Source organism: Pelodiscus sinensis, chromosome 3 (assembly GCF_052426305.1).
Source record: "Pelodiscus sinensis isolate ZL-2025 chromosome 3, ASM5242630v1, whole genome shotgun sequence".
NCBI classification, from domain to species: Eukaryota; Metazoa; Chordata; order Testudines; family Trionychidae; genus Pelodiscus; species Pelodiscus sinensis.
In genome coordinates, this window is record NC_143054.1 from 60,772,522 (window position 1) to 60,844,610 (window position 72,089).

General features: G+C 41.5%; 1 long non-coding RNA gene across 1 annotated transcript; it reads right to left on the reverse strand.

Moving 5' to 3' along the window:
- Positions 1-26,116: 26,116 nt before the first annotated feature.
- On the reverse strand, positions 26,117-38,559 carry LOC102449658 (uncharacterized). Its single transcript, XR_331537.5, has 3 exons — positions 37,981-38,559; positions 35,288-35,406; positions 26,117-28,396 (listed from the first exon to the last, which is right to left on the reverse strand). It is a non-coding gene; the product is annotated as an uncharacterized LOC102449658 (long non-coding RNA).
- Between the last annotated feature and the right edge of the window lie 33,530 nt (positions 38,560-72,089).

The window sequence follows — 72,089 nt, forward strand, 5'->3', positions numbered from 1 at the left end:
AAATGTTTCCAGTTTTTGCTCTCTTCTAAGGAGACTTCAGGTTTTCACTCACTGCCAAGAGTGGGGCAGGATCAGGGATTAAGTTGTGTGAGGTCTTCCACAATGAAATGTTTATAACTCCAGAAAGATATTTAAACATGAATAGAACTGAGAATTTGCCTGTGGTCAGTGCATCTAAAAATTGTGTTCACTAACTAGGTTATCAGCCATTCAGTAGATACTAACTGTGTATGTCTAATGATGCTGGTAATGAGCCATATTCTGCCCATTATACACATGTGGCCATCACTAAGTTTAATGGGAGGAATGGATGTATGTAACAGCAAAGTTTAGTTCATCATTATTTGGAGGAATCATTATCTGAGGTCTGGTGGTCTATCTGCTACTTTTCAAATCATGAGTCATGTGAATATAGGGGCACCCTGGAAAGTTAAGATGTATCAGCAGGAGTTGTTAGGAGCAGACAAGATGTCATTCTTCTGATCTACTCCATATTTATTAGGGATCAACTGATGTACTGTGTCCAATTCTGGGCATCACATTTCAGGAAAAATGACAAATTGGAAAAAATCTAGTAAAGAACAACAAAAATGATAAAAGTCTAGAAAACGTGTCATATGAAGGAAGATTGAACAAACAGGGTTTGTTTAATCTGGAAAAGAGAAAGCTGAGAGAGGAGATGCTAACAGCTTTGCAATACTTAAAAGGTTGTTACAAAGAGGTGGGAGACAAGTTATTCTCCATAATTCCTGATGATGGGACAAGAAGCAATGGGCTTACCTTTCAGCAAGGGAGGTTTCGGATGGACATAAGGAAAAACTTCATAACTGCCAGGGTGGTTAAGCACTGGAAGGTTGTGGAATCTCCATCATTAGTGATTCTTAAGAACAGGTAGGACGAACACTCATCAGGGATGGTCTAGATGGTGTTTGGTCCTGCCATGACTGCAGGGGACTGGACTTGATGACCTCTAGAGGTCACGTGGGGATTTCAATATTTTTACATTCCATCAAGGGGATTTTGTTCCCCACTGGTTTTAATAAAATATTATTTTTTATCTCTCTCTTTATGCATACTTCCCTGGGACCTTTTGCAAAAGCTGTATGACTGCCACATCATGTGTCAACAATTATGTGAAACCAAGATAGAATTTAAATGATTGTTCTGTTAGCTGAAGGTCTTGAGATAGCAAACAGAAATAATTGTTTTCATCCACTGGCAAAAAATAGATTAAAGCTCCGAGTTTATGGGAATGGAAAGCTTACATATCACACCAAACAAGGAAGAAGAGTTTTACACATTACTTGCATTTATAGCAGCATTAATTTGACAAAAACACATTTTAACAAACAGAATCCTGGAACACATCTAGACTTTCTCCGTATGAAAAAACCCCAATAAATCAGTAGCTTTTAATGACATTTTAAACCATATAAAAACTATCTACCTGGCTGTATGCCCTAATTGATTGCACTTACATATATTGGCAAAAACACAGGACATACCGGTTTAACATATTTTCAAAGATTTGTTCCGACATAAAATAGGCTTGATTACTAGATGCACCTCATGCTTCCTAACCTTGGCAGCTAGCATGTAAAGTAGGGCCTAGATTCTGATCTTATTTGCATTATTGTAAATGTGATCAGGATCTGCCCAAGACTGCTGGGTGAGGCATTTAATAGGACTTCACAATATAGTATAATTTGATGTTTAAAAAGAACAATAAGCAAGTCTACATAAAAGAAGGTCCTGGATTTCTCTCTTCCAATGTAAGGGTGTTGGGCTGCACGTAGAAAGAGATGTAGAAATTATGCCTCTTATATGTATAAGCAAAATTTGATTCCTCAATGATATTCTCTTTGAGTGTGTCATAATTTTCTTCCTATTACACCCATTGTATGTTGGTTACATTTCACCATGCCTAAGGTAAATTTCCCTTGTCTATTCTTCACAGAAATCAGTGACTGCTCACTGGAACTTTCCAAGAAGAAGAATCGCACTTCAAGATCTTGCATGACCCTTCTCATAAACCAATTAGGGAAATACAATATAGATGGAGCTATAATAGGGTGGGTGCATAACTCATTGGAAAATGGTTCCCAGAGAATAGTTAGCAATGGTTCACAGTCATGATGCAAGGACATAAGAGTGGGGTCCTGCATGAATCATTTCTGGTTCCAACTCTGTTCAATATCTTCATTGATGATTTAGATCAGGGATGAGGAAACTTTTATTAGTCAGGAGCTGATGACCCACAGAATAATCATAGAGAATACACTTATAAAGTTTGAAGATGATACCAAGCTCAGAGAGTTTGCAAGTGCTTTGGAGGGTAGAAGTATCTTTCAAATGATCTGGACAAACTGGGGAAGTGGTCTGAGGTAAATAGGATGAAATTCAATAAGGACAAATGCAAAGTACTTCACTTAGGATGGAACAATGAGTTGCATACGTACAAAATGGGAAAGACTGCTGAGGAAGGAGTGCTGGGATGTACTGGAAGGAACTCTGGGATGTTTTAAAGGGTCCAGGTCAGCAGAAGGCCATTCTGACTCTCTAGAGTGCCCTGCTCCTCAAGAGGGAAATTGCAGTGCTGCAGTTGCCAGAAAGTTTGCTTGGCATATCTCAGCCTCATTGTAGCCTGAGCAACAGTGTATAAGGCCCAGTCTAGGGTGCAGCCTATACTAACAGTTTATAAGGCCCAGACCTGGGTCAGGGCGGGACGGACAGACAAATGTTTAAATCAAGCAGTTCAATAGTTTACAGCTCTTTCCTGGTCCCAGCTGGGCAGGGGTCAGGTCTCCTCGCTGGCGGTGAACCGACAAGTGCAGGGGTTTTGTCCCCACAGGTGGAACCTGCCACCCAGAGGGAACGGGTGGCAGGGGGGACACAGGCCCACCCGCTCCACTGCATCCCTGCACAGGGCCCTGACAGTGGTGGCATAGCAGCCACTGGGTCGGCAGGGATCCGGGCTGCAACATGCTGACCAGGTCTGTGGGTCAGCGTGGATCCAAGCTGCAACATGCTGCCCACCTGGTCTCCATCTCCTCAGCCACCCCAGAGTCAGCTGTCCCTGGGCCGCTTCCCAGTTCCCCCCGGAAGCTTACCTGGCTCAGGTGCTGTTCCTCGAGGTCACCAGGGGATGGAGGTGCTGGCAGGGTGTCCATGGGTTCTAGCTCAGGCAGGGGCCCAGGTGAAACACTGCATTCATTGGGGCCTAGTGACGGTCCCAGAGGTCTTGGCATGTCTTCAGGCCCTGGCAGTAGTCTCAGCAGTCTGGGCCAGTCATTGGGGGCAGCGTGGCTGAACCCTTTGCTATGGGAGCTGGGGCCAAGCATCTGGCCTGTTCAGCTGCCGGGCTCTGATTGAGCTCCCAGCTCTTATACTCCTAGTCCTGCCTTCCTGCTTTCTGTGGGAGGGGCTAGGTGAGGCTGGAACAACCCACCAAGGGGTCTTAGAGGGCCCTTCCTCTTCCAGGTCAGAGGGAGACCATGTTGCTGTCCCAGACTCATTATAGATGAGCCACAAAAAGTAATTCTTCTGCTCCACTCTGTGCTGATTAGGCCTCAGCTGGGGTATCATGTCCAATTCTGGGTGCCACCTTTCAGGAAAGATGTGGCAAATTGGAAAAAAAAATCCAGAAAAGAGCAACACAAAGTATTAAAGGTTGAGAAAACATGGCTTATGAAGGTAGATTGAAAAAAAATCCCTGGGTTTGTTTACTCTGGAGAAGAGAAGACTGAGAGGGGACACGATAGCTGTTTCCAAGTAAATAAAATGTAGTTACAATGAGAAGCGAGAAAAAAATGCTCTTAGCCTCTGAGGATAGGATAAGAAGCAATGGACTTAAATTGCAGCAAGGGAGGTTTAGGTTGGACATTAGAAAAAATGATGGAGGTTGTGGAATCTCCATCATTGAGAAATTTTAAGAGCGGGTTAGACAATCATTTGTCACAGATGGTCTAGATAGTACTTAGTTCTGACATGAGTGCAAAGGACTGGACTAGATGTTCCTTCTAGTCCTACGATTCTATGATATATGACCTTTGGGGTTTTTTTGGCTTGATGTGGCAGGACAAGCTGAAAACTCTTCCACTTCACTTCTTTAATAATTTGCCATTGAGTCAAACTATGGAGCCACATTTCACTTGTAAGTTTCTCCCCTTTCCTTTGGAAATGGAATGCATCATTCTAATAACTTACCCACTAACCATGTTTTAGATCTTTGGTTATGAATGAGGTTCAGTGGTGTTAACCCATGACTTTAAACATGTAAATGCCCAAAGTACAATACATGCTACCATTTAAAAGAAATTACCGACAGACTTCAGAAAACTCTTGTGATAATAATAAAATTAGAATCTGTGTGTATTTAAAATAGTCACTGCTGGTAAGTTGCCCATTATGAAGGTTGACCTACATGTCTCATTATGGGTATGTCTACACTGCCACCCTAGTTTGAACTAGGGTGGCTAATGTAGGCATTCGAAGTTGCAAATGAAGCCCAGGATTTAAATATCCCGGGCTTCATTTGCATCTTGCCGGGTGCCACCATTTTTAAATCCCTGTTAGTGTGGACTCTGTGCCCGCGGCTACACGTGGCATGGAGTAGGTAGTTCGAATTAGGGTCTCTAATTCAAACTACTGTTACTCCTCGTGGAATGAGGTGTACTGGTAGCTCAAATTAGAGAGCCTCATTCAAACTACCTACGCCGTGCCGCGTGTAGCCATGGGCACAGAGTCCGCACTAACAGGGATTTAAAAATGGCGGCGCCCAGCAAGATGCAAATGAAGCCCGGGATATTTAAATCCCGGGCTTCATTTGCAACTTTGAATGCCTATGTTAGCCACCCTAGTTCAAACTAGGGTGGCAATGTAGACATACCCTATAAGAGTATGGATTCAGTTATTTTTAATTTAGGCAAAATGTATCCTTTCGTGTTAAAATATTCTATTCAGGATGAATGCATCAGGCTGAATTTGTTGAGTTACATGTGTTTTGAAATGTTTCAGTCAAAGAGTTAATGTATTGCATAAAATGAGATTAGGTAAAAAAAAAACCAACAACCCAGTGTTTTGTCCATATTAAAAATTCTGGGGACTTAAAAAAACCCATCTCCCACCACCCAGTTACCGATGAGAGACATTACATTTGGCAGAGGAATGGGAGTGGCCCCTGGGATATGGGATAGACCCAATATGCGAGTCTTTTATAATTTGTCCTATTAAAGTGATTTTTTTTAAACATATGGACATGGAAGCACAGACTTGCGCTTGGATCCTCTGTGTTCTAGGGGAGTATCTCAACTGCCAGTGTAAAGTGTCATTCTTACTTTTTTTTCTTGGCCCATAATTATTTAATGTGTTTCTGAATTTCTATGAATTGCCACTATGAATGACAAACATCTGTTTGTCTATCTGCTAGAAACTGGAGGATTCCATATGCTGAGCCATTTTGTCCTGATATCTAGACTCCCGGTCTTGAAAGATATGCACTTTATTATATTTTCCAAGATGGTGAGCCAAAATTGAGAGAAATTATGTCTGAACCATAATATAGCTATTGAAGCACATTTATTTCAGTTTGGGATTTTTCATGGGTGCTATTCAGAGTTAAAAAAATCCACAGAGAGTAAAAAATGCAACACCCTAGAATATATTTGTTTCACAACTCCAGCATCTACCTGGTTTTGTCATGAGTCGCAATATTACAAATGCTGTGATTGTGGACAGCTCTCAGGAGAACATGAAGGCTGCTCAGGCATTTCCCCATAACTGCCGATGGTTTCTATTGTTGACTGACAAAGGCAACTGCATCACTTGTGTTGCAGGAAGCTGTAGCAGCAAGTTGTGGAGCTTCACTATGCTCTACGAGTAGGACAGAAGGTCGAAGGGCAGAGTAGAGTCTCCTGCTCCTTGAGCATGCAGCAGCAGGCTCATCTATCCACCCAAAAGGGAGACAAGCAAGAGGGACACCAAAAAGTTGCCTGGAGACATCACTGTTGTCCATCTATTTTGCATGGCAGCAAAATATTATACGGTGTGAGTAGCAGAACGAAATGTTCAGATTCAACAATCTCTGTTCAGGTTCTTTGTAGTCTAATGATGCCTTTGTGCTAAAAGTATCCTCATTATGCAGTCTAGACTGAGAAAACAATGCTACATAGCCACAAAACTCTGAAAGATTTATTGTTAAAGGCGAATAGTTCAAGAAATATCCCTCACCGATAGCTGGAATAATCTCTACTGTTGTCGTTTTACTGCTCCAGCATCAAGCTAGAATATTAAGGCTTGCTGGAGAGTCTTTTGCTGAGCACATGGTCACTAGATGTAAGGCTTCTGAACATGAATATTTATTGGTGCAGCATCTGCACTGCTTTAGCAAACTTTTCAGAAATGCTCATCTTACCTTTTCATTGCCTAGAGCCAAAAAGGATGCTGCCGGCATGCATCCTCTGATGAGCATCTGTTTGCCATCTGTGTTCAAAGGGCTTGATAACATGTTATAAAACTCCCAGAGACTGAGTAGCAGCTGGTTCTGATCAATTTCATACATCTGGGCTGGGGAGGAGAGGAGTTCATATTAAGAGGAACAAGCAATATCCAGTTATCCAGCCCAATAATAAACATGATATTTTTAAAAAGTGAGGGTCATTTTTGGACTCCCTAAAATGTTATTTTTAAGCCTTTATTAATTTTTGCAAAGAGCAAAACAAAAGGAAGTTTTCATTAAGCACAGTGGGAGAGAAATTTAGGTCTAAAGCCATTATAATGGGGCAGATTGCACTATTCTTGGTTATCCTCACCATGCTGACCTGAATATTTTAAATTCTGTTTCATAAATTTTAATATGTGAAATATGACATTCTAGACAAACAAGAATGCAAACGTATCCTCTGCCTATCATTGTCATTCTAAACAGTTCCATCCCTGCTCTTCGGAAAGGAAGATAAGGAACGTTTCTGAAAGAGGATGATTACAGTAGAACTTAGGTATTATTATATTATCTTTGCTCCAAAGTTCCCCTACGCTTTTCATCAGTAGCTTTCAGGGCTCTTTGCCAAGGGTGTCTGTATCATTATTCCCATTTTCCAGAAGGGAAGCAGAGGCACAAAAACTTCCTCAGGCCCCTGACAGAGTTGGAAAGAGAGCTCCAGTCTCATGATACTCACTGCTATGCTGTAGTCACTGGAGCACACTGCTCTAGGGAATGTTGCATTAGGATGTTCTAATAGATGAAAACGAGTAATCCTGTGACACACTAGAGACTAAAAAATATATGAGCCAGAAAGCTGAAGAAATGTGTGTGTGTGTGTGTGTGTGTGTGTGTGTGTGTGTGTGTGTGTATGGTTAGTCTCTAAGGTGCCACAGGACTATTGTTTTTAAAGTTACAGACTAACACAGCTATCCCTATGAGTCTTATAGATAAAAGTTGTTTGAACACAATTGTAACCGAAGGCTATGTCTACATTGGCATGAATTTCCGAAAATGCTTTTAACGGAAAAGTTTTCCGTTAAAAGCATTTTCGGAAAAGCACGTCTAGATTGGCAGGATGCTTTTCCGCAAAAGCACTTTTTGTGGAAAAGTGTCCGGGGCCAATCTAGACACTGTTTTCCGCAAAAAAGCCCCGATCGCCTTTTTCACGATTGGGGCTTTTTTGCGGAAAACAGTTCTATGCTGTCTACACTGGCCCTTTTGCACAAAAGTCTTTCAGAAAAAGACTTTTGCCCGAACGGGAGCAGCATAGTTTTTCTGGGAAAGCACTGATGATTTTACATGAGATAGTCAGTGCTTTTCCGGAAATTCAAGCGGCCAGTGTAGACAGCTGGCAAGTTTTTCCGCAAAAGCAGATGATTTTGCAGAAAAACTTGCCAGTCTAGACACAGCCTAAGATTAAGCATCATTTGCTAGAGAAACAAGGCAGGTTAGGTAACTTCTTCAAGTCTGAAATTTTTTAAAAAAAGAATCAGAGCTGGGTGTAAGCTTCAAAACTTGTCTCTCATACCCACATTTTCTACGTAATATCCTGGGAAGAACCTGGTTATGAAACACAGCTAACCACCCTTACTCACTTTTGTTATGTTCACAGCATACACACAGAGAAATTAGATGAATACAGTCTCTTGCTGGGAGGTTGCAATGAAACACCATTTCATTTCTCAGAATTCAGAATAAAACACAAGAACCCCAAAACAGAGAGAAACAAAGCCAGATGCTCTCTAAGACTTATGTCTAGACTGCAGGCTTCTTTCGAAAGAGGCTCTTTCGAAAGATGCTTTCGAAAGAGCCTCTTTCGAAAGAGCGCGTCTAGACTGCAATGCGCGGATCAAAAAATCGATCCGCTTTTTCGAAAAAGAGCGTCCAGACTGCTGGACGCTCTTTCGAAATTGAAAGCCACCCGGAACTGCTTCTGCCAGGGCATGGGGGCAGCATTTCCTTCAGGGTGCTGCCTGCCTGCCCTTTGCAGAGACGCGTGGTGAGAGGGACACTCCTGAACACCCGTTGCTTTGCTCCTGCAGCTGCCTTTGCTGTCCCTTGAGGAAGTAAGCAAGGCATTGCAGTGCTGGTTTGGAGTGCTCAGCTTCCTGGGACACCCCAGCAGCTTTTTTCTTTTGAGGTTTTTCGCTTTGAGACCCTTTTTTTTGGCATGGAGCCAGAGCTGCCCCTGGACAGGCGATGGCCCCACACCACCATACTGCAGCTGTTGCTGCATCTGCATGACACTGTCATGAGGCTACTTCCCGAGCTGGACCCAGACCAGAGGTACGAGGGGCTCCTCCGTCAAGCAGCCGCACTGCCCTTGCCTCCAAACTTTTTTGTGGACAGGCGTGTTTGGAGGTTTGACACCAGCTCTGACTGGTGGGACCGGCTCGTGATGGAGATCTGGGATGACCAAGACTGGCTACGCAACTTCAGGATGAGAAAGACCACTTTCCAGGAGCTGTGTACCTGGCTCGTCCCTGCTCTGCAACGGCAAGACACCCACCTGCGGCCCGCCATCCCCCTAGAAAAGAGGATCGCCATTGCCCTCTGGAAGCTGGCAACCCCCGACAGCTACCGCTCCGTGGGACACCAATTTGGCATGGGCAGATCTACCGTAGGATCCATGCCGGCTTGTTCGGACCCCGTACTGCTCAGCTACACGCCGCATGGACTAGCTAGTTCGGATTAGGCTTCTAGATCGGATTAGGCACGGGGTCCAAACTAGCCGGCATTTAAAAATGGCGCCGGCCGGCTTCATGCAAATGAAGCCAGGGAAATTCAAATCCCGGGCTTCATTTGCAACTGCGGATGACTACATTACCCCCGCTAGTTCGAACTAGCGGGGTAGTGTAGACATACCCTTCCTCATTGTCTGCACTTGGGCCCCTGGGATTTTTCTCTTCTGCACCCCTGTCCCTTGGTGCCTTCCCCTTTCATCTTCTTCTTCTCCTGACCTTCTCCCCTACCCTACCCTCAGCACAAGCCCCTTCCCCATATTTTCCCCCTCCCCTCTCCTCTCCTCTCCCCAGCCCAGCCCAGCTCAGCCCCTTCCCCTCCCCCAGGGCCAGCTCTAGGTTTTTTGCTGCCCCCAAGCAAAACATTTTTTGGCTGCCCCCCCTTTTTTTGTTGTCTTTTACACGTTTGCATTTTTCAATGTTTTTTTTTGTTTTTAGCCCTATAAATAGCAAATAGAATTTTCATTAGTTTTTTTCCGTAAAGGCAAAGACGCTTCAAGTGAACTCCCCCTTTCACTGCTGCTGGGTCACAGCAGCCTTTTCCCTGCCCTGTCCAGCCCCTCCCTATGGACAAGCACCCCTCACTCCACTCCCACACGGGGAGCAGGGTGCAGGGACAGCATAGAGCCAGAGGGGAGCAGGGAACAGTGGGGGTGTACAGGGGTGGTGCGGGGAATGGGAGGCACAGAGGGATGCAGAGATTGGGGGGAGCAAGGTGCGGGGTGCAGTGGAGGCACAAGGAATGGGATGAGGGGAATGGGAGGGGCAGAGGGATCGGGGTCTAGGGGCAGTGCAAGGAACGGGCAGCACAGAGCTGGGAGGGAAGGGATCAGGGGGAGCAGGGTGTGGGGTGCAAGGGCGGTGCAGAGCCAGAGAGTCGCAGGGAAGAGGGAGAGCAGGGTGTCCGGGGTGCAGGGGCAGCGTGGGGAACGGGTGGCGCAGAGACAAAGGAGCACGGAGAAGGTGCAGCGAGCCTGGCAGTCGACAGGGAGCGGTCTCTTGCTGGCAAGGGGGCTGTGGCCATGGCAGGACTGGAGCTGGCAGGGCGGGGCGGGGCAGGGCCTGGCTACGCCTCATGCCACAGCCAGCTGCCAGGGACACACAGCCAGAGCCGAGCTGCCACGGCCCTTTAAAATCGGCGGGGCCACGTCCTGCCGGTGTCCTGCCCTCTGGTTTGTGCCCTGCCTCCTCACGCCAGAGCTAATACAGGCACCCCAGTGGCAAGAATCTCCGCACTTCTCCCTCCCTGGCGGCGTTCTGCTACTCCGCCGGCCAACAGATCAGATGGGGCCACGCCACCCGTAGTACGGGCTTCAGCAAGCCCATCCCAATGGCCCACTGGGCCAATCCACCCCTGCACTCGCCAGCTGGCAAAATCTACTCACCACGGGCGAGTGTATTTGTAAAGCCATGATAATGAGATAGGAGTATTAGAGATATCATAGATGATAACGAGCTTAAGGTCTAAACTAAGGCTACATTGTGATAAAACTTGGGTTATATACTTTCACAATGTGCTTCTAAACTTCTTGAGCCTCCTTTTAAAAGTAGGGATAAAAGTCACTACTGCTCCATAAATCTGAGACATTGTGGTTTGCTTGCTATTACTTGAAGTGGAGCCACCATATTTTGTCTCTGACAGGAAAATCAAACAAACCAACCAAAACTAAACATTCTAGAATATACTAGAACCCACGTTGAGCAATTAAGATCTAAATCAAGCAGCTAATACATTCTCAGAGAAGAGCAGACCTGTGATTCCCCAGATAAAGTAATCAGCAGCAGCGTCATACTGGGAAATGATTTTGGAGCTCAGTTGCAGCCGGTAGCAAAGCGTAGATTTTTGAACTAATTTGGTAGAGTAAAATTCAGTTAATCCTTTAGATAAAAAAGATGAGTAACACTGATGTAATTGTCAGAAACTTGACTGCTCTCGTGTGCTTAGCTGAGTAGCTAAAAATGAAAGCTATGTCTTAGATAGGGATATGTGGGCGTCAGGGAATTGTTAATGAGGATTTCACTGTGGTATAGTACTCTTTGCTTGATAGTGACAAAAATTGTAAGTTATAATTTGTAATTAAATATGCCCCTTACCTGTGAGCAATGATGAGACAACAATTCTGAATCTCTAGGATCATTCTTCAGAAGTTACTGCATGAAAGAACTCATCAATGTATCGGGGACAGCAGGCACGTAATCTTTTATAACATTTAGCTTCAGAGGAAGCAAAGATCATGTGTGTTGTTGTATGCGTCCAGGGAGGTGGGGACAGGTTAGTTTTATTTTTAAATTATTTGATTCCTGCCATGTTCTGCTTCTGGTCTGCCTCTCACTCACTATAAAGGATGTTGGGAAATAGGTTCATTCTACTGCATTCGGCACTTCCCATTCAGCTGTACCAGGAAGCACATGTGCTAAAGCCCCCTGCAGAGCCACAACAGGACACAGATTAGAGTTTGCCCTTTAAGAACTTTGACTTGGTGGCTTTTTGATTACAGCAGAAAGGAAAAGAGAAAAGTCATTCAGAAAGGCCTGTTCTCAGTGCTTCTGCAGCTGTCCTTGACAGGGGATTGATTGTAATGGAATAATGAGCTCTTGTATTGGAACAATGAGTTTACTCCCCATCACATTTCAATCTGCAAGTCATCCTGGTTACAGGACTGATAGATGTAGGACCCCAAACCAGCCTCATCTACTCCTAGGAAACCCCATTACCTTCTACGGGGTTGCCCAGATATATGGGAGTATAGAATTTGACCCCTCAAAGAACAAAACCCTGCTTACCTGATTCACAGAATAATCTTATTGAAATCAATGGAGCTGTGGTCCTGCGTCAAATAAACAGGAATGGCGCTGTGCTTGCATGATGCAATATAGTTGGTTCACAATGATATGTGAAAAGAGAATTAAATAAAACTACAGAATTAATGACAATCATCCAATAAACAATGCTTCCATAATAAAATGTGAACATTCTTTCACCTCCACTAAAATGAGAAGTGCAGGCATTTTGGCAAAATAATTAAAAATGTGCTTGCTTTGTTTTACTCTAGCTTCAGCAATACTGAAATTGTCTGCTGAGATTAGTTTTGTTGTTTCACGCAGCAATACTCACCAGTGAATCACACAGTACAAGGACAGAAGTGGATATAGAACAATACTCCAGAAGAATGGGTTTCTTCTTGTCATGGGTTGGACCCCTTGGGATATCACCTGATGAGCTGAGGTTCCATTAAAGCCAGCTTTTCTGCAAGTCTATGCACCCTGTAAACCTATTTTGCTGGGCAAGGCTCACAAATCTCTTCCAGCTAAGCTCACAGGTAGGGCCACACCCAGCTGCAGAATGATACAGACACTGAAATCAGCTCTGGGAAGACTCATCTTAAGGGATTTGCCTCAGCCAAAGGTATTCACCTCCCTTGGAGTACAAACCACAAATTAGATGAAATTTGCCTCCTTCCTCAGCGTGAAGGAAGATATTCATAGCTTCCTGCACATCGTTCCCTAGTTAGAAATTAAACAAACTGGGTATATTGTAAACCAGAAATAAGATTAGTAAAGTGTATTTTAAGTGGTCAAAGAGGTAGCAAACATAAAGCAGATTACTAAGAAAATAATATAAACCACACAAACTAAGAAAGAATAATTAAAGAAATAGGTTACAAATAGTAATTCCTCATCCTATATATTGTTTTAGATAGAGTCTCTCAGAGGCCAGAGGTCTCTTTTTAACCTAGGTCCAGCAGTTCTTTCCTCCCTCACCCCACCTCAATTCAAGTCCTTCTTTTTCCAGATACTTTCAAGTTATCTTTTTGGGTGGGAAGGTGATGTTTTCCTCCTGCATCTTATATAACATTTCCATAAGGTGGAAATCCTTTGTTTGATTCCCCCACCTCTCAATGGGGCAGATCATCAAAGACATAGGTTCATATCAGGCAACCAGGTCAGATGACTCTGTAGTATCACAGCATCCATGAGTCAGTGAAAGTATGGAGGGTCTACAGTAAGGCCAAGCCTTTTCACAGTCCATTATCCTCACTGATGGGCCAACAGCCCTCTCTGGATTTTCCACCACAGTACCTGAAGTGTTAGCAGTGAACATCACTCAAAGTAGCATAGTTGGAAATACATACACAGTCAAAATATTTGTGACTTCAGACACAAAAATGATAAACGCATATAAATAAGATAATCATACTCAGTAAGACATGTCTTTCCCAATTATCTTATATGAGTTATCTTGAATAAAGTACATCTCAATGATGTCTTATTCATGTCATAAGCATATTTCATAAAGAGTATGGAATGGAATGTCACACTTCTTTTTTAAGCAATGGAAGAATATAGTTTTCACAAACATCCTTGCAAGTCTAACACTTATGGCTTATATACATTAAAAGGAGTTAAGTGGTAGGGCTATTTAAATAAACTGTACTGGAAAACTCCTTTAGTGGAGACATAACTTAGAGGCGCAGAACAGTTCTTTTCCTATGAGGCTTATATCAGTTCCCTGAACAAAATGAACAATGCAGTCAAAAGGAGATTTTGTTGGTTTACTCGAGGGCTTTTGCTGGCAAAGTTATGTTGGTTAGGGGTATGATTTTTTTCACACTCCTAACCAGCATATTTATGCTGGCAAAACTTTTAAGCAAACACCAGGCCTGCAGTTCATAAATTGCCCTGACCTGGCATGCACAATTCCTTTTTGATATTACTAACATTCTACCAAAAAATCAAGGACATTGTCTTATAACACAAGCCACAAAGCCATTGATCATAAAAATATAAAGGCATTGAAAATAAATATGTCAGTGCAACCACTAAAACCCAAGCCAAGATACTGAGAACCTGATGATGATTTTAAAACTTGTTTAAAACTATGACAACATAGTTACTCCTAGCTTACACTGTTGTAAGATCATTATCAAACCCCAAGACTTTAAAGCACAGTCGTAAAGTTACATGTCTATGTTGTGCCAGAATAAAAACTGAACTAACAGAGTTTAGCAAAAAAAGAGATATTAAAAGATTTTTTTGTCACTCCATCAAATCAACCGTGGTTTATACTATACAATATATACAATATAAACAACTTTGTTGAATTAGAGTGATTTGCAGATGCACTGCCACAGAAACCTGAAAAAAATGATCAAGACATAGACTGAAATAATTAACTTTTAGGATTCTAAACACAAAATCTCATTATGTTTATATCTATATATTAAATAGACTGCAATATTTTCTCCTGTAAGACTTGTTACACTGATAAACATTTTGAAAGATGCTATTGAAGTCAATGAAGTTACTGCAGATTTAAACCAGTGAAACTGAGATCTGAATTTGGACCATTTTTGTACAGTATAAACTCCATATTTGGTATTATTGAGTTAAGTAAATGAATTGTGCAAGAGCCCTCTGTAGGATGTTGGTTATAGTCAAAGGATGTGGTGCTAAAAGGTTTAGCTATCAAACCCCAAAGGAAATTCAAAAAAGTTACCATTCCCACTAAAAGATGACTGAGCTTTTCTGTGTAAATATTAATACAGACCAGAGGCCGTAAGAGAACTAAAATCAGAGACCTGTGATCAAGGTGACATAAAAGCATAATAACCTTATATAATAAGGGAATTGATTTTTATGATATATGGCCTATATCATTTATTTTATTTTCCTCTCTTAATTGACTTTAGTGCTTGAATTAAATAAGACCTTTCAAACCAGCTATATAAGGTCTTTTCAATTAATGAGAAAGTTGCTCAAATTAAGTACAGACCCAGGAGATCATTAAGCAACAAAGGCCAGTTTTGTTGAATTTATGTGCTTGTCAAGCATGTAGGTAGATAAGGAATTATGTGGGAAAACCATATTTATTGCTTTGAAATTTGACCTGATAGTTTGAGAAGGTATACTAATTTAGACTACTTTGACATAGTAACCTCTAGTCACTGGTGACAGTTTAAATAATTTTCTTTGGGTGAATCTAGATTTAGTAACTCTGGAATTGGGCCTACTGGTTAGGCACATCAAAATAAAAAGGTGATATTTATAATAACTTGTTTTACTGCAGCACCTAAGAGCCACAACTGAGGTCAGAGACCTTTGTACTAGGCTTTGTTCAGACACACACACAATAAGAGGCAATCCTTGTCCTGAAATAAATTATACATAGACAAGACAGACAAAACGGGGCAAAAAAAGCCACGGAGACGTGGGGCAACTCTTGCAACAACACATGGCCAGTCAGAAAAAATGTAACCCCCCCCCCCTCCCCAAATCTGGAGAAGAGCAGAGAAAGGAGTTAAAATTTTAAAAAGCCGGGGGGGGGGGGGGGGGAGGGGAGAGGGAGGGACAAGCTAGGAGGATGACAGAAAGGTGAGAGGGAAAGAATGCCAAAAAGGAAAAGTTATGAAAGTGAGAAAGAGACAGAAAGAAGCAGAAGAAAATGCAGAAGGAGATAGAAAAAGTTTGAAGGAAAAGAAGACGAAATGGAAAGAACTGAAAGTGAAAAGGCTGGGAGAGAAGGATGGAAAGGTTAAGATGAATAAAGTGAAGGAGAAGTAAAAAGTAAGGGTACCTCAGTTACCTCTTTTTTAATGTTACATTCCTTTCTTTTACCTGCCTTTTTTATCCATTTGTATCCCTTGTTTTATATGCATACAGCAAAGGAAAGATATTGTGCTTGAGAATGAACATGCCAGTCATTTACATTTACTTTTAAAATAATTTAAATTATATTCAAAGTGGTGAAGAACATTTTACGAATGATTCATCTAAATCCAGAACTTTAATTTACCCAATGAAAACTGAAACATTTTCAAATTAATATTTGATATATTGCCATAAAATCTGTAAAAAATTATCAATTTAACCTCTGATTATCCATTGCTCAAATAAAGTACATTCTATTTAAGTGCCAACTAAATACTGGGAAACATGCCATACCACAAACATAAGATATTGTATATGATTATATTTTCAATATATTTTATATTTTTGTTTTCATAAAACAAAAAAAGGAAGCTTTTCTTCATGAAGCACACAGTCAACCTCTGGAAATCCTTGCCAGAGGATTTGGTGAGGACTAGGACTTTAAAGGGGTTAAAAAAAGAGCTAGACAGATTGATGGTGGTTAGCCTGGAAGGGTAGGAATGCTGGCCCCTAGCCTCTGCTTGTCCAGAAATGGATGACAGGAGAGGGATAATGTGAGGATTAGCTGTTGTGTTCCCTTCTTCTAGCATTGGCCACTGTTGGCAGACAGGATACTGGGCTAGATGGACCTTTGGTCTATCCCAGTATGGCCGTTCTTATGTTCACAATGTTGAGAAGAAAAAGAAACAACACTCCAAAGTTTAAGACTATATTATTTTGATAAGAGCTACAATCACGAAATGAGAGGTTATTTATGATATCCAGTAACTGGAGATCTTTGAGATTTTTGTCTCTATGGGTTCTCCATTCCATATATACATGAACCCATGTATGAGTGGATATTTTTGACAGGGGTACCCATTAAATCTACCAAAGGGCCTTATTTATCCTTGTGTCCCACACCAAGGCTACGTCTACACTGGCCCCTTTTCCGGAAGGGGCATGTAAATTTCACCAGTCGTCGTAGGGAAATCCGTGGGGGATTTAAATATCCCCCGCGGCATTTAAATAAAAATGTCCGCCGCTTTTTTCCGGCTGTTAAAAAAGCCGGAAAAGAGCGTCTACACTGGCCCCGATCCTCCGGAAAAACCCCTTTTCCGGAGGGTCTTATTCCTACTTTGAAGTGAAATTTACATGCCCCTTCCGGAAAAGGGGCCAGTGTAGACGTAGCCTGACAGTTTAACCACTCTTAGTTCCTTCTCCACTGCATAGAAGCAATGAGATGAGATGCCACAGCAGAGAGGAAGGGGGATGAGTAATAGAACACCCAGTATTGCAGTTAGGAAAATCTGTCACTTTCTATTAATTCCTCTTCATGAAGTAGTCACTGATATTCACAGGTATATGCTCATTAGTTTCAGTTTGTACTTGGAGGCTCAGAAATGTCACTTAATTGGCAACACAGGCTAGCAGCTTAAGCACTGAATTGGGAATCAGATAGCCTGAGCTGTGATTCAAGATGGTACAAATTTGCTATGCCTGACCTTGGACCAATGATTTAACCTCTATGAGCCCATTTTCTTAAGGTGGGGGTTTTAGTCATTGTTGCTATCTACCATGCCCACATTTCAAGAAGGTTCTTGATAAATTGCAGCGGGTTCATTGAAGAGCCAGGGGAATAATTAAAAGATTAGAAAATGTGTCTCATAGTAATAGAGTCAAGGAATCTATCTATTTGGTTTACCAAATGGATGGTTAAGAGATTATTTGATTACGGTCCGCAAGTACCTACAAGGGGAACAAATAAGATAATGAGCTCTTTTATTTAGTAGAAAAGAGGAATAACACTATTCAATGTCTGAAAGTTGGAAGCTAGATATAATCAAAGAGGAGATAAATGTGTATATTTTTAAAAGGGAGGATTATTAAGCTTTGGTACAAATTACCAAGGGTTCTGGTGGATTCTCTATCACTGACAATTTTTAATCAAGATCATATTCTAAAAGCTCTTCTCTAGGAATTATTTTGGGAAAATTCTATGATCTGAGTTATATAGAAGGATGGACTGGATAACAGGTTCTTCTGGCCCTAGAATCTATGAATGTGCATGTGGGAAAATATATTCCATTTTCACAACTGCTAATAATCATGGTAAACAGCTTTTTCATGATCTATGTTTTGTAAACACACACAATATGAATAAGTAAATTCAAAGTTATTGTCATGTGGCCCATTCACACAAACATTTGCCTTTATGATAGTTATCTGTCATGCAGATAGAAGTGTGGAAAATTCCCATATTCAAAATAAGCCTTATTTTCTTATTTTTTATATGAACTTTTCACATATAACTCTATATGTGAGAACTCTGAGGGTGTGTTTAGACGGGCAAGATTTTGCGCAAAAGCAATGTCTACACTGGCCGCTTGAATTTGTGTAAGAGCACTGACTTTGTAATGTACAAAATCAGTGCTTCTTGTGCAAATACTTTCGTGCTCCCGCTTGGGAAAAAGCCCTCTTGTGCAAGAATACTTGCGCAAGAGGGCCAGTGTAGACAGGGAAGAACTGTTTTGCCCAGACGACTAAAATGGCGATCGGGGCTTTCTTGCGCAAAATCGCATCTATACTGGTGTCAAAGTCAGACAGGACTCACAGATTTGGCAGACTGCTCTGTTTATTCAGCAAAGCTTTGCTAAAATGCATGGAGAAAATATGAGTACCATACAAGGTTCAAACCCCTTGATTTTATACAGTCAAAAGGCCAAGTTAACAAGATTAAAGGGTGTGGCAAAACTTCACATTATTAGTGTGGTTAAGTATTTTCATTTCAATATCAAGCACACAGCAATCTCCTGGCTATATCTCCCTGATTATCTGGAATTGCTTTCTGTCTAACACCTAATGTTCCTTTTCCTGTTAAACCCAGGCCCAAATTGGCTAGCACCTTGATCTGCATACCTACAATTAACATTAACATACTTTTCTTCTTCCTCTTAAAAGACAAACAGAATTCCTTCAACTTATTCAATTATTACAGTACAATTCATCTTTCTCTTACAGTATAATTCTTTCTACTTTCACAATCCCTCCTTTTGGTCAAGCCTCGCCTATGACCAACAATTACTGGGATCCTTGCATTAACCGTTCTTTGTCTCTCTGTTCATCAGTGATATTTAAAATCATCAGATTAGCACTCTGGTGAGGGGTAGCTAGCTGTGTGATATGTTTTGCACAGTTTTGGATACAACAGGAGATTAACTGAAAACATACAAAAATCATTAAGATCCCAAATAAGATAGTCAGGGCTCCCTGAAACAACCAGTTTCCTATGCCAGAGAAATTGAACAAGTTACTTAGCCATTTTCACAGGGAACTTGGCTCTTCGTGAGGAAGATATGCAATCTTTTCTAAGTAGCTAGCGCGATCTATTACATCATTGTTGTTGTCTGGTATATATACACAACATTCTTTGCCAATGAGAGCACAGGTCCCTCCTTTTGCTGCCAGCACTATATCCAATGCCTGATGGTTTTGGAGGACCACTTGTCTGATCGCTCCCGTTTCTTTGGCCAGGGCCCTTAAACTTTCTCCAGTTTCATTTGCCATGATTTCAACTACTGCTTGTAACCTCAGAAGCCTTTTTTGCATGATGTATTACTCCCCCAAGTGGGATAAAGGAACCACCAATAGCCTCTTCCCAAGTTAAAGGGCTTATGTGATTCACATACCATTGGGCATCCGACATGTCCCTTCTTTTTCGCCTAAAATTACGGAGGCGTTCTCGTGGGAAGGACTCTAACACTCGGATTTGTGGGAAGAGTTGGGCGGGATAACAGATACCTGACCAGTTAACTGGTAATGTGGTATAGGCCTTTGTCCCACAGACCCAATGATGCCCTATCAAAGCCGGGAAGGGTCGGTTGCACCCCTTTGCCATATAGGTGTTTACAAAGGAGGAGTAATATCCCCCGAAGGGCACACGGTGATTCTCCTTACGGGGAGTGGTGTTATTTGCATGGCATTAAAGATTGTACTGATGTTACAATATGCTGGAGACAACTGCTCCTCCCCAGATTCAGCCCTGTCCCATTACATACCAAACACCAGTGACCTTTTTCCTCCTCCACACTTATCCGTTTAGATACATTTATTCCCACTGCTTCCCAAGTGTCATTACTGTTCCATGTCTTGTTAAACGGGTGAGGTCTGGGGAATTAAGTGGGATTGCCAAGACAGGAACCAGCTTGTGAGTGGGATGGAATGTGGCTGCAGACCCAGCAATTAGAGATATTAAGGGTCTGAGCGATCCATACTTGCTGGTGGATAAAAGAATTGTCATTGTCATTGTGGATTCCCCAGACCTTAAGACACCAGTGGCCGAGGAACAGGCCCCACCAGAGGCACATGTTGGAGGCAAGACCCTTTTGGTTCTGACAACCTCCACTGAGGGAACCGCAGTTACGGTTTTAGGTCCACCAGGCAGCAGGCGCTAGGCTCACTACTGCTTCTTCTTGGGCCTTGCTTTTGGTCCTCGTCTGCTTCAGGCAATCCTTACGCAAACGTAGGTTGTAAGGTATTGCAGGCTGTTCCTCTACGTCTTCTTCTGGAGTCAAAATTGACTCTGCATGGTCCTGAGGCGATGATTGGTCCGCTGGGGATGGTGCCTTCTTACACTGCGAAGCCTGTATTCATGCTGCGATGCCAGATAACTTAACAGCCATTTGGGTAGTGAGCAGCACCTGATGTGGGCCCTTCCACCGGGGTTCCAGGGCGTGTTTTCGTTGGTGGTGTCGTACGTAGACCCAATCACCTGTCTCGAGAGTGTGGCAGGCATCCGAGGTGGGTTCCGTCGGCCAGGCGGCTCGAACCTGTGAATGGAAGTGACTTACAGCTTGCATTAGTCCCTTGCAGTACTGAAGGAGTGTACTGTGAGTCAAGTTCAAGTCTGAGACTGGAGTAATGGTAGCCATTGTTCACATAAACAATTTCAAAAGGACTTAATTTATGTCTTTGGGATGGTAGGGACAGTGCAGCAGGTGTGTGACATGTAACACACGATCCAGGTGCTGAACAAGTTGTTCAGTAAAATGTGTACCCCGGTCACTGGACAGAGTGGCAGGAATTCCTTTGGCAGGCATAATATGATTTAACAAACATTTGGCAACAGACAGTGAATCAGCTTTGCGACAAGGAAAGACTTCAATCCAACCCGAAAATAAGCATACCATAACCAAAATAAATTCATATAGTTGACACACAGGCATTTGTACAAAATCAAGCTGCCAATGCAAGAACAGTGCTTGGGGCAGGCCCCAGAACCCTTGAGCTACCTTTACAGGTTTGCCAACATTGTAGCTTTGGCAAGTGGTACAGGCGGCACAGTGGCGAGCTGCAAAAGAGCTGAAATGGGGGGCCCACCATTCTGCCTTAGTTACAGCAGAGATCATACCCTCCTTTCCGACATGCGAAACGCCGTGTAGCAGGGCGGCCAGAGCTGGGTAGAGTGAAAAGGGGGCCACAAAGGCACCACTAAGCGAGCGCCAAAGGGAATCAGGGTGTAGAGAGCAACCCTGGGCGACCCAGGAGTCTTTTTCTGTTTCTGAGGCAGAGTCTTGGAGCAGGGTGAGTTTAGAAAGGGACTGCGGTGGTACAGAAACAGAAAGGGAACCGAGAAACGTACCTGGGGAAGGTTCTATGGCAGCATTACCCTCAGCAACATCAGTATCTGCTGTGGAGTGACCAGGGCACTTAACAATAGCTAATGCAGATGGGAGTGCATACAGGAGAGCAGCAATGTAGGGGCCATTCTTGATAGGGGTACCAGCAGAGGTAAGGAAACCCCGAGCTTGCCAGAGGGTGCCAAAGTCATGTACAACCCCAAAAGCATATCAAGAATCAGTATAAATGGTGGCGGAGCGTCCCTCAGCCAGAAAGCAAGCGCGGGTTAGGGCAACTAGTTCAGCGACTTGTGCTGAGGTCACAGAAGGTAAAGGCGCAGCTTCTAGGGTTTCCGAGAGTGATACCACAGCGTATCCTGCGAGGAGACGACCTTGGCTATCTCTAAAGCAGGAACCGTCAGTGAATAACACAAGGTCGGAGTTAGAGAGAGGGACATCAGAAAGGTCGGGGCATGGGACGGTGACAGCAGAGACACTTGCAAGGCAGTCGTGGGGTTCACTGTCATTAGACAGAGGAAGGAGAGTGGCAGGGTTCAACTGAGAACAGCACTTTATGGTGATATGTGAAGCCGAAAGCAGTAAAAGTTCGTACCTAGTGAGGCGGGCAGAGGAAAGGTGAGCTGTATTACGTTGTAGCAGGAGAGTTTCTACAGAGTGAGGGACCATGAGAGAAACAGGAGAGCGGAAGACAAGGGACTCAGACATTTCAATTAGGCATGCCGCGGCAGCCACAGCACGCAGACAGGGGGGTAGACCTTGGGCAACAGGATCCAAGGTGGCAGAGAAATAAGCTACTGGACGATTTTTGCCACCATGCTCCTGAGTAAGAACCCCAAGTGCACAACCAGATTGCTTGTGGCAGAAAAGGGTAAAGGCTTACAATAGTCAGGTAACCCTAAGGTGGGGGGCAGTGAGAAGCACTAAAGAGTCAGTTTCTGAGGCAGATAATGAAGGGGAACAGAGGAGTAAATCATTTACACATTGGACCAATGTGGACCCAGAGGGGAAGACCAGGTCAACGAGGTGTTTGGCTAATGCTTGGGAAAAGTAAGATGGGCTTTCTGTGTACCCCTTGGGAGGCATACTGCTGCTTCTTGTAAGAAAAGGCAAAAAGATACTGGGACTTAGGGTGAACCGGGACAGAAAAGAAAGCAGAACATAGAATGTTGCAAAAAAAAAAAAAAAAAACCATCAGTCAGTGTGTGTGATAGTTGCCCGGGTTTCTTTTTTTTTTTTTTTTTCTTTGTTGCTGTTTACGGGGTTATAAGTAGCTTACACAGTTGCAGGAGGTCTGCTTCAGAGGGTTCATAGGCATTGCACACTAGCAAAATTCCTCTGCAAATTTGGTAGGGTTTTCCTGGGGCTTTGGAAAACCTTTTACAATCGAGTGGAGCTCCGTGTGGGTCCAGGGTTTATAGCTTCAAGGGAGACTGGTCTGAGTCTTCTTGGAGGACGGGGTAAAGGGAAGCGCTCGGTCTGGTGGTGGGAGAGGAGGTTTCCAATAAAGCTTTTTTCTTATAATTAGAATTTTTAAGGGAGGCGAGCTTCGATTCAGTTTATTTAAGATTTGCCTCGTCCCACCACTGCATGAAGCAATCTACCTCTCCTCTAGCCAATTTAGTTTTGTGAAGGCCAAGTTTGTCTTTTAAGACGTCCACTTGGTCTTTGTTCCAAGATCCTAACAGTGGCCACTGATTTTGGGATCCCCCCAGAGTTAATCTAGATCATTTTTCCAGAAATTTACAGGAGTCCGGACCCTTTCTAAAAATATATATAAACTGAGCCAGGGTCCCTTTAGGGAACTATCCCTGCTTAGACATCTAGTTACCCATACAGGAGGATTTCATACACCAATCACACAAGGAGGAAATTCGGGTTCGTCAGAGCGGTGCCCAGTGCAACACACAAAAGAAGCCCACAGGCTACTGCCTCAATCGCCCTTGCGTTCACTCCAAGGATTTTATCCAAGGTGCGGTGTGGCTGTGATTGTGCAGATTCCAGTCACACAGACCACGGGGACAGGAGCCCCTTGGTCGGCCAGTCCCTGGACAGGGATGGCTCCCAGACTCACTCACACCACAGGGAAGACGGATAGACACAGAGACAAGACAGTCCTCAGGATGAGGTTTAATAAAGAGAAATGCAAAGTGCTCCACTTAGGAAGGAACAATCAGTTCCATACATACAAGATGGGAAGCGACTGTCTAGGAAGGAGCATGGCGGAAAGGGATCTAGGGGTCATAGTGGACCACAAGTTGAATATGAGTCAACAGTGTGATGCTGTTGCCAAAAAAGCAAATATGATTCTAGGTTGTATCAACAGGTGTGTTGTAAGCAAAACTCGTGAAGTCATTCTGCCGCTCTATTCTGCACTAGTTAGGCCTCAGCTGGAGTACTGTGTCCAGTTCTGGGCGCCACATTTCAAGAAAGATGTGGAGAAATTGGAAAGGGTACAGAGAAGAGCGACAAGAATGATTAAAGGTTTAGAGAACATGACCTATGAAGCCAGGCTTCATGAACTGGGCTTGTTTAGTTTGGAAAAAAGAAGATTAAGGGGGGACATGATAGCGGTTTTCAAATATCTAAAAGGGTGTCACAAGGAGGAAGGCGAAAATTTGTTCCTCTTGGTTTCTGAGGACAGGACAAGGAGTAATGGGCTTAAAGTGCAGCAGGGGAGGTTTAGATTGGACATTAGGAAAAAATTCCTAACTGTCAGGGTGGTCAAATATTGGAATAAATTGCCAAGGGAGGTGGTGGAATCTCCCTCTCTGGAGATATTTAAGAACAGGTTAGATAGACATCTGTCAGGGATGGTGTAGACGGAGCTTGATCCTGCCTTGAGGGCGGGGGGCTGGACTCGATGACCTCTCGAGGTCCCTTCCAGTCCTATTATTCTATGATTCTATGATTCTATGATTCAGTCCGGACAAAATAATTACCTGACCAGAGTCCTGATGTTAGATCCCTGGATCCCTACCAGAACAGAGCAGGAACCAACAGGTTCGATGGCGTAGACTCCGCTGTGGCTGTGCACCTTTCCGTTCTGGCAGAGGACCGCTCGGGCCAAATGCCCAGGTGCCGGCTGCCACGGTAGTCCTGCAAGACGGTCAGGGATCACACAGCTTCAGTGAAGACGGTTGCCATCTCGGTAGAACCTCCAAATTGTCAAAGTCAGACAGGACTCACAGATTTGGCAGACTGCTCTGTTTATTCAGCAAAGCTTTGCTAAAATGCATGGAGAAAATGTGAGTACCATACAAGGTTCAAACCCCTTGATTTTATACAGTCAAAAGGCCAAGTTAACAAGATCAAAGGTTTAGAGAACATGACCTATGAAGCCAGGCTTCATGAACTGAGCTTGTTTAGTTTGGAAAAAAGAAGATTAAGGGGGGACATGATAGCGGTTTTCAAATATCTAAAAGGGTGTCACAAGGAGGAAGGAGAAAATTTGTTCCTCTTGGTTTCTGAGGACAGGACAAGGAGTAATGGGCTTAAAGTGCAGCAGGGGAGGTTTAGATTGGACATTAGGAAAAAATTCCTAACTGTCAGGGTGGTCAAATATTGGAATAAACTGCCAAGGGAGGTGGTGGAATCTCCCTCTCTGGAGATATTTAAGAACAGGTTAGATAGACATCTGTCAGGGATGGTGTAGACGGAGCTTGATCCTGCCTTGAGGGCGGGGGGCTGGACTCGATGACCTCTCGAGGTCCCTTCCAGTGCTATTATTCTATGATTCTATGATCAAAGGGTGTGGCAAAACTTCACATTATTAGTGTGGTTAAGTATCTTCATTTCAATATCAAGCACACAGCAATCTCCTGGCTATATCTCCCTGATTATCTGGAATTGCTTTCTGTCTAACACCTAATATTCCTTTTCCTGTTAAACTCAGGCCCAAATTGGCTAGCACCTTGATCTGCATACCTACAATTAACATTAACATACTTTTCTTCTTCCTCTTAAAAGACAAACAGAATTCCTTCAACTTATTCAATTATTACAGTACAATTCATCTTTCTCTTACAGTATAATTCTTTCTACTTTCACACTGGCCATGGATGCTTTTGCACAAAAGCACTTTTTGCGCAAAAGGATCCGTCTCAATCTAAACGTTCTTTTTCAGAAATACTTTTAACGGAAAAACTTTTCCATTAAAAGTATTTCCGCAAAATCATGCCAGTCTAGACGTAGCCTACATGTGTTCTCTTCATCCTTCCATGGGAACAGTACATGCTTCTCTAAACTCTGAAGTAATTTTCAAAGGCTGGCAGCTAAATTGTGTTATAACATGTGCATATATACCTATTGCAACTGCATAACCTGAAGTTGTGTGTGCAGACTAGGTAGTCACATATCGAACAGATGCAATTACTCATTCTGCTAAGGGTGGTCTTGCAAATTTTGCAGTATCAATGGAAGCAGCAATCTCAGAAAGTTGGCTGTAAATAATTTTGTGGGCTCCACACCAGTTCTTTGCAGAATTTATTTTTCAAGGTAATAAGTTGAAAAAAAAAGATCAATGTTCTTTGAGCATTAAACACAATTCTACATCTTCAGGTAAATAAGATTAAAAAGAGCAATTATGCTCTAAACCTAAAGATCCTGAAACAACAATTAGTGAGCCCATTTAAACCCCTTATATTTACTTGAAAGTAGATTACAAACAAGATGAAAAACATTTCCACAAAAACACAGAGTTGTTTTCTTTATTCACAGAGCCTTTGGTGTATTTTGTGAAGACTTTGTAACTCTGATGCAAAACAGTTTATGTGAATGTTATGAAGTTAAATAAAAAGGGTTAAGCAATAAAATCTCTTAATGCACAAGCTCCCTAAATTTTCCAGTTCCTTTATGTTTGTTGTTAATACTTTCCACTATGTAGCAATTACTAGCCCACTCCAAGAGGTAAGAAATTAAACATTTTCACATCTAGGAATCCTAAATTTTTATACTAGAGCAGTATTAAGTTATTTAGCACAATGATTTTTTCATGCTGTGCTCAACTATTGGAGAAATTCAGCTCTATAGTCTGGCAGGATATTATCAGTTGATTGGACTGTAAATCAAATATGATATAAGTAGGAGAGGGCAAGGGAAACCATAGATGAGAGGGATGTCAAAGCCCGACGGAATATCATTATACCAAGTTCAAGGCTCCACTTACTGGTGTGTGCTGCTGAGATCTTGCGCACTGCCTGCAGTGAAGCCTATGGTTCAAACATATATATTCCTAAATTGTCAAGGTAATCAAAACTTTTAGCTTGAGTCCTTGCTATCTGGTTAAGTACACAGTTCATTGCTTCTGTTGGAACATCACACAACATGTCTGGATTCTTTGGTATGTGCCATGGAATCTCAAGCTCAGAATGATTAGGATCAATTTGAATAAGAACATGAAAGTGACAGGAAACTATTGTTTTAAACAAGTCAGTTCATGGAGTTCACAGGACAGGAAGACAGAAATGAGATGGAAATCATGACAAAAAACAGGCAACTACTGCTTAACATTTTCTTTTACCAATACAAAGGAGAGACATTCAGCAAAAATTGTGCCATCTGGTTTCAAAACCTCACTCCTTCTGTTGTGGTGGTGGAGAGGGGAGAAGAAGGGAGGGGAATCAGCCATCTCCATGACATTGTTTTGTTAAGATTTTTTAAGAATAAATAATTCCCTTATCACAAATGAAACTGCCTTAGAGTTGTATTTAGCATTATCACAGAGGCAAAATGGGCTTGTTTAATGTCAGTGATTAAAAAAATGCCATCTGCATGTATTTTTTGGAACTTAGTGAAAGTGAAAGCCTTCTTTGGCTAAGAAGGAGGATGTATCTAACCACTTTGTTATTTCAATATTACTGTCTCACTCTTTGGAGTGTCTTCCACCACTACCTGGATCAGTGGTACTTTTGGGTAGATCTGATATACACTGTGTTCTCATTCTGACAAAGTCAGGGCTTCATATAAACAGGTTTGTCTAATTTGATTTACCAGATGAGTGGAAGAAAATGCTATTTTCATTAGTATCCTTAAAGTGAGACATCAAGTATTGAAAACTTTGAAACTATCCATCCATTTAATATTTAACACAGAAATCAATTAGTCTTTAAAAAATCATGATCAGCCTGAATGAAATCACACAAAAGAATAAAAAGCAAAGCAAAAAGGATTTTACTCCTTACATGAAAAGCATTACAGAAACTGCAATGAAATTATTTAAGAAATAGTTGATCCTGTTAATCATAGAATCATGAAATACTAGAACTGGAAGGGGCCTTGAGAAGTCATCGAGTCCATTCCCCTGCCCCATGGCAGAACCAAGCACCATCTAGATCATCCCTGATAGATATCTGAAAATGGTTATCCAACCAGTCATTCACCCACCTTATAGTAGCCCCATCTAGATTGTATTTCCCTAGTTTATTTATAAGATCATGTGAGACTGTATCAAATGCTTTACTAAACAACATCTATCACTTCCCCTTTATCCACAAGATTTGTTATCCTATCAAAGAAAGCTAAGAGGTTGGATTGACATGCTTTGTTCATGATGACTGTTACTTATCACCTTTTTATCTTCTAGATGTTTGCAGATGGATTCCTCAATTATTTGCTCTATTATCTTTCCTGGCATAGAAATTAAACTGACAGGTCTGTAGTTTCCTGTGGTGTCCTTATTTCCCTTTTTATAGATGGGGCACTATATTTGCCATTTTCCAGTCCTCTGAAATCTCTCCCACCTTTCATGACTTTTCAAAAATGCTAACTAATGGCTCAGTGACTTGAAGACATCTAACTTTCTAAGTAATTTTTGACTTCTTCTTTTCCTATTTTAAATGCTGAACCAGCCTCCTTTTCTCCAACATTCACTGTTGTAGTCTCCCAATCACCATCGGCCTTCTTCGTGAAAACTGAAACAAAGAAGTTTGTCACATGAGTAAGTCATCCATCCATGCATGACTCAGTCCTTAGCAGCCATTGCCTTCATGTTGGTCTGAACATTCACGGCAAAGTTCCTTAGATACAGATTAGCTCCACTTGACCCTTTCACAAAAGGTCAGGGAAACCTGCTGATATCTCCCAGAAGCAAATAATCTTTGTACACAATTTGGGGCCTAAGCCAGTCTGAGAAAGGCAGGAAAATAAAACAACATACTAAGTGCTTGACTGCTTCAAAACAAGGAATTCTGAAGCAAAAAATGCTGAATTATGTACTACCTTGGGAAAATGTTAGATTCCATGCTGAAAAGTCATGTAGGCTGTCATACTTTGGTCTAATTTTGATGGCTGGCTTTAGCTTGTGGGTGCAGGGTGGTGATACACAAAAGGTCATACTAGATAATCTGGCCATCAATGTTCCCTCTAATATTTTCCACCCATGTGTGAGTTTTTTTCCATCCATGTGTGGAATACCCTTTAATGTGCACCAAGACATGTGCAAATGTGCACCACCAATAGAAACCCGGTTTTTTTTGGTTGAGCAGAAAAAAACGTGGGATAAGGCTAGGACTTCCAGGCTCAGAGGGAGGGCCACTATCAGCGCTGGAAGTCTGTGATTGCGCAGAAGCCTTGTGGGGGCGGACTCCCAGACACTCTCCTCACCCCCGCCAGGCTTCTGCACAATCACAGGCTCCCAGCGCCGATGTCCGCCCCACCGCCCAGCCTGGGAGTCCCAGCTGGTAGGCACGGCTGTGATCACTGCTCTGGGCACTTCAGAAGCCTAGCCGGGATGGGGGGAGTGGCTGGGAGTCCCAGCTACTCCTCCTGCCCCCACAAAACTTCTGAAGTGCCCAGAGCAGTGATCGCAGCCCCACCTCCCAGGTGGTGAGTCCCAGCTAGTAGGCGAGGCCACGATTGCTGCTTTAGGTGCTTCAGAAGCCTAGCCGAGATGGGGAGGGTGGCTGGGACTTCCAGCCACTCCCCCCGCCCCTGCCAGGCTTCTGCGCAATCACAGGCTCCTAGCGCTGATCGTGGCCTCGCTTTCCAGCCGTTCCCCCTGCCCATTCCAGGTTCCCATCCGGTGTGCCACTGGAAAAATCAGAGAATACTGGACATTGCACATGTACGGTATTCTCTTTTTTTTTTTTTACTAGACAAAGAGCGCAAATACCGTATTGTCTGGTAGATACCGGACACCTGGCAACCCTATTGCTAGGTGGCATTAGACTCTCTCCTGAGTGGCCATACAAGCACTTGTCTTACAGGGAACATTGCTGGCTACCCTTTCTGGCTTAAACATTGTGGCTGCATCTAGACTGGCAAGTTTTTCCGCAATTTGGGGAAAAACTTGCCAGCTGTCTACACTGGCTGCTTTGAATTTGCGCAAGAACACTGACGATCTAATGTAAGATTGTCAGTGTTCTTCCGCAAATACAATGACTCTCCCACTCGGGAAAAAGCCCTCTTGCGCAAATGCTTTTGAGCAAGAGGACCAGTGTAGACAACTGAGAACCGTTTTGCACAAAAAAGCCCCGATGGCAAAAATGGTGATCGGGGCTTTCTTGCGCAAAACTGCATCTAGATTGGCATGGACGCTTTTCCACAAAAAGTGCTTTTGTGCAAAAGTGTCCGTGCCAATCTAGACACTCTTTTCCGCAAATGCTTTTAACGGAAAAACGTTTCCGTTAAAAGCATTTGCAGAAAATCATGCCAGTCTAGATGCAGCCTGTGACCATGTAGTCCATGAGACTATGTGTCAGATGGCTAGTTCAAAACTCCCAGAGCCTTTTGTTTCAGACTCTGCAGACTCAGGAGGCATCGATTAACACGTGGTCCATATTTTTGTTGTTTTCTTCTCAGACAGCAAAAGGCATAATTTTTTCATTTAAATGAAGGCTGAGATTGCAGAGCACAGTTCTATAGTGAGGGATTTGTTCTGCAGCAAATTCAGTGACCATGGAATTGCAGAAAACACAGGCAACATACTTAGTTCCCAGATGATCTAATGTCACCAGGAGGCTTCGCTACAAGGGTGATGGGCAGCAGTACAAAACCCTCAGAGTGTGACTCACATCCAAAGTAAAAGTCATCAACATTGAAAAATAAGCTGAAGCAGCAGCTGTATAACAAATGGCATAGAAATAATATAAACCAACTGCAAATGTACTGAATGTTGAAAAAACAAAGGCATTAAAAGACATGTTTCCAGTTTTCACTTGCTTGTTTTAAGGCTCCAGCCATCTGTAGCTGGTTTGTATTAATAGCGGGCTTATTTCACTATTGCCAATTAAATATAAAAAGAGTGATCTCAGTCAAAGATCAAAACTGCTGTCGGGGACATCTGTGACTGCTCCTCCAGCAGCCACACTCCACAACTATAGCTAACCTGTGCAGAGGAATAGGAAGAACACTCCTCAGCACTGAATCAACAACTTACTTCTCTTTTCCTTCCTCTTATAATATTGCTATTGAAAATAACCTGCCTCAGGATAGCCAGTAATCTGATGGCTAGGGCACTCATCTGGAAATTAGACAATCTGGGTCCAAATGTGGTGGATTTGGAGCAGGGCATTGAACTTAGGTCTCTTCCCCTATCACAGGTTGTGTCCTGACCATTAGGCTATAGCAATAATCTCTATGGCTACCTGAATATTGGATTATTTCTGCAAAAAGTAGTACTGTGCCACCTGAAGAGATGGAGAAACCTCCACCCCCCACCCTCACTCCCCAGAACACCCATAGCCTGGCAATGCTTGGAGCACCCACTTGGTTTGTCCTAGGGAATGGGGATGGTTTTGAAACCTAATTGGCAGGACTCATATTTCTGCTGCTTTCTTCTGGTGACAATTGCATACAGGAGGGTAAATGAAGTGTGTTTCACTGTGTCTCAGACCCACTATGTATATGACTATCTTGTGCTTTAAACCCTTGGCAACTGGTATCAAGGCCCAAGTCTACAGAGTACTAAAAACAGCAGTGTATGTGTGATGGTTGGCCCAAGGAGACAGGTGTGTTGAAACCCATCCCTCCTTGCTGGGCTTCACAGCCTAAGCTCAGGCCCAAAACCAAAGTTCTGTCCTGCAAGACCCAGACTCTAAGATTCAATGCCACCGGTTTTAAAATACAATGTAAAGGTAGCCCATGATAGCCGTTTCTTTGGAGCCAACTGCAGGCTGGCAAGAGATTTAAATCCAACCTGTTGGTGATGATTTTAAGGGACTCATGATTTTTCTTTTGTTGGGGCTTCCACAGTTCAACTCCCCAGAAGCAGCTGAAGATTTTTCTTTTTTACTTGTCCCACAATAAAAATGTTATCTATAAGGACATTTATGGCCTGCTTGTCACTACAGCATATGAGCACACTCATCCTACTGGATGCTAAAAAGACCCAGTTATTGTGCCCACATTCTATGTATTATTCGCCTTAATAGAGTTGGCAAAAGTAAGCAAACAAGTATTGCAAACATAGAGATAGAGACAGAGATAAAGAGAGAGAGAGAGAGAGAGAGAGAGAAATCAGGGGTTGTGTCTACACTGGGCCACTTGTGTCAGAAAAGCAGCCGCTTTTCCGGAATAACTTGCCAGCTGTCTACACTGGACGCTTGCTTTTCCGGAAAAGCAGTGACGATCTACTGTAAAATTGTCAGTGTTTTTCCAGAAAAACTATGCTGCTCCCATTCGAGAAAAAGTCCATTTCCGGAAAAACGGTTCCAGAAAAGGGCCAATGTAGACAGCACAGTAGTCTTTTCCGAAAAAAAGCCCCGATCGCGAAAATGACGATTGGGGCTTTTTTCCGGAAAAGCGCTTCTACATTGGCCACGGACGCTTTTCCGGAAAAAGTGCTTTTCCGGAAAAGCATCCTGCCAATGTAGTCGCGCTTTTCCCGGAAATACTTATAATGGAAAACTGTTCTGTTTTAACCATTTCCAGAAAAGGGTGCCAGTGTAGACGTAGCCAGGGTGTATAAAATTGAAAGGTTTGGAGTGCCAGTGTAACCCAACTGTGCTGTGCATTCTTGTGTCCCCCTCTAATAACTAATCCACACAAGAGGTTAAGCCCCAGTAACTGCTACCAGCTAATGGAGTTTCCTCTTCATCTCAAGAGGCTTGTTTTTAACAATGAGGGTCCTTAGTTCAAACTCTGCTGGTAAGTCAAAGTTGCAATAAAAAAAGTGGGAGAATAATGTGGGAAGCAACCACCAGAAAATTTAGAAGGCACAAGATAGCTCCTATGGTATCTCTTCTTAGGCTGTCAAGCATGTTTGAACTTGAGATGTGCCTCTAGTGTCAGAGCTTTAACCTTCCCATCTTAAGCTCAGAGGGTTACTCTGGAAGGGTATGTCTACACTACAACCCTAGTTCGAATTAGGGTGGTAATGTAGGCATACCGCACTTGCAAATGAAGCCCGGGATTTGAATTTCCCGGGCCTCATTTGCATAAGCCGGCCGGCGCCATTTTTAAATGCCGGCTTGTTCGAACCCCGTGCCGCGCGGCTACACGCGGCACGGGCTAGATAGTTCGAACTAGCAAGCCATTCTGAACTATCTGTACGCCTCGTTCCACGTTCCACAAGGCGTACAGATAGTTCGGAATGGCTTGCTAGTTCAAACTATCTAGCCCGTGCCGCGTGTAGCCGTGCGGCACGGGGTTCGAACAAGCCGTCATTTAAAAATGGCGCCGGCCGGCTTATGCAAATGAAGCCGGGAAATTCAAATCCCGGGCTTCATTTGCAAGTGCGGTATGCCTACATTACCACCCTAGTTCGAACTAGCGGGGTAGTGTAGACATACCCGAAGAGACTTAAAAAACAATGAATGGTCCTGCAGCATCTTAGAGACTAACAAAAATGTAGATCATATCATGAGCTTCCATGGGCATTTTTTCAGTTACAGACTAACACAGTTACTCCTCTGACACTCCTGAAAATGACAGACATATTAGAACTTATCTTTCTATGGGTATGTCTAGTCTACAGAGTTTTGTCAGAAAAACGTCCATTTTTCTGACAAAACCTGAGTTACGTCAACACTGCAATTGCGTTGTTTCGAAAGCAAATTGAAAGAGCAGAGGGGTTTTTCCAGCATTGGTAATCCTCTTTCTGTGAGGAAGAAGCCTTTTTTCCGAAAGAGCTCTTTCAGAAAATGGTGTGTGGATGAGGAGAAGGGTTTTCTTTTGGAATAAGGCCTCCAAAATAACACAGGTGCCCTGGTGGATGCTCTTTCCATACTAATCACAACTCTATAGTTCCTTTCTCCTGCCAGCTCCTAAAGCTGCAGGCACCCTGGACAAGCCTTATGGCAGGAAGCTGGCCTGAGAGCAGCACCCTGACTGCATGGCTCTCTGCTACAGGCCTTGCCACCCATGGCCCAGCCTGAGGTGCCCTGGGGTCTCCCTGACCCTCGCAGAGAGCAGCCCCAGTGGTCCTAGGACCCACCCAGGGGGTACCAAAATGTGGGTATCCTCCTGGTCCAGAGCAGAGATCCTATTCCTCCCTCAAGCTGTGGGGCGAGGAGGAGACACTCCAGGATCTCCACTCCAAGCAGTGGAATGCTGATATATTTGAGTGCATGGCCAAGTCCGTGGCAGAGCATGGACACCCAACCCAGACCTTGGAACAGGTCCAGAGTAAGGTAAAGGAGCTCCGCCAGGGATACGTCAGGGCCAGAGAGCCCACCTCACACTCAGGGGCAGGACTCCACACCTGCCCCTATTACCAGGAGCTCCATCAGATCCTGGGGGTGAGGAATCCGTTTCCCCACCCATTGTGGTGGACTGTGGCCTCGAGACACCCATCATAGGCTACGGCTAAACTACACCCCCTCTGTCAGCAGAGAGATGTAAATTAGACGTTTCAAAAGTGCAAATGAAGTGCGGATTTACATATCCCACACTTCATCTGCATAATTGCACTCTGGTGTTATTTCGAACAAGCGCCATTTTGAAACTGAAACCACGGTTTAGATGCAGTTTTTCCAACAACAAGGCAATTTTTCGAAAGATCCTCAGGAGAACTGGTATATTCTTCCACAACTACTGAACTAGTCAACCATGATTTCAGCTCATGTTCACAACTTTACATAATATGTTGCTATACACATTTTTTATATAATTGAGACATTAGTTTACAATTGAGATATTATTAGTTTAGGTGTATTTTGTACAAAATTTCTGTTTTAAAGGCACCAAATTTAAAAATAAGCCACTATTCCAAAACATTCCTTAATATTCATGGAACAAGGTTTAAAAGGACATTGGAATAGTGAACCTATTATTTTGAAAGCTATTTCAAAATAATGGGCTTGTTTAAGAGATGCGGGATAGCTATAGGAAGTATCCCAAAATAGCGCCGCAATGTAGACGTACTCTGAAAGTCCTTTTAAAGCAACTAATATGAGAATTTTGAATTTTTCTGAAACTATTCAGTACTCTCAATTAGGGTCTTCTAACTTCTAAATTTATACTCACGTGGTCTGATCTAAGGCATTCTGTAATCAATGAATAGGAAGTCCCCACTGACTTCAATGGTTTTTCAATCACACCCAAAATTATTAGAAGATTTCTTGTTAGATATGTTTTTACAACTATATAATTACAAATTGGTAAAGTTTTCAACCAATCTGAATATTTGTAATGGAAAATGAATGAGATCTGATTTTTGAGACAAAAAATAGGCAAACAGATACAACAAGGAATAAAGCTGGCTGTACATTTACTGCCATCTTTCTGTGGAAGTAAACTCATGCTGAGGCAAAAACTTCAATTCCCATCATTACAAAGCCTGTTAATTAATAGGACAAAGTGATTACTATTTCATTCTTCTGCCCACTGAGAACTTTGAACCCAGGAAATTTAGTTGGACTTACCTTTGACAATAAATCTGTTGCTGAATCCCACATTTCAGAGTCAGAGATGATGCAGTTGTTTACTGGACAAATCTGTTCGGGTGCTGCTAAAGGTTTGAAGGGAAGTTCAGTATTCCAATCTAAAGGTAGAGGAGAAAATTGCTCAACATGGAACAATGGTACACAGTAGACATATGTTTTTAACAAGTGTGCAAATTCAGTATCTCAAGTTAAACAGTACTTAGATATTTGTATGTGAATGCAGCTGTGCTTTTAAACTTGAATCCTACATAATGAATGGAAATGAAATACAATAAGATCATCTCTCTGCTTGCTTTGTAGTTCTCCATTTTGTTTTTATGTTTAGTGTCTTCATTATTATTATAAATACCTCCTGAGGTGTATGGAATAAATACATTTAAGAATCTAGACAAAATTTTCTTCTGCTATGATTAAGTTTACTTTATTCTAAGAATGACATCCCAGTTTTCCTTTGAGTCAATCCCACATTTTTATCCTCCTGTCTGGATCCATTTATTACTCGTTATTGCTTAGGAAGGGACTAGTGCTATTTTAATACAGTATGAAAAACTGAAAAATCCCCAAACCCTGGGGCTATTTTATTTGTCAGTTTTCAACTGTGCGCTTTGGTACCTATTTGTTCTATTTATGTCCATCCAATCATTCCCCTTCAGTAGGAACTGTGTGATGCTGAGACTGAATTAAGCAGTAGCAAGAAGAACATAAGAACAGCCATTTCGGGTCAGACCAATGGTCCATCTAGCTAGTATCCTGTCTTCTGATTGCGGCCAATGTCAGATATTTCAGGGAAAGAACAGAATAGGGCAATCATCAAGTAATCTATCCAGTCCCATCTTCTGGCATTTAGAGGTTTAGAGACACTCAGAGCATGGGGCTGCATCCCTCGCCATATAGGTTAATAGCCATTGAAGGAGCTATCGTCCATGAACTGAGCTAATTCTTTTTAAATCCAATTACACTCTTAGCCTACAAATCTTACCCTGGAACTAAATTATATGGGTTGACTGTGCATTGCATGAAGAACTTCTTTATGTTTGTGTTATACCAGCTGTCTGTTAAATGGAAACCAACAGTCACCTAATGAAATTATATGTAGGGGTATATAATACTGCCCTTTATAGACCTTTATCATTAGGCAAACCTTTTCTAAGATGAACAGTCCCACACATTTTAATCTTCGTATGGAAAATGTGCAATACACCTAATCGTGTGTTTTGCCCTTCTCTGTTGCTCTTCCAATTCTATTAGATTTTTTGGGATGGGGGATCAGAATTGTATGCAGTATGCAAGGAGAAACTGTACCATGGAATTATATAGTGGCATTATGATATTTCCTATCCCATTATTTATCTTATTTAATTGCTCCTATCATTGTTAGTTTATATGAATACTGGTACACAGATGTTTTCAGAGAACTATCCTCAGTGACTCCAAGAGCTCTTTCATGAGCAGTAGCAACTAACTTGGATACCATCTTTTTGTGTATATACAATTGAGGTTATTTTTGCTCAAGTGCATTTCATTGCATTTATCAGCATTGAATTTCATCTGCAGTTTTGTTGCCTAATTTTATGAGATTCCTTCATAACTCTTTGCAGTGAGTTTCAGATTTAAGCATCTTGAGTAATTTAGTATCATCTGCAAACTTTGTCAGTTCCTTGTGTAGGAGCAATGGTCTCAAGTTGCAGTGGGGGAGGTGTAGGTTGGATATTAGGAAAAACTATTTCATTAAGAGGGTGGTGAAACACTGGAATGGGTTACCTAGGGAGGTGGTGGAATCTCCATCCCTAGAGGTTTTTAAGTCCTGGCTTGACAAAGCTCTGGCTGGGTGGATTTAGTTGGGATTGGTTCTGCTTTTAGCAGGGGGTTGGACTCAATGACCTCCTGAAGTCTCTTCCAGCCTATTATTTTATGAGTCTATTATTCTAACCCATAGTTGCAGCTCAAACACAGGAACCTCCACCTTGACTATACTACAGATTATTTGGAATCATTTACATTGTCCACAGGTGTGAATAATTCACACCCCTGTTGACTAAATTATGCAGACCTTAGCACCAGTGTAAAATGCGCTAGGTTGGCAAGAGAGCCTCTCCCTTGGACATAGCTGCTGCCTCTCCTATCAGCTTACAGCTTCTCTACCACAATTACTGTTGTGTACGTGTAGCCCTAAGGGCTGCAGCCACATCAGAGCCCTACTGTTCTATAGTGATTGCAAGTCCCTACTCCAAAAAGCTTAGATGTTTCAGAGACCCTGCACTCTGTAGGCTAATTATTGACAATAATGGTAGAGTAATTATAGTTGACTCAGCACTAAAAATAATACTTTTTCCTGGCAAAAAGAATTTTGCTAGGCTGCCCTTAATTGCTTAAAAGGTTTTTAATGACTCTAGTCATGTGTAATTTTTAAGGAAAGCCAGACATTTCCACAATTTGGCTAACATGTTCTAAAACCCAAAGTTTAGATGACAAGGTGAATCATCATTGGCACTGTCATCTGCCCTGCCCTGCAATGACTCCACATTATGTCTGGATTATCGTTTTCCCACTGTATGAAGTTAACCTCTTTAAATAGGGCCAAGGCAAGGCAAGGGTCCCACATGATGGAAATCCTAAAATAGACTGCTTAATCCTTGTGCTGTAACATATTACTCCATGGGACAGATTCTTACCTTCAGGATCATCTTACTCTGATGACTTCAGTAGGGATTGTTCACGGAAGAAGGTGCTATTTGCCACAAGGACATTATGGTCTGGTCCTGAGTTAATAATTCTCCCTCCTGTAAAGTTAATGACAAGGAAAGCCCTGCCTTGAAGAGTTTGCCTTACAGTTTTTCAAGGCTGCTCTGAAAAGTGACATGAGATCCTTTAATGAAATGTACATTCCTAATGGTGATTCCACTTTACTTCTCCCCCCTTCCAACTGGCCATTTACTTCCAAAAGTTAGTTGCTAAATCAGACGATACTTTCATATTCCACCACTAAGTTTTATGTTTTCACTGGCGTGCACAGTGATTACTGGCTGTCAGAGCAAAGTGTAGGGAGCTCAACCAGGCTTCTGTACGGAATGTTATTACATTGTTCCCATTAAGTAAAACAAAGTTGCAAGATGCTATGACTCAGTTTTGATCAGGATGATCCTTGTGTCATGAAGCAAATGCCTTCCAGTCTTATGTCTGGAAACACACTCTTAATTAGTGCCCTCCTCAAGCTATGAGAAGGGGAAAAATCATTGTCAACATTGACTCATTTCACATACTTTTTAATCAGTCTCATCTTGGTGAGCTGTAACATAACGCATTTAAAAAAGCAGGAAAGCTACCCTTTGTTTTATTAGCTAATGGGCTTGCTCCTTCAAAATGCTGAGTGCTTTCTGGTCCCACTGAAGTCACTGGGGGTATGTCTACACTACCCCCCTAGTTTGAACTAGAGGGGTAATGTATGCATACCGAACTTGCTAATGAAGCCCGGGATTTGAATTTCCTGGGCTTCATTAGCATAAAGCTGGCGCCGCCATTTTTAAAAGCCGGCTAGTGCGAACCCCGTGCCGCGCAGCTACACACGGCACAGACTAGATAGTTCGGATTAGGCTTCTAATCCGAACTATCTGTACGCCTCGTATAGCCGCGCGGCACGGGGTTCGCACTAGCCGGCTTTTAAAAATGGCGGCGCCAGCTTTATGCTAATGAAGCCCAGGAAATTCAAATCCCGGGCTTCATTAGCAGTTCGGTATGCATACATTACCCCCCTAGTTCGAACTAGGGGGGTAGTGTAGACATACCCTGGGATGGAAGAGTTCTCAGCATCTTGCAGTATTTGGACCATTTATCAATATCATTTTGAGCAAATCAGACACAGAGTTTTATTATTTTGTATTTTCCAAACAGGGGCCTTCACAGTGCTAGAATTTTTACACAACACATCTATGGCCCATATTAGGGATGGAATAGTGTAGTCAGTTAACTGATTAACTGATAGCAAAAGCTTATAGATTAATGCTAGAGACTACATGCATTTCTCCCTGCTCCCCATTCAGTCAATTTTTTAGCAGGCTGGCCTGCAGCCTGACAATGGGTCCAGGAGCTACTCCTGCTGCAGCTTTGCATTTAAAGTGTATTAAGAGCTATGCGGACAGGCAGCCTGGCTCTGTTCCAGCTTATGTTGGGTCTGGGAGCTCAGATACGCTCCCCTCCCAGACAGCGGCCGCTGTCTCTGTGTCAGAGGCAGCAGCACATGCCAACAGGTAGCTGGTCTGCGAGGGGAGCTGTTTTTTAAACTGGCTCCTCTCATGGACCAGCTCCCACCTGGCACACCATGCTACTGCCTCTGATGCAGCGGAGTGGCAGGGGGCTCCTCAGAAGTGGGGCTGGAGTTCGCTGGCTGCTGGTCCCGCCTCAGGGTACTATAGAATAGTCAAGTAACCAATAAGAATTTATTGGGTTACTCGACTATTCAGTTAACCAATATTTAACATCCCTAGTTCCTATCTCAAACAGCTGATGATCTAGGAAAAGAAGTAGGATGCAGAAAGTGAAGAATGAAAGATATAAACAAATGTAACAGCCATGTGGAGTGGGCCAGCTCCTGGCATGCCAGACTGAGCCTTTTGAAGATCCTACCCTAGGGATTACACAATAGTGGCTACCAGAGCCCTCTGACACCATTTCTTAGAGTTGGCAGTATGAACAGAGTGGGCTAGAAACTCCTGCTGAAACCAGTGGGCAGGCTTCAGAAGGGGGCAATCAGGAGAAGCTGAGAGCGAAGCAGTGGAAGAGCTGAGGGAGTTCTGACTGACTCTCACTGCACCCAACAGGGCCTTGCACAGACCAGTGTACAGAGTGGCAGAGATCCAGCCACTAAGAACCAGCTGAGACCTCCTCAGGGAGGATCTAGGAGAGGACCCTGCTCTAGTCACGGTGAAGGCACAGTAAGGAGAACCTTTTTGTTCAAACCTGCCAATGTTCCCAGTGCTGCAGCTCTCATCTCTGACCTCACCCCCAGTGTGCAGGCAGTAGAAGTATTATTAATTTTCCCAAAAGACAGCATGCCTTATTTCTTGGACACAGTGAGGAGTCACCTTGTGGGGTGGCCCCAGGCATCAAAACAAAAGAATCTAGGACCCAATCCTTACAAGGAGAGGAAGAAGCCATTCTAATGAGCAAGCACAAGGCAGGAGACTTCTGTCTCCTCAGGAAAAAAAAAAGTACCAATTCTCCTCATTTGCCCTTTTAATTCACTATTTCTATGGATAGGAAAACATATGCCTAGATAAATAAAAGTAGCAGAATGTATGTAAGGGTATGTCTACACTAGCTCATTAGTTCGAGCGAGGTAGGCAAATGAGGGCAAACGGAGTTGCAAATGAAGCCCAGGATTTAAATATCCCGGGCTTCATTTGCATGTTCCCGGGCGCCGCCATTTTTAAATCCCCCTTATTCTGAACTAACTGCTACACGTGGCAGTTAAACGTTAATTCAAACTAACTCCTTTGTTCGAATTAACAGTTACTCCTTGTGGAATGAGGAGTAACAGTTAATTTGAACTAAGGAGTTACTTCGAATTAACGTTTAACTGCCGTGTCTAGCTGCGGGCACATACTATTTTTTTTTAATTCTAGAAGTAACACTTGTTATCCTTGATTCAAATATAGAGCAGATTTCTAATCTAACTGTGAGATATGAGACCTATAAAACCACTAAATAGTGCTCCCTTGAAAGTGCAAAATAGATATATCAGTTAAAAATATTACACTTGGAGAGACCTAAGTGAGATGCAAAGAATTTTGGATGGTATACTGGTCCTATTGAAGTTAATGACAGTTTTACCACTGACTTCTATGGGGCAAGATTCCATCTTTTGTTTTCAAATTGGGTTCATGTCCTTTAATACTTTATGATGAATAAAATGCATCAAAGTTCTTTTTTTAAAGTTTAACTCTGTATAGTGTTTGCTTTGATTTAACGTTCAAAATATAAATTCTGATCTTTCCTGGTCAATAGTAATTCTCACATTTAAATGAAGGTAATTAATCTTTTACACCAGTTTCCTTTTCCAACATGCCTGTAATTTAAATGATGTGATTCAAAGCATTTAAAAAAATCTGATTAAAAATCCTTCTCTCTCACATTAGGTCAGTTATCACTCTGAGTTCTTGTGATGCTATCATTTTACTAATTCTCCAGCCAGAAGCTTGCAAACCAGAAAAAAATAGACTGTCAAATGGAAAAAAAAGCTGAATTAAAAAATAAGAAACTTAGTTTTCTTGTTATGTAACAAAGAACCAGCAAGCGCTATAACTCCAGTTTATTTTTCCTTTTCAGCTTTAATTTATTAATAAAGCTCACATGCTTTTAATGAAATCATAGAGGATTGACATAGTGCTAGGTTCTGAAGAGCACCTCATTCTCTCTACTCAGACAGTTCATATCATAGAAATTTCATTCACTGGTATTATTTTGAAAACTGACTCACTATTCAATTCTATCCCTGTGGAGGTGAAGAGATTCCCTGCACTACCCCCCGAGGGGTAGCGTTGAACTGCAAGTGTTCTTCATCTTAATTTCCCTTTGGTAATTGGTTTGCTTTAACAGCCAAAGAGAAAGGAGAACTCACCATGCCCTCCACTCAACAAAATATGGTAGCCTCCTATAATTAGGCTTCAGAAAGAGTAATTATAAAAACAGGCCATAAGGGCCTCATATCAGAAACCTTTTTCAACTCCCAAACTTAAAGTGAATAAAACAAAGACTTTGTCTAGGCTGGTCTCTTAGGTGCATCTACACTGTACTGTTATTTCAGAATAACAGCTGTTATTCTGAAATAAGAATGCGAGTGTCTACACATCAATTCCGTTATTTCGAAATAACATAAAAATAATGGACGGCTTGTTGCAACTTCTGTAAACCTCATTCCATGAGAAATAACTCCTCTTCCAAATAGCTATTTCGAAATAGGGCATGTGTGGATGCTCCCCTGCTACTATTTTGAAATAGCTCCTCCCCAGGGCCATTCTAAGTAATTTCTTCCCAGTGCTTCCTGGGGCTTTAAATTGAGGTAGCATGCCCATATTAGAGAAGCCTGCCTTGGACTAATTTTGAGGCTTCCCTAGAGTGTGGACACTCTATCTTCCGGAATAGCTTATTCCAAAATAAGCATGCAGTGTAGATGTACTCTTAGAGATTGAAAGAAAAGAACCACAGCATACAGTGCAGACTCTCTCACTCAGCCGCCTGTTTCTGTTTACATAGTCCTTTTCTAAGTTGATTACACCCCAAGCTGCCTTAGGTGTTGGCACTAGCCTGTCTCTTGAAGGGGCAGAATCCCTCAGAATCCTGTTCATGCACCATTCTCTGCATTTTTCTGTGGATATTTGAACAACTGTTTTTTGTTTATATAAAACTTTGTGTAGGCCAGGAATGGGGAAACTATGGCCTTGACTCAGCTTGCAAGATTTGAGCATCCCCCTTTTCATAGGGTGAGCTGGTGCTAGCACAACAGCAGTGTGGCAACTCTCCAAGCCTTGGCACCGCTCCGCATGGCTAGAACACAAACAGCAGGAAGCTGGCACTAAAGCCTCTGCATGGCTGGCTCTGTCTAGTATGTGGAAAGGGAGGAAGTGGCTCTACATGCTGCTGTTCCCCCTCCCTGTTGGATGGGGGAATAGCAGTGCAGGGAAGAGCTCACTTGCAGGCTCCACCCGCATTGACTACGAATCATGGCAGGATGGGGTGGCATGGAGGCTTTTGTGACCCCCTAAGGGCATATCTACACTGCCACCCTAGTTCGAACTAGGGTGGCTAATGTAGGCATTCGAAGTTGCAAATGAAGCCCGGGATTTAAATATCTCGGGCTTCATTTGCATCTTGCCGGGCGCCACCATTTTTAAATCCCCGTTAATGCGGACTCCGTGCCCGCAGCTACACGCGGCACTGAGTAGGTAGTTCGAATTAGGCTCTCTAATTAGAACTACTGGTACACCTAGTTCTACGAGGAGTAATGGTAGTTCGAATTAGAGAGCCTAATTCAAACTACCTACTCCGTGCCACGTGTAGCCGCAGGCACAGAGTCCGCACTAACGGGGATTTAAAAATGGCGGCGCCTGGCAAGATGCAAATGAAGCCCAGGATATTTAAATCCCGGGCTTCATTTGCAACTTCGAATGCCTACATTAGCCACCCTAGCTCGAACTAAGGTGGCAGTGTAGACATACCCTGGGAGCTGTACCAGGTAAACACCCCAATCCCCTGCCTCCTCCTGCACCCTCCCTCTCTCCCAGACTCCACACTCCCACCCCGCTCCTGCACATTACCTCCCACCCAGACTGCACATGCCCATCCTCATCTGGCTTCTGCATCCTAACTTCTGCCCCAAAACCCCATTCTTACTCTATTCCCTGGAAGCCCCTCCCACACTAAACTCATCATTTTTGAGCCTGCAGAATCTACTAGCCTCCCTCCCAACCACACAGCTCACAATACACTGTAATGAATGCAGGAGACAGCACTTTTTAAAGGCAAAATTCGGTTTGGTAAGGATTCCTGGAATAAATGAACAGAGTTCAATAAAGCACACTGGTGTCTTTTTGCTTACTGGTTAATAAGTTTTATATAGCAGTGTACATACATGCGTATTCTTGAACAGAATGAACAGCACCAATATCCACACCTATGAAATAACCAATACGTTGCAAACTCAATTAGCAGGACAGCAACATTAAAATAGCTGCATCTGATGGGAAAACTAGAATTTCAAGCTCTTTAAAAGACACTTGACCAGATTATGCTCCAAATTACAAAGGAAAAGGAGTGAGGCTCATCTTTAGGATGAAAATTGAGAATGAGTAGTAGAGTATAATGCTTTATAAGATTACAGACTGATATTGGTGGCCAGATAATGAAACTAAATGTTTTCTTTGTGCTCGAAGAGTGGTGACGTGGTGGAGGATGTTGAATGAATCATGTCCAGCCTAATGATTCAGAGAGACGCTGAAACAGACCCTGTTGTAAATGTTTTTAATATACAAATAAGTGCTTGTTTTTAAAATATAGTTAGTTTTGTTACACATAAATTATACATAGTAGTATCCTAATGGTTTAATGCAGAGTTGTAATGTGTAGGCATGAGTACATTTTGTACTGTGCTAGGCAGTGAGGCATGTGGAATATATTCCTCTCTGGCGGCTTGCTTTTAATGCTATTTTCATTACTTTTTCAGTATGTTATGGTCAGATCTAATGGGAACCCTTCCCTCTGAACAGCAACATGCATGAATTGAGTAAACAGCTGAACAGGAGAGATTAGTAAGCTCTAAAACTGTGCATATTGATGATCAGGGGTCCTAATTTTCCGTGATCAAGACTCCCCCCAAATTCTCTGATAAAACACGTACAAATGTTTTCCTCTATTAAAATGAAACACTTTAGTTTCCCTAGCCACAATACATAGTTATCAGTTGAACACAATGGTTTACTGATATATTTATAATTTGCAAGCAAGTTCAAGGCCAACCAATGTCAATCATTATAATAAAATAAAATTTAGGGAATTGCCACTTGTATTTCTTCTTCCCATACACCAAATACGTCTATGTCTGTATTCTATATTATCAGAAAATTGGCTTTTTTTAAAAGCAAAAAACAAAGCTTGGGTTGTCAGCCTTGTGCAGCAGAGCTGTTACTGTCAGCTGCAATCCTGTTAAAATATGTAGAATCTGTTCAGTCCATACCAGGTTGAGTTTAGGTTTATGTGGCCCTCCTGTGTAATATGGTGGGCAACAGTGTAATAAGTGACATTGGTAATTTAAGTAACATTTATTTTATTTTTTTAGAAACTGTAAAAACTAAAGATTCTCTGTAAAGCTACAAATTCCAATTTTTTCCATGGTGCACAGATTCTTAGGATCCTTTGATACAATATTCAAAATTCTTTCTGTGCATTTGCATTCTGGGCACAATTCAAATTATTTTCCTGCTAGCTCAATATGTCAAATTGTAGCTGTGAAACAGCAATCTCCTGCTATTAGGTTATTTGTGTGTGCATCCATCCACCCCACCACACAATAAAGTTTGGTCAAAATTAATTGAATGTATAATTTAAAGATAATTTACAAGATGGTTCATGAAAGTGGTAACATCGGGCAAGATTTTGATGCTATTGATTGATAACCAAATCGGCAACCCAGATTCAGTTGCAATACTCCCCTGAGCTGTAATGAGCTTATCATCCCATCTCTCTTTATTTTACCTTCGACATGATCATATTTTAACTCTTAAGTTCCCTTAACATCCATCCCAGCTATAACTAGAAAACTCCTTCATGGCTGTGATGTGACAGCATACTGTGCTGGTACGAGCTACCACAAAAACCCAACAGAGCATGGAGCCAATCCTGTTTTAGGTGTAGGTAAGTCCCAGTTATGATTAATATGAAAAACACTGAGTAATTTGGGATAATTAAGGAAATTGTTATTACAGTTAATATACATAAAGAGATAAGAAAATATTGATCTATTTTGGATAAGAAGTTTCATTTACCTGTGATTTCAATAATGGAGGTGAAACTAGTGAAAAGAAATGAACTCTTGATATTTCACAATGTGTATAAACTCCTGCATAAATCTGAGCTAAAGAAAGATGGGACTTAGTATAGAGAGATGTAGCATAGAACAATCTTTTGTTTCCATTTATGAGAACTGTGTGGGAAAATCTACCACTTTTCTCAAACTGTAAGAACAATTCCAAAGCAATTAATCAAAAACTTTTTTTTTTGCTTCTCAATAACTCAATTCTAGTTCTCTTCAGACTAAATTTGGGCCAACTCCCCTTAGAGACTATTCCATATGTACAACTCTCAATAGACCAACAGACTCTGTGTACACAGATGTTGCTATTTGGGGAAAAAGCCTTGGAGACTCACAAGTGAATTGTGAGCATTTCTAAAATTTAAATGCAGCCTTGTCTCTACTGTAATAGGGGATTAACACCACCTATGAAAGAATTTAAATCCATTTTTATTTTATTATCTTGGCTCAGAACTTTCACCTACCATTAATTTTGGCTGCTTGCTAGGTAGTGTCGACTGAATAATAAGTAGTAAATAATGCATTCATAGAACGTTGCCACCTTCTTGTATTCATTAATTTTCTGTGAGCGGACTAAGATTTTTGTGAATAGGGCATTTCCAAATGTGTCAATTTCTTCAGCAAATACTTCTTGCTTTGAAGAGTATTCAAAAACAATTCACTACAAATTTTCAAAATACATATTAAGGCACATGGCATTATTTCTATTTCCAGAGTGGCCTTTATAAGTTGTTGAACCATACATTGTTGAAACAATAAAGCATGAATCATATCCTGAAGTGCAAATTTTACAAAAATAGATTCATTTATATTTCATAATTAAGCTTAACATTTGCTTTGTGAGTGTTCCTGCTAGTGAAACTGTTTTCTAGAACATTCAAAGAAGATGAACATAAGGGCCTTGAATAGCCAAATAAGTTGATTTTTTTTTTAAATAAAATATTTATGGCAGTCGCAAGGGATATTTTTGGTAAATAGTGTATAAAAGGCATAGAGAATTGCTACAATAGAACAAACCTGAAATCCAATTTTAAATCCTGAGTCTCTATTACAACTTTTTTAAGGTATGGGCCTGACTGCATTTTAATGAAATCCTGTTCTGATATTAACACCAGAAGGCTCTACAAGCTACAAAGTTCTGAGACTCAGCTGCCCTGTCCAGGATGATCCCCAAACAATGTTTTGGCCCCAAGTTAAAGAAGTCCTAAGGCTTGCTTGAAGTGATTTCCTAGATTCACAGGTATAGGCTATTGTGACATTGGGGAAGGAGGCATAATGATCATATAGGCTACGTCTAGACTGCAAGCCTCTTTCAAAAGATACTTTTGAAAAAGCCTCTTTTGAAAAAGAGCATCTAGACTACAACCAGTACTTTCAAAAAAGCAAATTGCTTTTTTGAAAGAGAGCACCCAGGCAGTCTGGATGCTCTCTTTCAAAAAAGCACAGTTTGCATTACATAGCTCCTTTTTTGGAAAGCATACTTTCGAAAAAAGGCGTTATTCCTCGTAAAACGAGGTTTACTGAGGTTGAAAAAACTGCCATGTTCTTTCAATTTACTTTTGAAAGAACGCAGCAGCAGTCTAGACACAGGTAAAAAATTTTCAAAAAAAGGCCACTTTTTTTTTTTAAAAAAAGCCTGTAGTCTAGACATACCCAAGTGGGTATTCTTTCCTTGCCCTCTCTCCCACAGACCACTCTCCAGTTCTTGTACTAAGCACATATTGGCTGGATCCAAGGATCAGAGACATAGGAAGTAACAGCAATACATAGGAAAGCCAAGAAAACAAAAATTATTCTGTTGTATAAAGTTTGTGTAAAGCTCAAACCCCAGCGAACATAATAAATTCACACAGAAATAACTCACATATTGGACACCAAATACCCAGAGGAAACAAAAAGTCACGTAGTTCCACATTTGGCTATTCATAGTAGCTCCTTTAGCCACTCAGTGTTCTGGATAAAGACTTAGATTCACAGTGTAAAGACATATTAGTATTTAGACAGTGTGCCGCAGGGTGGAACAATTTTGTAAATGATGCTGACTGCTTTTAATTTAACCAAAAATGTACTTATGATGAGAATTCTTTGTGGGCAGCTTAGTTTCCGTGAATCAGCACAGACCCAACAATAGAGGTTGTGGTTTTCACCAGTCTTGTTCATCTGGTATAAGGGTGGATAACGTTTAAAAAGGAAAAATCTACGTATCTTTAGGAAAGCCTTGCACATATTAGTTTTCTAAAATAAAATATATAATCAAAATCCCCATATACCTCATACCCTGACTCTTATTTCAGTCCAGGTTAAGCTCGGCACACTTGAGTTATGAAGAGAGAAGCAAGCAAAGATGGCTTCAGGCACCAGCTTTGTCCCTCTTAGCTTGTGTAGGAGGATCCACTGCTCTACAGTATACTCTCTTGCAACAGCTGTTCAAGGACTGCTGAGAAGCTGGAGTGCATGTTCCTAGCCTTCCTGATCGGACATGCTTCTTTCCATGTCTAGCCACATCCTTACAACTCTGTGGGCTGGGCTGGGGGCGCCATGATCCCCCATGCTGGCTTCCCTGCCCCACCTCTTCCTGGGGCACAGAGATGCCTCTCCCCTCTCCCCTGCCCCCCGCAATGGCCTGTGGAGGCTCTCAGCTCTCCTGTACATACTCATGGGATGTGGAATGTACTGAATGTGGCAATCACCCGTCCAACCTCTCTACTCCATATTTGGGTGTATTTTGCCAAGCAGTGGAATTTCCAAACATTTTCAGATGAGTACAATCAAAATACTAGGATACCGTCAAACCACTTCACAAAGTAGGTAAGCATCATTACAGTAAATTAACATTTGAGGAAACATTCATAATGAGGGTTGTGGTTTTTTGGGATTTTTTTCCCCATATACTAAGTCCACCACAGAGACAAAAATAGAAGCCGTCTTTTCTAATTTACTCTGCTGAACTATGTTGCCACTACTTATAATAGCGTCTGAATTTGACTGTTACAGTACTTGGAAGGCGTGCATTTCATTGGGAGAAAATGGCAGGTATATTTTTGCAAATACTGGTGCTACAAATCAGGGAAAGACATTTAATGAGGAGCACAATGTCTTTTTCCTTTGAGAGCAATTGATTGAGGAGACCTCACTGACTCACCTCTCACCATCAGTCGATGTGACAATACTGCTTTTGTAAGGGATCCAGTCAAAGGATGTGTCTTCTCTACAACTTATTGCCTCTGCTGTACTCTGACTGAAGAAAGATGTGACACGTCTAGTACTGGCAGTAATATCAATTTCACCTGCTTTCCCTGGTTTACAGGAAGATTTAAGAACAGATTGGTTGTGTTTGATGGAAAACATCTAGCAGAAAGTAGGTGAAAGTGAACTGGACCAGTGCCCTGAATGCTGTGTCATTTCAGCTCACACCCAGAATGTCCCCACATTCTGAACACTGAGAAATTGTCCCAGACATATCCCTAATAGATATACGTGTATACTGATTAGAGGTCATATTTAGTTTGTGAAAGGTGAACAGGATTTGGTAAAACCCTTAAGTGACCTCTTTGTTTCTTGGAAATTCATGGTAGCTCAGGAATATGACTTGACTGGCTGTTCAACAGTATTGTCACTTTGAGCTCCAATAATGGTAGTTCCTCTTGCTTTTCAGAATTTGTCTTTCCTATGATCAATGTTTGGAGGTGTAACAAGAAAAGTAAAGTACAGCGGACATGAGGGTTTGAATTACATAAGTTTAACTGTTAAACTCAGATCACTGATGCAGCCTTCCTGTCTCACCTCAGTTGCTTTTCCAGACTATAAGGATCACAAATGCTACAGTTATGCTAGTGAAGTGTTTAGCTAGGATGTAGTGTAGTTGCAGTCCCTCCATCCTTTCTCTATTCCCTGGATCAAAAAGTGAATTTACTAGTGGGAGGCAGATTGAAGTATTAAATCCAAACAGCTTTCAGGGTACACTTCCCTTCTTGCAGCTGAAACTATGCTGTGAAAGCAATCCACAGTTGGATGAACTTTAGCTAAGCTATGAAATAAATGTTTTTGTAAATTATAAAAAAGACCCTTTGGCCTGTTTACTGTGTCTTTCATCGCTATTTTCAGAAGAGCTCTTAAGCACCCTCTGGATCAGCATTATTTGGAAATTAAAAACATCGGAGGTTAGTGCAGCATAGCCTGCTAGATAAAGAATGAAGTCCACAAAAGTGGCCATTGTAAACCACGACGACATGCCGGTGTCTGTTACTGAAGTAGCCGGGTCACAATTTCCCCTAGTGTCTTTTCATGAAATACTAAACTCACCAGTACTGCAAGGCATGAAGAAAGGGAACAAGCAAGCCTTTAAAGTTCACAAACCCTCATCACAGAACAAGGATTAATCTCATACTTTTAGGTGCAATCCCTATGGTAAGACAGCCTGATCTGTGATGGTCTTTAGCCAAAGCCAATTCAGATATTTTAATTTACTGCGGGAACAGTAGCTTCTAAGACATAAATGAGCAAATGGAATAGACTAAAGTGTAATATTTCTGAACAAATGTTTGAGCAACATTTTAGTCTGCACGCATTTTTTCCATTACTTCTATTTTCTGTTGCCATTTCACCAGGGAGATAGTAGAGGCAATATGCAAGGAATCCTTGTGTTCAGAGATATATTTTCAAGGCAAGAGCACATGATGAGCAGACTGATGAACTAACACTTTCACATTTGTATCTGGTTAGAGTTCATACTCTTGCTGAAAATTTCTGTCTCGAATCAAAAGCTTGAAAGTTTACAGACACAAGTCAGTGAACGTATTACTACACTGAATTTTTATTTGTCCCTACATGCATATAAAGCATTCCATACTGGGCTATAAAAGCTGCCTTGTTTAAATTCAGCATGTTTATTTATTCCAATTACTTTTAAAAGTATTTCCTGTTTTCCTTCCGTGAAGTTGTAAGTCTACTATCATAGTCTAGCAATGAATCTGAAACCCACTAGATTGATCCCTGGGGACAGTAGTTAAAATGGACTATGCAGGCTCAGAAAAATAGCAACTTGATTTACCACTGTTCATTTCTCCCACACTGGAGGCTGCGTCTATATTGAACTCTTCTTGCTCAAAAGCCTATGCAAATGAAGCATAGATTAGCATATTTCCATGCTTCATTTTCATAATTAATTAGGAGCCCTTTTCGCACAAAAACCTCCTCTTGTGCAAGAGCCATTCTTCCTCATTTTTTCAGGAAAAATGACTCTTGCACAAGAGTGGGATTTTGCAAAAAAATGGTTCCTAATTATGATAATGAAATGTGGCAATATGCTAATCTGTACTTCATTTGCACAGGCTTTTGCACAAGAAGGGTGCAGTATAGATGTAGCCTAAGAGATTTGGGACAGACTTTCTAGATTGGGTAAAGGACAGTGGTGCTCAAATATTTTCAGATACCCCCCCTCCCCACCCATCAGTGACCAAATCTGTCCATGCACCCCGTCCATTGCTACACAGCCAAGAGTTCTTCAGAAATGGAGCTTGGGCTGGAGGCACAAATGGGTTTCGGGACAATGGGTGTAGGGTGTAAACAGGGGCAGTTCTGAAGTGGAAACCTAAGAAGCTGCGGAGCCTGGGGAGGAAGCTTGAGTTGAACTTTTTTATATTATTTCATCATCTTACTTAATATTGCGTGTGGATTTTATCTGAGGGGTAGTTGTGAAAGGAAGCTGTCCACAGGCCAGTTCTACATATACACAGGAACCCAAGTAACTTAATTCAGGAATAGTGCCACAGAGACAAATAGCATTGCTCATGTGAGTACAGTTACATGTGACAAGGATCAGAAGTAGTAACAGGTCACCACTTTTGAGTCCATATTCCTAAGAGAAGAACAGGTGAGAACTTCAAAGATCAGGCATTGCCTTTTATAGCAGAATCATACAGCATCCAGACCTAGTTTAGCCTGTGACAACTTCTGTGATGCAGTCATAGGTTAGCAATGGGGGCAGCTATACAACACATTGCATTTCAAATGCAAACAACATAACAAAAGGAAAATTGTGTGGATTATAATATTTACTGTTGGCTAGTCATTAAAGACCTAGCTTTTAGAATGTAAATGACTCACAGAATTTCCAATATGTGGCACCAGAAATCTTTTAAAAAACCTACTTTGAAATACATAAGGGCTTGTCTAGATGTATCTAGTTTATTTAGCAGATCCTACCCTTACTGTTACGTACTTTGTGTAATCATTTACACTTGTTCAAAGTGAGTAAAATACTACCAGAACAAATGGAAGAGGTTTACAATTTATTTTCTGATGTATAAATAATAGGGCAGCAGATAATTTATTATACTGTGTTTATTGTTACTCATGCTGTATAACTAGAGGGTACCAATATAAATGGAAGCAGGTGAATTCAGGATCAGGTCTCAAAGATGACTCACTGTGCAGATAATGCGGTATCAAAAGTAGTTTCACACTTGCAATATGTTAACACTCAACGCAATTTCTAAAAAATAATTTTTTTAGAAAGAATTTTCAATGTATAAGAGCTATTTTGTTAAGAAATTCCTTGTTCTTTAGAAGCAAATATGAAAAAATGGACAAATGTTTTATTTGTCTTTAAGAAAAGAATAAAGATGCAAATTAACAAAGTTTTAATGTTTCATTCATACAGCACTTATAAAAAGCCCTTAATTAAGAACAGCATCAGATCTCAGAAGTGCATTATGATTTAAAATAGTAGCTCAATATTTAAAATATTTTAATTTATCCTTCAGTCTAGAAAAATCAGAGTCCTAAAAAATAATCACTTGCTGACAAGTGACTTCTGTCACAAACTAAGTCTGCGTGAGGAGTAATATGTAATTCTAATCTGAGATATACATTTGCTCGTTGGTAAACATAACTACTATTAATGCTAGCTGGAATTACTCATACTCAAGGAGACAATATGCTTCCAACATTATATATAGTATTTGAAAACAAGCAATATTACAGAAGGAAAACGGGGGTTGTAAAATCCAGTGACCACTTTACCATGAGGTCATCAGAGGGTTTTGAAATGGGAAGGCAAAATTTCCCTCTCAATAAATTTTAAAGGAATCAATGAAGTCTTATTTAAAAAAAATCATCCATAGGGTGTTGCCATCTAACGCATTTATAAGGAAAATGTGAGGAAATACTTTGCTACTACAGGTTGAACCTCTGTAATCCAGCACTCTTTGATCCAGCAACATCTGTGGTACGGCATGAGTTTAATTAACCGCTTATGAATGTAGCCAAGTTTCCTGTGGTACTATAAAGTTTGTCTACAGCCCGAGGCCTGCCTATCAGTGTTCTGTGATGTTATTTAGCTCTAATTTACCCCTGAATGTTTGCTAAGTAATTAGTGGAAGTGCTGGCAATGCTGCTAGACAATATTGACCTCCTGTGGTTCAGCAAATTCTCTGTTTTGGCACTGCTCGGGTCCCAAAGTTACTGAACTAGAGAGGTTCAACTTGTACATTTAATTTATTCCTGGACTAGGTATTTATACCCTGGTCATCTCCATGATATACAAGCATATTATAAGGACTCATCTAATTGTGATATCAATCTAACATTTTCAATTAGCAATGTAAATTAACAAAAAGATAAGCTCGGAAGGAGAGAGTAGTCAGGAAGGAGCAGTGTAAATAAGCTAACTAAACTGATACAAATGGAAATTGCTTATTGGTTATGTATTTGGGTCAAATCCTGGTCCCAAGATCAAAAGCAGTCTTTCAATATGGTTAGTAAAAGATCTTCCTTGACCCAGGGTCAAGATACAGAATATCTGCAAGATACAGAATATCTGCAGAGTTCTTATACCTGACTCAGTGCTACTGAATCACATGCATTCTTACCAGGGATCTATAAAGGTGGGAATAATCATACCCCTTCCCATACCAACATAGTACTGCCACCAGAACAGAATGTCACCACCTGGTCTCATGTAGGCTGGAAAAGAGAGTGCCCAAACATTTAACTGGGTGTAGTGAACCATAAAACAAATTGATTTTAACATCACCTTCTCTGTTGACAGTGAATGTTTAGAAATGTGATAGAGATGCAGCCGTGCTAGTCTGGTCTAGCTGAAACAAAAGACAGGACTATGCAGCACTTTAAAGATTATCAAGATGATTTATTAGGCGATGAGCTTTCGTGGGCCAGACCCACTTCCTCAGATCAATTTGTGGAAGAAAATTGGCATGATCATATATACCAAAGTGATACAATAAAAAAAAAGTGAACACATATAAAATTGAAAAATCAGATTTAAAAATGGGGGCGGAGGGGGAAGGGGGAAAAGGTTAGTGTCTGTGAGGGTATGTCTACACTACCCCGCTAGTTCACACTAGCGGGGTAATGTAGGCATACCGCACTTGCAAATGAAGCCCGGGATTTGAATTTCCCGGGCTTCATTTGCATAAGCGGGGAGCCGCCATTTTTAAATCCCCGCTTGTTCGAGCCCCGTGCAGTGCGGCTACATGGGGCTCGAACTAGGTAGTTCGGACTAGGTTCCTATTCCGAACTACCGGTACACCTCGTGAAATTCAAATCCCGGGCTTCATTTGCAAGTGCGGTATGCCTACATTACCCCGCTAGTGCGAACTAGCGGGGTAGTGTAGACATACCCTGAGGTAATAATATTAGGGGTGATAATTGGGAAAGCTATCTTTGTAATGGGTGAGATAATTAGCATCTTTGTTAAGACCCATACGTAAAGTGTCAAATTTAAGCATGAAACAAATTTAAGCATGAATGACAGTTCTGAGGATTCTCTTTGAAGTCTGGAGTTAAAATCCCTTTGGCTATGTCTAGACTGCATTCCTTTTTCATAAAAGGGATGCAAATTAGACGTATCGCAATTGTTAATGAAGCGGGGATTTAAATCTTCCCCGCTTCATTAGCATAAAAATGGCTGCCGCTTTTTTTCGGCATGGAGCTTTGCCGGAAAAAAGTACCAGTCTAGACGCGGATCTTTCGGAAAAGAAAGCCTTTTCTGAAATATCCCTTATCCCTTATTTTAAGAGGAATAAGGGATCTTTCGGAAAGGTCTTTATTTTCCAAAAGATCTGTGTCTAGACTGGTGCTTTTTTCTGGCAAAGCCTCATGCCGAAAAAAAGTGGCAGCCATTTTTATGCTAATGAAGTGGGGGAAATTTAAATCCCTGCTTCATTAGCAATTGCGATACGTCTAATTTGCATCCCTTTTACGAAAAAGGAATGCAGTCTAGACGTAGCCTTTGAAACAATATGCATGTTTTAAGGTCATTGAGAGTATGGTCAGTCTGGTTAAAATGGCAAGCAACAGTTTTCTCTCTGAGACAGAGCCTGATGTCTGTTTTATGTGCATTGATTCTTTGGTGAAGTGTCTGAGAAGTTTGTCCAATATACATAGCAGACGTACACTTTAGGCACATGATGGCATACATTATATTTCTGGATGAACAGGAATATGTGTTCTTGATCTTGTAACTCGCATGGTTAGGTCCAATAATGGTGTCAGCTGAATAAATATGTGGACAAAGCTGGCACCTGGGTTTGTTGCAAGGGAAAGTTCCAGGGTTGGTATTAGTGTGGTATGTCCTGTGGTTGTTGGTAAGAATCATCCTGAGGTTAGGTGGTTGTCTATAGGAGACTATGGGTCTGTGTCCCAGAGCCTCTCAGAGGGCAGTATCCTGTACCAGTATAGGTTGTAGTTTATTGATAATGCGTTGGACGGGTTTAAGTTGGAGGCTATAGGTGATGACAAGTGGTGTTCTATTGTTGGTTTTCTTGGGTCTGTCTTGAAGAAGATGGTTTCTGGGTCTTTATTTCTCCAAGTGGGTAATTGAGGTTTATAAATGCTTGGTAGAGATCCTGAAGTTTCTGGTCTCTGTCAGTGGGATTAGAGCAGATGTGGTTGTATCGAAGGGTTTGGCTATAGACGATGGATCGTATGGTGTGTCCTGGATGGGAGCTGGAGTCATGTAGATAACTGTAGGAGTCAGTGTGTTTTCTGTAGAGAGTGGTGTCCAATCATGCTTAAATTTGACACTTTACATATTTACATATGGGTCTTAACAAAGATGGTACTAGTAGTTTGGAAACTACTTTTTTTTAAATTTCCTTGTAAGACAATTCCAGTTTATGACCGGCTCTCCTATTCACTACAAAATATGCCATCATATTGTATTCCTACAGAGACACTGTGAAGAAAACTTCATTAATGTAAAGGTTGTGAATGTAAGAATCTATAGTAAGCATGGCTTTGTCTAAAAATACTTGTTTTACTAATGACCTTTTTTTGTCAGAGAACTTGAGCAGTGAAAGTGTGAGAGATTTATGGATGTGTGACTGTGTTTACAAAACAACATGCCTGATGTTTCCTAGGAATTCCTTGGAATGAAATATTGCATGTCAAACAGTAATGTGTCTAGGAGCCAAAGTGTAAAAAGGAGGTTTTGAAGAGAAGGCTCCTTATCATTAGAAATCAGCCCTAGCTTCTAATTCCATAAAACAGACCATTTACTTTCCCCTCGATATTTCAAACTTATTCTCCACCCCAACCCACAGAAATCCCAATTCAAACCAATTTTGTTTCAAATACAGAATTGGGAGAAACTCACATTCTCTTAGTATGAAACAGCAGTTGGAAGAGGAGTGTGTCCATTCCCTTTTCATCTCTCCAACTCCTTCACCACACCAAACATGGAAACTTCCTTTCACATGCATCTTTGCTTTATGTTCCTGCAAAGAATGTTCTCAGAACAAAGCATCAACAGGTGCCAGGAAATAAGACACAGTGCAAGTGAATGATTTCTTTCCCAGTTCTGACAACATGAGCAAAACAAGAAAATGTTAACACTGACAAATAAGTTTGGCTTCAGATCCTCTGAACTCCGCAACAGATGTTTGATGCTAGACAAACATGTTATATATGATATTAATACAGAAAAATTGCACTCAGAATGCCCTTTTCATCCTAGTACAGCATTTTAAATACTGTAGATAAGTTTTGTCAAAGCCCTAGTGGGGCTAGTGAAACTGATTCCTCACTACAGCCTAGCTTTAACCAAGACCTGTTCATTGTCTATCTATATAAAATAAGGTGTATATTATTCTTTGCATTATAGTAGATAATAGTGGTTTCCACAGACTAGTTTAGGGAGAGTATTCTATCCACCAGGAGCAGCAAGGTAAAAAGCATGTGAAAATTTATAGGAACAACAGGACAAAAGAGGATTTAAGGCTGGCAACTTTGGCAGAGCTGGAAGAGGATTAAGAGTCAGAAGTGTGTAAGTATGGGGAGAGATCTGTTTAAAGGTCTTGAAAGTGACGATGAAAACACTTGAAATTGAGAAAGGGAAGCTAATACAGACATTTCTTGAATCCTGGTAAAACAAAAGGAAAAAATATGTATCACTTTAAAGACTAACAAGATAGTTTATTAGGTGATGAGCTTTCATGGGGCAGACCCACGGATCTGAAGAAGTAAGTCTGCCCCACAAAAGCTTATCACCTAATAAACTATCTTATTGGTCTTTAAATTGCTACATATTTTTTCCTTTTGTTTTACCAAGATCAGACTAACACGGCTACCTCTCTATTACTTTTCTTGAATCCTATTAAAGTTTTGCATTTGCTAGCAGATCCAGAGATGTAATTATTCCCCTTTATTTGGCTCTGGTGAGGCCACATCTGGAGTATTGTGTCCAGTGCTGGCCCCCCCACTACAAAAAGGATGTGGACACACTGGAGAGGGTCCAGTGAAGGGCAACCAAAATGATTAGGGGGCTGAGGAATATGACCTATGAGGAGAGGCTGAGGGAGTTGGGTCTGTTTAGTCTGCAGAAGCGAAGAGTGAGGGGGGATTTGATAGCAGCCTTCAACTTCCTGAAGGGAGGTTCCAAAGAGGACGGATAAGGCTGTTCTCAGTAATGACAGGTGGCAGAACATGGAGCAATGGACTCAAGTTTTGGTGGGAGAGGTCCAGGTTGGATATTAGGAAAAACTATTTTACTAGGAGAGTAGTGAAGCACTGGAATGGGTTGCCTAGAGAAGTAGTGGAGTCTCCATCCCTAGAGGTGTTTAAGTCTCGGCTTGACAAAGCCCTGGCTGGTTTGGTTTAGTTGGGATTCATTCTGCCTAGAGCAGAGAGCTGTACTTGATGACCTTCTGAGGTCTCTTCCAGCTCTATGGTTCTATGAAAGTTCTGTCTTCACAACATCCTCTGGCAAGGAGTTCCACAGGTTGACTATGTGCTGCGTGAAAAAAAAACTTCCTTTTGTTTGTTTTGAACCTGCTACCTATTAATTTCACTTGGTGACCCCTAGTTCTTTTGTTATGGGAACAAGTAAATAACTTTTCTTTATTCACTTTCTGCATACCTGTCATGATTTTATAGACCTCTATCATATCCTCCCTTAATCGCCTCTTTTCTAAACTGAAAAGTCTCAGTCTTTTTAATCTATCTTCATATGGCACCCATTCCAAACTCCTAATCGTTTTGCTTGTCTTTTCTGAACCTTTTCCAATGCCAAGCTATTTCTAAGATGAGACAGCCACATCTATATGCAGTATTCAAGATGTGGGCATACCATTGATCTATAGATAGGCAATAAGATACTCTGTCTTACTCTCCACCTCTTTTTTAATGATTCCTAACATTCTGTTCACTTTTTTGACTGCTGCTGCACATTGAGTGGATGTTTTCAGAGAACTATCCACAATGATGGCTACTGTAGATAAGATCTCTCTCTCTCGAGTGGTTAAAGCTTAATTAGTACCCATCATATAATATGCGTAGTTGGAATTATTTTTTCCAATGTGCACTATTTTGCATTTATCAATAATCAAACTCATTTGCCATTTTGTTGATTGGCTGAATGGCCTTGGAAAAGTCACTTTGTCTTTGGTTCAGTTTCCATGCCTCTAAGATAAGGCAAATAATTACGTCACATAGGTATTGTAAAGTTTACTTAATGTTTGTACTTTGCTTTGAGTGCTATAATTTATTGTAGAGTACTGATGGGACAAATTTTTAAGAACTCATAACACGGCCACAGTCATAATTCTCTATGACAATCTAAAACTGCACAGCTACATCGTGTAACTTCGGGCACAATTCTAAAAAGCTACATTGCCTCAAGTTTATGATTTTAATAGTAGAGGTACCTAGATTAATAATATTCAATTGGTGTATATAGAATTTTCAACACTGAAGAGAACAAGATTAGAAAAATAGTACAATTTTTTCTGCAGTCTGGTGTATCTGCCCTTTCAGGCAAAGAACATACGGGTATAAGGAGAGTGAGAAAAGTTTCTTTCTAGGTGTAATAGTGTTTCATTAGTTAGTGGCAGGGGAAGGTAGGTACGTTGGGCAGGCTAACTCCTATATTAGCATTAGGCAGAGCATAATCATCATGAAGCAACACAGCAGCAATAACTGCTTAAAGGGCCAGTCAGGACAGAATGGCCTTACTGGGGCAGACCAAAGGTACATCTAGCCCAGTATCCTGTCTGCCAACAGTGGCCAACACCAGATGCCCAAGAGGGAGGGAACACACAGGTAATCCTCTTGTGATCCTTCTCCTGTCACTCATTTTCAGACAGAGTAGGGACACCATTCCTACCCATTCTGGCTAACAGCCATTGATGGACCTAACCTCCATGAATCTATCTAGCTCTTTTCTGAATCCTGTTAAAGTCCTAGCCTTCACCATATCCCCTAAGGCTTGTGTTGTTTTGTTTACTCTTTAAGAGCAAAATCTCTGAATATTAAAGACCAAAGGGACTATATTGGCTCTGAGCCTAAAAACAATCTGGTAATATGGCTTTGTTGAGTTCTGGGACAATTCTGATTTAATAAGAGTGTTCCTATGAAAGATACAATTCACACTCAGACAGGCTCTCTGTGCCATGCAAATCAGGAGAGATCTTTGATGTATACAGCTTCTAGTTCACTGTACAACTACAGGTCAACTACTATTAACACTTTTGATTTAAGTTTGAATATATATTGGGTGTCTTAAGGGTCTGAGAATGTTCCCAGATTTAATTGGGATAAAAAACCAGCCAGTTTGGTTGATGCTATATATCTCCTACTATTCCCACATACACCTTTTGAATCCAAACAGCAAATTCCACATAATTCTCAGTCATGGTGAAAAAGTACAAAAGGATTGCTGCTACAAAATGAATCATCTGCTTTAGTAGTTTTTTAAATTAAAATATGGTGAGGAATTGCCAGCTTAATTAATTCACACGTGAGCTATATTGTGGAACTATTTGAGCAAGAGAGAAGTTTAATTATTAGAGTTGAGGGTTTCATATTGCCTCCTCCAAGTGGTACCATCTTAAAACCATAGGATCACACACTTATGAAGCAGAAGGGAGGAGCCACTCAGATACACACAGATATCCATTATATAATCTCATACTACAGTGATGAACACAATCCAATAATCCAGGCAGATGAATAGATCATCAGATTAGATGATGATGATCTCTCTTCTTTCCTCCCTCCTTTCATTTACAAGGAAACAGTTAGTGTTGAACTTTAAATCATCATCATTATTCTTCAGAGTCAACACATAGTGAGAAGAAAGGGGGCTAGTTTATAGCTTTAGGAGGAAGCTTGTTTCAGACATCTTACTGTAGCTATTTACTGTGATTCACATTGAGTGATCTAGAATTTTTATAATTGAAAAGACGTGAAATAATAACTTGTTTCTTCAGTGAGAAATCCCAATTTCCAAAACTAATCTCTACACTAGGTTAGTTATAAGGCTCTAATCCTGTAATGAGTTTCACATAAGCAGGTAGGCCTCTGCAATGGTACAGAGACCCACTGACTTCAATAAGGATTGATCTGAGTGCAAAGGGTAAAATTTTCAAAAGTGCCAAAGTGACTTTGAAGCCTAAGTCCCATTTTAAAAGCTGGGGCATTTGGGGCAAGGTTTACAAAATGGGCTTAGACCCTCCACTGTAGGTATCACTGAGATCATCAAAACCATGCAGGTGCCTAAAATCCCTGACCACCTCAGCTTCTGAGGACACAATTCCAAAGCCATCTGAGTTGCTAGTGAACTTGCAAAGGCTGCTGAGCTGCTGAGTTCCTAGCTCATTTCCAAACCCCAACACGAGTAATGGATTAGTCCATCTATCTTGCCTGTGGATCCCAATCCAGAGGTGTGCTCAGTGCATGCCTAATGTGCATAAAAGACAAACAGATTAGCAACAGCAGCGTCCATTCTATTCAATAGCCGAAATGGGTAGATTGCTGACCTGGGGAGTAGGAAACCTGGAAATAAGTCTCTGTTCTGAGATATGGTCTTAAAAGTAGGCCTCCAACACTGCACACGAGTATCCTCAAGCCCAAGCTAGTGAATCATCTGATAGGAAGGGAAGTAGTCTCAATTTCTCCTATTGAAGCTGTTCTATCTCATAGAAAATAATAACATTCACAAGGACTAAGACAATGAAAATGACTTTGTAGCCCAATGGTTAGAGCACTTACATGGGATGGCTGAGTTCCAAGTCTTGCCCCGGCCTTAAGAATATTTATTCACCCAAAATAGAATAGTTCTAACAGAAGAAAGTGAGCAAGCCTGAACTCAGCCTAGCTCTCAGGGCACTCTCCTGGGACCTAAATTCAAATCCTTGCTCCAACTCAGGCACAGCAGGGATTGGAAAATACATTCTACATTCAAGGTGAGTGCCCACCAGCCACTGGGCTATTGGGTAGGATGCAGTGAGTCTTACTCTCTCATTTTTTCATGGGACAGACTGTTTTGCCCTGCCCTAAGCTCCTAACTTCAGCAGTGGGTTCCAAGCTATGAATTCTGACCCGAGATAAGTACCTCCCTTCAGCATTTCCTCTGTGCTAGCTTAGGGTACGTCTACACTGCAAGCTTATTTTGGAAAAAGCTATTAAGGAAGATATCTTCTGAAATAGCTTATTTCAAAATAGAGCATCTACACTACAGAGAAGCTGCCAAATTAATCCAAGGCAAGCTCTCCTAATGTGGACACGCTCTCTCAATTTAGAGCCCCAGGAGGCACTGGGGAGGAATAACTTAGAATGGCCCTGGTGAGGAGCTATTTTGACATAGCTGCAGTGAAGCGTCCACACACAACCTCTTCCAAAAGAGCTTTTTTGGAAAGAGGTGTTATTCCTCGTGGAATGAAGTTTATCAACGTCAGAAAAAGCCTTCCGTTATTTTGATATTATTTCGAAATAACAGTTGTGTGGACACGAGTATTGTTTTTCTCGAATAACAGCCATTATTCTGGAATAGCAGTGCAGTGTAAACGCCTCCTTAGATAGCGTCTATGAATCCCATTTGTAGGTGCCTAACTTATTCCATCTATTGAATAGGGAGTCTAGAGTCCTAATTTAGATTTGAGGATTTACTGAGCATTTAACAGGGTGAAAAATGTCCCTTTGCACCTATAGCACTTAGGGAATAGATTTTAAGATATATTTAAACACCAAAAGATACAGAGAGGCAACTAGATGCCCAATACGATTTTTTTAAACCTATCAGCAAATACCTTTTAAAATCTGGCCTTTAGGAGTCATAGTTTCTTTGAAAGTCAATAGAACATAGTTAATCTAAAGCTCATTTTAGTCTACATAGTGAGTGATTTGGACAGATGTAGAAACTTGTCCTTGGAGACAAATTAATAGAAAAATGAATGTGCTTCCCTGAATACTATTTATCCTGAAATGTCTCCCAGCTAAGTTTCTTAAAATAAAATGGAATAGTAACAACATTTTAAAAATATTTCCCTGGGTGGGAGGTCGAGACTGACGTGGGGTAAGTTGCAACTCTCAATCACATCTGCAGGCTCCTGTTTACCCAACTTGCAGCATTAGAATATGTACATAAGCTTTATTTCTAGCCACTCAGTTCTCTGGCTTCAGAACATAACAGTATAGACCCTTCTCTGGATGCTGCTGGAATGGGAGTTGATCCATCTACGCCAAGTGGCAGGAATACCAACTATTACCATTTATATTGTAAAGTGACCCCTCAGTATTGACTACCAGGCAAGCCTGGTTTGGGTAAAGAATTTAAATTCCATCCCTTCTCGTGAATTAATGCTATACTTGGCATAACCCATTGTTGAAAATTGATAAGAAAATATTAGTGTGGAGAGTAAATGGATAAGGGGAAAACAGGGGTCTCCAAGTTGATCTCAGAAGATCATTATCTGTCATTCCAAGGATTCCAACAATAATACAACCTACCTGATCCAGCTGCTTTGCATTACCTGCAACTTAATCCTCTCTTGAAGGACATATTTGGTCCAGATGTTTTGGAAGCACCAGGCATTCCAAAATTTTTGTTGACATAAAAAGTTTCATAGGTTTACTTATTTGTAGCATGTTGTGATTTCCTGGCCCAAAAGACCCTTCCTTCCTAACTTAGATTGCCTGCATTAAGCCTAAAACAAAAAATTGTGTACATTCTTGGCTCCTAGCCAATGTGGAAGTGCCTTAAAAATTACAATTAAGTCACATGCAGCAGAAAATTATGATTCATTCACACTGGTATCCACATAAGTTAGAAGAGAGTAGGGGCAGAGAACCTCCAGTATGCTGGCCAGACATAGTTTGCCTGGGTTAGCTCCTAGAGGGCTGCCAAATATTTTGTTTAACAGAGTGTCCACAGGCACAGCTGCTCCCATTCCTGCAGCTCCCATTGGCTGGGAATGGCTACCTGCAGCCACTGGGAGCTACAAGTCTCTGTTCCTGCAGATACTCAGGTAAACAAAGCATTTGGCAGCATGTCAGTGGTTCATCCTTTGGTTGCACCAAAGTTGTGTGCCAGAAGTTCCCCACTCCTGCGACAGGGAGTTCATATGGCTACTGGCTGGTCCACTTGATCTCTAACCCCTTGCCTCACTGTCAGAGAGCAGTAGTCGTGCCTGGTCCCTGTTGCCACACCAGGAGTGCGTAAGTTTCCAGCTTTTGCCCTGGAGTGGGACAAGGTAGGTCACATGCCAGGGCCCTATGGAAAGTAACACAGGCAGGTTCATCCCATAAAGGGCCAAAATTTACCACTCTGGCCCACTACCTAGCTGTGTGATGCTTCAGTCTGGGCTATAGGAACCACATCCCAAACAGTCAATAATTTCACAAAGTGTCAAGTGACCAAAGCCCTGCAAGATCTACTGCTCTTTGAAGAGAGTACAGTTGGGGAAGGTGCTTTCCAGTGCCTTGCCCACTGTGTAGACTCCTCTCAGACTTTCTATCCAGCTTTCTTGAAGATTCTTCTCTCCAGCAGCCTGTCCACCAGCCCTTCCCTGGTGTTGTGAGCTCCCTTTGAACCAGCTCCTCCAGCTAAGTTATGCTCAGGCCAAGAATTGTCTTTTAACTTTTGTGGGCCAACATGGGATAAGTATTCCCCATCACAATTTACAGGGTTATGCCTCACAAGCCTTGCCAAAGCAAACTGCTACTGGAGATGTGGGCCTCCTGGAGTCACACGGACTCATGTATTTTTACAACTGTCTCAGGATACAGTCTATTTGGCAAGAAGAAGGTAGAAGGATTAATACAATAATTGATGCCTCCTTAAAAACAACTTCCATCCCTTTACTTTTTTGTTCTTTTTTCTTTTCTGTTTTTCCCCTTATTTTTAGGAGGGGAGAGGGAGAGGAGGAAATAAAATATAAATTTTAAAAAAAGAAAGCCAGTGAAAACCTAAATGCCTCACTCAATTGTGTAAATGAGACTGACTCCTAGGAGAAGGTTTTTCAAAACCGCCAATATTGGTTGGGCACCTAACTTTCTTAAGTACTTTTAAAAATGGTGCTATGATGTTTCCACAGTACTTTTAAAAATCCTACCCAAAGTGACTTCCAAAGCTCATTGCAAGGTTGGTGACCTACAGAAAATCTGTTTGTTTTTTTTAATAAAGGATAAAGGATATCACTACCTTTCAGCTTCTAATTAACTGGACACTGAAAACATGAAAGCAAATGCTTATTTTAAATGGGAATTTTCATCCGATATCATTCTCACCATCAGATTTAGAACCATTGGCATGTCTGCATCAATGTCAGCTTTTCAGCACTATTTTTACATAGCTTCACTCACAGGAGCATTATCTGCAAGAGCCAGCTGTGGAAATGTGCAAGCTATTAGCATGAACTTTTGAACATTTTCTCTTTTACATTTTTAATACCTGAGAAAAAGGACTACTGCTTTTTGTGGGGTTTTCTTTTCCAAAGTCATCATGGATACAGTAGCACTAGGAAGTAGGACTGGCTTGGCAGTCATAGAATGAAAGGAATTCAAGAGGGACAAAAGAGGCTTTAAGTCTTAAAATACTAGAATGTGCTAAATGTACTTCACCACATGACAAGTAATTTCATATGCTAAATGACTTCCAGTTCATTCCTTTTAATATATACCTGGTATTGTCATGCAGCTTGGGGTGGCTCAGGACTGTAAGGGTGTGGTTAGACTACAGGTTTGCTTTTTTTAAGTGGCCTTTTTTCAAAATAACTTCCCCTGAGTCTAGACTGCCGCCATGTTCTTTCAAAATTAAATCGAAAGAACACAGTTTTTTCAACCGAGGTAAACCTCATTTTACGAGCAAGAATGCCTTTTTTCCAAAGTGCTCTTTCAATAAAAGGTGTTCTTGTACGCAAACAGGGCTTCTTCGAAAGAGAGCATACAGACTGCCTGGTGCTCTCTCTCAAAAAAGCAGATCGCTTTTTTGAAAGAAGTGGTTTCAGCCTAGATACTCTCTTTCAAAAGAGGCTTTTTCGAAAGATACTTTCCAAAAAGCTTCTTTCAAAAGAGATTTGTAGTCTAGACATAGCCAATATGCCTACTCCAGGCCAGGCTTCAGAAACTGGGCAGACACTCAAAATGGGTGGGAGAAATATAATCATAGATCATACATCTTAGTAAAAAATGAAGTCCTGCATTATTATATCATTCTTACCATGGAATCCTGGACGGTGCCCTTCAGCTCTCCAGTCTATTTTGCTCCCCAGGCAAGTTGGGCTTAATGGCAATGGTCAGTTACCCCCAAGCCCACAAGATATTCATGTTACTTCCAGTCACTTACCTCAGATCACTTGGTACTCTAGATCAGTGTCTCTCAACCAGCAGTACAAGTCCCCTTAGGGGTACTCAAGAGACATCTGAGGGGTACATTAACACAACTGAAATTTGAAGAAAACTGAATTTTTGTTTTAAGTTTTACAGCGCTTTATTATTTTTGTACTTTTTACACCCAAAAAATTCATCACCCGCCCGGTTACGATTAAGTTGTTTAAACAAATATGTTGCAATGGTAGAAAAAAAATTGTGTGTCTGAAAACTGTAGGTACTTATTTTTTAAAAAAAGGGGTACTTTATAAAAAAAAAAGTTGAGAAACTGCCATAGACACTAAAGCCAATGCCTGTAGCTAATCTGTAACAAGCTATATAAAGGTTTACTTATGTCTGAGACAGAACAACAAAAATGGCTGCCCGTCACAGGTGAGCCATAGCCTATTACTCCCCAAGGCTGGTATCGGGGGCTCTGTCTGTGAGGCGGAGCGCTTTCCATATAAGGGCATACAGAATAATTATCTTTCCCTACTCACCCACTGTGGCAAAGATCAGCAAATGAGGTGATAAGTGACTGGGCAATAAAACAGGCAGGCAACCTCTCTCTTACTGGGGAATCGCATCGTGTGAACGCCTGGCCTGATCACCCAGACACCTTGCACCCCCCGCTCTCGAGTCTTACTGAGCGTACTCCGAGTTGGTCGACCCAAGTGGAGACAGTTTATGAGCATGTGGCTGGTACTTGTGTTTCTGCTGTCTCCAGAACTGGTATAACACCCCTCCCCCACCATTATCCCTATCCTGATTGATTTTTCAGTTGCCCTTATTGCCTGTCAAGTGACAGTGGTTAAAGAGTCATTGTGTTAGTTTACAAATAGTTGTTGTTAAGGTTTTTGACTGTTCTCTTGTATAAAATAGTGTAAATAGTTATCTTTATGAACAACATCAGTATCAATTCTACTGTTCCCAACCCCTGGGCAATTGTTGAGAATTATTGTGACTTAGGGTACGTCTAGACTACATGCATCTGTCGCCAGAGGCATGTAGATTAGGCTACCAGACATAGTAAAATGAAGTGTCGATTTAAATAATCACCACTTCATTTAAATTTACATGGCTGCTGCACTGAGCCGACAAACAGCTGATCAGCTGTTTGTCGGCTCAGCGCGATAGTCTGGACGCGCGGGTGTCGACATCAAAGGTATTTGTCGACCACCCAGGTATGCCTCCTGGAATGAGGTATACCTGGGTGGTCGACAAATACCTTTGATGTCGCCACCCGCGCGTCCAGACTATCGCGCTGAGCCGACAAACAGCTGATCAGCTGTTTGTCGGCTCAGCACGGCAGCCATGTAAATTTAAATGAAGCGGCGATTATTTAAATCATCGCTTCATTTTACTATGTCTGGTAGCCTAATCTACATGCCTATGGCGACAGAGGCATGTAGTCTAGACATACCCTTAGAAAAGCCCCACGGAATTGTTTTATATTGTCTGGTAATTTGCTTATTTTTTATTCTGATGATTGTCTGGTGCCTGCGTATGTGACTGAGTTCTCAGTCATTAGGTGTCAGAGTCATCATTAAAATAAAATCAGTTTCCCTTTTGTAACCCCAAGTCGTGGTCTCATTCTTTCCAGCATCCCTTTCGAACTTCGTGTATTGCGGGGACTGACAATTTACAGATCAAATCTAGCAACAAGTACATACAATTAAATTACAGTCTGACTCCTAAATGAGTCAACAGTGTGTCCTGGTTTCCAAAAGGCCAGTGACATATTGGGCTGCGTAATGGGAGTATTGCCAGCAGATTGAAAGAAATGATTATTCCACAGTATTCAGCACTGGTGAAACCACATCTGGAGAATGGTGTCGAATTTTTGGCCCTCTCCCCCATGACAGAAAGGATGTTGACAAAATGGAGAGTGTCCATCCGAGGGCAACAAAAATTAAAAGAGTGCTGGGGCATATGAATTTTGAGGAGAGGCTGAGGGAACCGGGCTTATTTAGTCTTAAGAAGAGAAGACGGGGGGGGGGGGGGTGACTTGATAGCAGCCTTCAGCTATCTGGAGGGGGGTTCCCAAGCGGAAGGAGCTAGGCTGTTCTCAGTGGTAGCAGGTGACAAAACAAGAAACAATGGTCTCAAGTTGCAGTGGAGGAGGTCTAGGGTAGATATTAGGAAAAACCACTTCAACAGGAGGGTGGTGAAGCACTGTGTTACCTAAGGAGGTGGTGGAATCTTCATCCTTAGTGGTTCTTAAGGCCAGGCTTGACAAACCCCTGTCTTGGATGATTTAGTTGCATTTGTTGTTTTTTTGAGCTGGGGGTTGGGTCTAGATGACTTCATGAAGATTCTTCTAATCTAATATTCTATGATTCTATGATCCTAAGAGTGACAGATTGGTCTGTTCAAAATGGCTTTTAGGGTAAACCTAGGGATAACCAGAGAGTGGGAGGATGGAAACCTCTTTAGAGTCTCTGGCCCTGTGAGAGTTCAATCAGCAAAGCGATGAAACATTCTCTTGTGACCTCATTTTATCTTTTACATTTAAACTTCCATTCTATCAGATGATTTCCCTTTCATACACCATTTCCAAGGCATGATAGAATCATTTATAATTTTTTGTGTTGTATTTTCCTTAATGCCTCATTTACAGCAGGACTCCTGAATAGATTGGGGGAGGGGATGATTCACATGTCTGCATTCAAAAATTCAGAGCAAACATCTTCAAAGTCATAAAGCAAAACTTGTATATTTCCTTACAGCATAGAACATAGAAGTTATAAGTGAGGTTAATGCATGCAGCAACTTACACGTACTCTGAACAAACTAATATATAAGTGGTTTGCTTTTCAGCTATGACTTTGTCATTTGTTACCTACTGATCACCACCGTGACAGAACTGGTACTTGGCAAGAGTATCACACTGTACCTGTCCCTTTTCTAGTTAGAAAGAGTTATTGTTAACTCTTCAGAGTAGGAAATATTGCGTACTATAAGTCTCATTCTCAGTTGCATTACGTCTCTTTAATGTCATTCTAGCCCAGAAAGGATGTTCAGAGGGTGTGGAGAGTGACTCCTGAGAAAACTTTATGCAGGAGAACTTCCCAATCCAGATATTCCTGGCATAAAAGATCTAATTTACATGTATTCCCAACCTCTGACATAGGGAAAAAACTAGCAGGAGAGAGACGATGCTACAGCTCTTTTGGATTGCTAGGGGAAATAAAATACAAGCTGGTGCAGCCCTGAGGCATCTCTAAATTGCACTTTGAGTCAGGCATGCTCAAATCTAGAAGGGACTTTGAGACATCATTTAGTCTAGTCCCCTGCCACCGTGGCAGGACCAAGCACTGTCTAAGCCATCCCTGATAGATGTCTATCCAACCTGCTCTTAAATATCTCCAATTATGGAGATTCCACAACCTTCCTAGGCAATTTATTCCAGAGTTTAACCATCCTGACAGGAAGTTTTTCTTAATGTCAAACCTAAACCTCCCTTGCTGCAATTTAAGCCCATTACTTTTTGTTCTAACCTCAGAGGCTAAGGAGAACAATTTTTCTCCCTCCTTCATGTAGCACCCTTTTAGATATTTGAAAACTGCTATCATGTCACCTCAGTCATCTCTTTTCTAAACTAAACAAGCCCAATTCTTTCAGTTTTCCCTCACAGGCCATGTTTTCTAGGCCTATAATTATTTTTGTTGCTCTTCTTTGGACTTTCGCCACTTTTTCCACATCTTTCTTAAAATGTGGTGCCCAGAACTGGACACAATACTCCAAATGTGGCCTAATCATCATAGAATAGAGAAGAATAACTTCTCGTGTCTCGTTCACAACACTCCTGTTAATGCATCCCAGAATCATGTTTGCCTTTTTTTTTTTTTGCAACAGTGTCACACTTTTGACTCACATCTAGCTTCTGGTCTACTATGATCCCTAGATCCCTTTCTGCAGTACTCCTTCCTAGACAGTCACTTTGTATGTGTGAAACAATGTGTTATTTCCTAAGTGAAGTACTTTGCATTTCTCCTTATTAAACTTCATCCTGTTTAACTCAGCTCATTTCTCTAGTTTGTCCAGATCATTTTGAATTATGACCCTGTCCACCAAAGCACTTGCAACCCCTCCCAGCTTGGTATCATTTGCAAACTTAATAATCATACTCTGTGCCATCATGTAAATCATCGATGAAGATATTGAATAGAATCAGACCCAAAACAGACCCCAATGGACCCCCACTTGTTCTGACTACCCAATTACAATTATATGGCCACATGGCTCTGCCATGCTGTTAAAACACAAGTGGCATTTTATTATTCCAGAAATACTTCCTTTCCAGTCATGAACATGGGTGCTGAGAGGGCAGCAGCCTCCACAGCTTGGATTGGTTTCCATCATATACAAATTTAAAAATGTAGTCAATAGAAGTTAACACTCCCTAGTATAAAAATGGTGCTAGTATCACTAGTCATGAACACCAAACCAATTTAGCGGGAGATGAAAGTCAGGGAATTGTGTATGCCCCCATTCAATGTAAGTAATTAGCAAAGTGTTTAGATAAACACATTCCAAAATTTGGTGCATTGAGTCAGCTCTCTCAGTGATATCTACACTAATTAATTCCATACAGGATAGAGATAGAGTAGATATAAAGATGGTCGCTAGAGGTAAGATAAGAGAAAGTATTGCTTTAATCTTTAGTGGATTTAGCTTCCTACTTTAAGAATGCAACTAACATACCAGATAGTATATGTGGAAGATGGACATACAAACCTATCTGGCACAGAGATATGTGACTCTATACTGTATTTGGATGCTAATAAAGAACAGTTATACTTTGTAGAAATAATAATCTCATTCAATAGTTATAGAGAAAGCTGTCCGCTTATCCTATTGCTGAAGCTCAATATTCAAGTCACCATCTTCCCTCAGGCACACTTTGAGCTATATTCAATATTACAGGAAAAGATGCTGTAATTTACACACCAGCTGTAAGCAGATGACTTTGTTTACAACTGCTTTGCACCTTATGTGTTCATTAACACTGGTGCAAACTGAGTGAAAAAGCTCTAGAAAAATTCTCCACATTCTTGAAGTGGTGCCAGGATTTCACACCCACTTTTTTCTCATGTTGCGCACATGTAAATAACTACACAAGATGCAAAGCATGAGAGCTTCTTTATGTTGTCCAGTTGTTGATTTTTTATTTGGCCAAGCAGAAATAACAGGTTTTTTTTTCACAATGCATAATTAGGTTGTGAATCTCATAGTTCCAGGTTGTCATTGGAGCTAGGAATTCATCAAAATTCAAAGACAGATTGGACATTGATATGGATTGCAAGTCTTCCCAGAGTTAAAGCAGCTGATAACCAAAAGAGGATTGCTAGTGAGAAAGAGAGAGAGAGAGAGAGAGAGTGTGCATGTGTGATGATGTTAAATCCATGTCTTCAACCAGAAACTAGAAATGGGAATAAGGAGTCTAGAGGTCTGTGTAAAAGAGAGATTAGGTGTTTTCAGATGCCTGATTGTGTAAAGGCTCAGCAGCCTTAGATGCATTACTTCAAGTTTCCTATGGTAGTTTCTTCAGTCTTTTTGGGACATCTGCAACCGGCTACTGTCATATACAATCAGTTATTTGTTGAGGCTTTACAGACTGTAGAATAGCTAATAAGGGGCCACTACTTTAATATCTTAGGGTATGTCTACACTACCCCGCTAGTTCGAACTAGCGGGGTAATGTATGCATACCGCACTTGCTAATGAAGCCCGGGATTTGAATTTCCCGGGCTTCAATAGCATAAGCGGGGAGCCGCCATTTTTAAATCCCCGCTGCTTCGAACCCCGTGTAGCGCGGCTACACGGGGCTCGAACTAGGTAGTTCGGACTAGGGTCCTATTCCGAACTACCGGTACACCTCGTGGAACGAGGAACGAGGTGTACCGGAAGTTTGGAATAGGAAGCCTAGTCCGAACTACCTAGTTTGAGCCCCGTGTAGCCGCGCTGCACGGGGTTCGAAGCAGCGGGGTTTTAAAAATGGCAGCTCCCCGCTTATGCAAATGAAGCCCGGCAAATTCAAATCCCGGGCTTCATTTGCAAGTGCGGTATGCCTACATTACCCTCCTAGTTCGA